At 36.0% G+C, this 72,089-nt stretch overlaps 1 protein-coding gene across 5 annotated transcripts; it reads left to right on the top strand.

Moving 5' to 3' along the window:
- Window positions 1-17,944: 17,944 nt before the first annotated feature.
- Window positions 17,945-70,240, top strand: POT1 (protection of telomeres 1). Of its 5 annotated transcripts, none has more exons than XM_056481781.1 (21): window positions 17,945-17,985; window positions 19,099-19,182; window positions 22,572-22,705; window positions 24,712-24,784; window positions 26,126-26,217; window positions 29,854-29,964; window positions 30,571-30,618; window positions 31,777-31,891; window positions 38,656-38,786; window positions 45,045-45,335; window positions 48,668-48,823; window positions 54,597-54,757; window positions 56,209-56,297; window positions 57,404-57,448; window positions 57,878-58,034; window positions 59,267-59,469; window positions 60,690-60,825; window positions 63,395-63,489; window positions 64,892-64,983; window positions 67,092-67,197; window positions 68,407-70,240. In XM_056481781.1, exons 3-21 carry the CDS (start codon window positions 22,583-22,585, stop codon window positions 68,517-68,519), a joined length of 2,337 nt encoding a protein of 778 aa, XP_056337756.1. In that variant the 5' UTR covers window positions 17,945-17,985; window positions 19,099-19,182; window positions 22,572-22,582; the 3' UTR covers window positions 68,520-70,240. The 5 variants fall into 5 exon arrangements, with proteins under 5 accessions (XP_056337756.1, XP_056337760.1, XP_056337757.1 ...); XM_056481785.1 differs by having other exon boundaries at window positions 17,961-18,302; window positions 22,604-22,705; XM_056481782.1 differs by having other exon boundaries at window positions 17,961-18,302.
- Window positions 70,241-72,089: the final 1,849 nt, after the last annotated feature.

Below are 72,089 nucleotides of genomic sequence, written 5' to 3'. Positions count from 1 at the left end.
AGCTCAGCAGGGATGCCCACAACAGTGGGCTCCAACACCACCCAGAGAAAGCTGAGGTAATAACTCGTCTAACATCAGCCCAGGAAATCTAATCAACAGCTGGGGAATGATGTGGCAGGGCTGGAGGCAGGCAGGAGAGCTGAGACAGCCCAGAGCTGGAATGAGGCTTCTGGCCATGGAGAGGGGCTGGGTAGGGGTCCAACCTGAGGCTTGGCAGGGCACCAGAAATATTTCATAATGGGACTCAGGAGGCCCAGAAGAGGGGAGGTTTCACTATTAGCAGGAGGAAAATACTTTCAGCAGGGTCTCTAAACTGTCCTCCACTTCTGTAGCAAAACATCCCAGTGTCATTAGAGTTAAAATTACCTTGGGTAACCGACTGTGAAGGAATAGTAAATGACTGTAGACAGACCCATAAAAACAAAGAAATAATTAAATAGGTCCTTGTGGATGAGGAGCTTTTCAGAAAACAGAGCAATGGTTGAGCCTATTTATCATTTAGTAGATGGTGTTCTGACTTCACAGGAAGAATTAAAGCTGCTTATTACCTCTCCCATTTTCAGTATTGATCCTGGTCTTGTAAAAAATAGTGCTTGGATTATGATGCCAACTGGTTCCTGGGAAAGTAAACAGTACACAAACTATAAATTTCACTTTTCCTTCCTGATGCAACAGCATTGCCATCTTGCCTGTTTCACTCATGATTAGTGTTAGTTAAATTTAAAACTATTTAAACCCTGGAAATATGGATTAAAAGAGACCATCCTGCTCTCTGATTATAGGCCCCTTGGTTTCTGTTCTATAATGCAATTAATAAATTACTTAGTTTAGTGTTTAAAGTAATTGGTGTTTTTGCCATCACTGTTTTTTCAAAGGCTATTCCAAGCTGGTTTTTTCCATAGCCTGTAGTCAGGATGTGAAACTGTCAATGCTATTAACCTACAATCAAATATTCCTGACATATTTTTAAAATAAATGGCTAATTTTATGACTGGTAATATAATGTTATTTATTTTATAAACAAAATGTGATCAATATCTGAATCTGTGACAAGAAAAGACCATTAAACAACAGATAACAAGGTCCCATCCTGTCAGGCAGGGATGGATGATCAGATCATCAGCATTTCCTCAGGAGTAGCACTAAGCCTCTTTCAAAAGTGTTTATTATGAAGTTGAAAAAATAGTCTGATCAAAATGAACATCTTCACTTGACACCCACATAGCACTGAAGTGTTGTAAGTAATTATGGTAGAGGGAATCTCCACCTGTCAGAAATTCAAGAATAGTGGAAGTTTTCTGCCTATATGTTTTGCACCACTCTCCATTCCTTTCCCCAATTTTTCTCCAGTCTGAGGCAGAGATATGCTAATACTTGTCCAATGATGGAAAAAGGTTTAAAAGAATCCAGTTTCCTCTAGCTCTCTATTTTTAAAGTATCTGACCATTGCCACTCTCTATTTATTTTATATTTCATTTGTCTTTATGCTATTGTGGTTACAACAGTATTCCCATCAGTGAAGGAAGGTCACTAGGACAGCCTTAGCACTGGCACTAGGGCTCTTCTGTGACAGCTGGGTACAAGATCCAGGAATACTCTCAATATATGAGTGCTTGAGGGTTGGAATTGCTGCCTAAATTTGGATAACCTCAAGCCACTCTTATTCATAAGAAAGATAAAAAACTGGCTCTTGGCTTGCCAATATTACAGAAACAGAAATCTACCTTGAACCATTGCCCACCAGAACTCAAGGGAAGCTGTTTTTAGTTCCTTGCTCATTGGTTTTTATTGTCCAAGTATTAGTTAATACAACTATACTGCATTTTTGGAAAGTAAAAATCCCATAGAGAAAAGATAGACTCCTGTACTTCAATGGACAGCTTTAACTTTGGATGTCATGAGCTGGATCCATATCTCTGTGAACATCTGCAATTACTTTTCTGTCAGGAAATCTCATATAGTAAAAAAAAACCCAAGAAGAAATCACTAGGCTACTCAGAAGGGCTTGCAATAACTTACCTCTGGTCCTTAATAAATTTCTGTTGTTTCCTCTGAGATGTTTCCATCTTACATCATGAGAACCCATAAATTACATTTTAAAAACCAGAGGTGAAATTCTGAGGAGATAGTTTTTCCTTTCTTATATGAACTTTAACTAAAAGAGAGATGCCAAATCAGTATCTTCTTTCAAGAGATCTGACTCTCTGGTTTGATTTTTTTTTTATTTTTTATTTTCTGGTCACGAGCATTTCTGAATTTTTTTACTAAGTGGCTCCATATGACTACAGAATTTGAGGGTAAAAAAAGTCTTTCTTTCCCTTTATGTAATGCTGTTTCAATTACCAATGCTTGTCCTTTATATCAGCCATTTTGAGATGCCCTACTGAATTCATAAGGATTAGTTATGTCAGTAATATTAAATGACTGCATCTGTGACTATAGAGAATTCAAAAGGATGTGGTACATTGATTTCTGTATGCTTTTAAGAACTTCTGCAGTTAGCTTTATGTGCTTCTTGTATTTTATGATTTTTGTTGCATATTTACAGCAAAGTCTATTGACAATATTTTTTCAAAGCATTGGTGTATAGATTTGGGTGATTGATGAGGGGCAAATATACTGAATTCCTAGACCTAGGTAGTGACAGAGAAAAGTGTGAACCTCTAAGATAACACTTACGGTAACTCAAAGAAAAAAACAACTTTAATTTATTTCCTTAATCAACCCTTCATCCAGCTTCCTAAATAGAAAAGACCCAACTCACTTTTCTGAATGCAGCCTTAGTACTGAATGCAGTCTCAGAAATTCTTGATTTCAAGAGATTAGACAGAATTTTATTGAGATCAAGTTAAGAATAAAGAGAAAATAAAAATGAGACATCTGATAATTATGCTAGTAAATTAAATTTACTAAGAGTGTTCCTTGGTCTTGAAACTAGGTGGTACAGAAAAGCTTGTTTCTACACTAATAACCACTGTTATCCTGGGAAATTAAATGGTTGTATGCAAACTATCTATTGGCAGTCCTCATTGGAACCTTTCAATTCCAGCATCATGCCCAGGAATTTTTGAGTAACCTACTCATGGCACACCAAAAAAAATCATGCCAAAAACACTAGCTGAAAAGATAAAAGCTTACTAGCATTAGCAGTTGTGTTCCAATATTCAGAAGCATCCTTACATACTGCATAAAGAACTAGAAGTTTTTGTCAAGTATTAGGATTGCATGAGATATGCACATATATATAGATGTACATAAAATAAACATATAAAAAAAAAATGCTGTAACAGCCATATAATGTGGCAACAGCTCCTGTGGCTTCCTATGCACATTGCAGCCTCAAACACTGTGTTTATTCACCCTGAGTCAATTTTACATCATTGCCTTTTATTGGGTTGATCTAATGCTGTTTACTTACTCACTACTGATGTCACACCACTCCTCTGCTCCAAGTTACAGCTGAGGAGTCCCCTGGCAAGGGAACCTCCTGCATTTTCACTGGAGCAAATCTGCAGGGCATGCACAAAACAGAGGCAAAGCACAACAATGTTCACTTGTTCCTTTGGTCACATACACTCTGATGTTGTTTATGGCCATTCTGCAAGAAAATCCTCTAGCTCATCATATTAGATTGCAGAGTACTCTCATGCTAGCTTGTCAGTCAGCAGAACAGCACCTCACATGGACAAGGCTGGAGAATATGGAGCTCAAGACCAGTAGCTATTAGCAGGTTCCAAGTAGAATCTGTGATAACACAAAACATTTGGGGAATTTGTCCTGTCCGGGTAAACTCTGTTGGTGTAATGCTAGAAAATACTTGCATGCATGGAGCCCAGCCAGACTAGACAAGTAAAACTCTTTCCATGCAGCTCCAACCAAATCCATACTGCCTGACTACTTGCAGCTGACCTGTTCTGTTATGCCAGCCTTTGGACAATATTTTGAGTGCACAGATCATGACTTAAAGCAGAGGAAACTATCAAACACTTGTTGGTAATAGAAAACAGAAAGAACACTATGGCTCTTGTTGGCCAAACCCAGCCATGATCACCTCCTGTAGCCTGTTTCCAGTTCATTAACAGACTGAACACTTTCCCAAGGCACAAGGAATTGTAGAAGACTTTGTGAACAAACTCATTCACAAGTTACAGGCTGGGATAAATGTCATGGACCCCAAAGAGTGAAAAACCATCCTCATATTTTGAAGTATTTTTCATCTTAAGGACAGAACATCAGGTCTGGGGAATTTATAAACTGCCAGGTGAAACAGACAAATTGATTTCCAGAAAAGTGTTTTAAGCAAGAGCAGTTCGATTTGTCAAATTTGGTACATCTCTCTGCTGAAAGAGAAAATGTCAGATGTACTAGCACAAATTGAAGTTTCTCAAGTAAGTTTGCATGCATGTCTCAAAAACAAAAGGATTTTGTTGTTATCCTGGGCTCTCTGACATATAACTGCACAGCAGGGCCAAGCATGCAAGTTAGTGCTGAGAACGAGCCAGAAGCAATTGTATAAAGTATTACAAGTTCTTGTTCTGTTTGTGCCATAAATTGTCCAAAGAATTTTATGCTTTTGTGAATATCTCTGCCCACATATTCAAGTAATCTCAACCTCATACTTCTAAAAGATCATTTCTTGTACTCTGAAGCATCATCATATATATGTTGTTCTGCTAAGCAACAAATGTGCTTTGTCTTTATTCAGAGCCTGCTATCATTTTTCAGAAAAAACCCAACGCAGTTTTCAAAAAGCTGAACTGATAACTCCATGCAAGAGACTAAATCAGTACAGAAAACAATAAAATAATACCATTCCATTGTTTACCCAGCTAGCAAAAGAAGTAGGGTTTTTTGCTCATCCAAGTGCTTAAAGGTTCTATCCTCATAATTTTTATAATTCACACTGTAATAGCTTATGAATCTGAACCAAATACTTTCTCAAGGGGAACTGTCAGTTTCCCTAAACCAGTGAGAATTTTCAAACATAAATCTTTGCTGCACAGGAAGCTCTCAGATGTTGTTAGATGGTTTTTAATTAAGACCTCCTGCTACTTTGCAAGCCTCATTCTTTTGCTGAGATTTAAAAATATTTTGCACTATTTCTAAATTAGTCACACTTGAAGCAATCTCCAGGGGTTTCCTTGCAGGTCTCTCAGGTTGCATCACAGAAATACTGACTTTATGAACTGTGAATGGGTTGGAGAAGCTGACAAATTTGTCAAGCCTGAATTGGAATGTAAAGACAGCTTGTTTGATGCAGTAAATCATGTGAAAACTATTTCCAAGGAGCCTCTTGACAGGCTGTCAGGACATTGGTTGGACAAGCACCAGGTAGCATTACTCAGGACTGGAACAGTGACCACAGTGAGGAAACATGTCATTTCAGCTCTGTTCTGCACTTCTTGAGAACTGGCTGTCATATGATAGAAAATATCCTTTCTGTCAGATTGATTTTTTGTGCTAGGGCTCTACAAACTGGCTGCTTTAAAAGATTTAAACTTCAGGCATGAAAGCCTAAACTAGGCAAGTTCTCCTTTTCTCAGCCAGGGGGGAGGGACAGGCTCTTCCAGAGACTCCTTCAGAGATCACAGGTGAGGTTCCTTCCATGAGCTCACTGTAAAACAGCTCATCTCCTGGGTTCTTCTCAGCCCACATCTCCAGCCAGTTGAGGTTTTCCTGAGGAGCAGGTAGTACAGCCACCAGCTGTTCCTCCCACTTTTGCATCCTATTCAAACTTGCTGAGGGGGCACTCTATCCCCTTGTCCAGGCCATTAACAAAAAAGTTTTGGGCAAAAAAATATCAACTGCTGGTTCATTCCACTAAGTGTCCTCCTGCAGGACTTTGCCCTGATGACCACAGTTGCAATAGCCAACAGATGAATGTGTTTTCTATTTTCTCAGACCAATTTTTGTTTTTCCAGCCTGTTTTCCTGTTCTTACAGTTAGAAAAGACAATGGCAGTTACTGATTCTTACTTCTTGAGGATGTCTCTCTTCTTTTCGAAAAATTGTGAACAATTTTCAGTAGTATTTTAAAAAAGTGTAATTAATACTGCATTGATTTAAAGGGAAAGCATTTTGTGAGACTCATGGCCCCACCTGATCAGCTCTGGTGTTTCACAACACCTACTGACATCCTTTGGCTTTCGTAAGAGCTTTATAAAATTTTAAAATTTACTGTAGGAATGTTCCTCTTTAGTTATCAATAAACTTAAAAGGCTAATTGTTAGCCTCTACCTTTTAGAATTCTTAATTATCCTAATTTATTCCTTATTGTATAGGGAATTGTATCCCTACTGTAGTAATATTGTACAGCTTTACAACAAATTATAGATGTCTGGTCAGATAGTAAAATGTTAATTGAATCTTTTATTGGTTTTATAGCCTTTTTTCTTTCTGTTGCTTTGTTACCTTGTTTTCCATTTTAGTTCTTCATAATAACTTTCTCTGATTTTCTATGTAGAAATGCCTATGACAGTTAAATAATTCATATAAGGGTTGTTCATGACTTTCCATAAACATCCATTAATCTCTGAAATGTCACTCTATATAGAGAGTCCACATCAATTCTCAGATCACTACATGCAATACCTGTTGATACCAGAGGAAGCTGTGCTCTGTCATACATTATCATTTGAGGTGCTACTGGCAAAATTTCCATTTTATCAGTACCACCAGACAAACATTTCCAGAACAATCTGATTCCTGGAATGAATATAAGAAAAGAATATTTTTAATATTCTGAATAGTGTATTACTTTCTTTTGCAAGCACATCATGTGGGAAATCACTCTATATTTCTGTGGTTATTAGGTTTACAGTAAGATTATGGTAGCAAATAGACTACCTATCAATCAATGTCTTGCTATTATCCTGGGTATGAACTTCATGATTGCCATCTCTGAATCTTTCTACCTGTGAGATGTTCCAAACTGCACTGCCCTAAGAAAATTGTAGAAAGTCCTTTTCATAGAAGCCAGAGACCCTGGCTCATCCTCTTTTCTTCTTTTGATCCCAAGAATTTCATGAAACTGCTATGAAGAATGATGGATGAGAAAAAAGGCAAAGTTAGGTAGTGATGGCATTTTCAAGAGTTTAAGAGATGTACAAATTAATTATCCTCAATCACTACTGCAATCCTTTTTTGCCTTTTTAATTTCTGTTTGTGATTTCTATCACTTAATAAAATATACTAGCTGTGAGATATTTGAATCCTCTGAAATTGCAACTGGCTACTTTTCCAATGAAGGTAATATTGTACACCCTTTATTATGATCCTTTTCTTACACCTTGTTCACCACAATTCATGCCTTTTGACTTTTTCTCCCTCTTGACTTTTTCTCACAAGTGGACACTGGTTTCTGTCAGACCAACAAGAAAATGGACAGATGACTCACTAAGAAATTGGACTGCTGACCTTGGCAAAGCTTAATTTGCTGCTGTGTTAAAACTACTTCTCATCAAGCTGACCTTATTACACTGCTGGCCTTCTCTTGTGCTAGTTGAAAGCACTTACTGTCAGTGGCTGGTGTTCTCCTCAGGACAATACAGTGTTAGCTCCTGATAAATTTCCAAATTGCCAGAGTAATAAGTAAATAAGAATAAAATTTGCCCGTCCTGAAAGAAACTTAGAATAGGATGTCAATACAAATGAAGTTATCATTGTCAACGTATAGCAATGTCTGTTGAATACCCTGTAAGTCAGACTAAGAGCTAAAAATTACAAAGTTTATATATTATTTGTGCAAATTAAAAGCTGAGAGGCAGGCTGAAAAGAAAGGAATTATTAAAGCTGATGAGAACATGCAGAACTTCAGATTTCTGATTAATCTATTCAGTTCTCAAAGAGTGACAAGGATATATGGATTTTCTGTTTAAAAGTGCAGTGTGGATAAAACCTTCTGTGCTGGTGTGGCAAGGATTTGGGGGTGAGCAGTTGCAGGGGTGGCCTCTGTGGAGGAAGGTCAGGGACTGCCCTGCACTGGACACAGACATTTCCAGAGAGCTCTCCACCCACCACAGGCTAAAGATGATCCCATCACTGAATTTGGTGTTGCCTCTGTAAAAATGTTTTAATGAAAGAATGGAAACTCTTAAAAGAGGAGGAGGGAACATGGAGACAATGAGGAAACCTGAGAGAAACATCAGGAGAATACCGAGGTCAGGGAGGCAGGAGCTGCTCCGTGGCAGAGCACACATTCCCAAAGGCACAGAGCCTTCCTTGGAAGGCCAAATCCAAACCAGAGGAAAAAAGCAAAAGGAAGCACTATATCCTGACTTGCAACCACTGCCACCCCTCCACACTGGATCCCCTGCCTCATTGAAAGTCCTGAGTGCAACCTGTGGCTGTAACACCTGGGAGGTGAGAGGTGCCTGATGTGATGCTTGGGAAAATGAGTGGTGTATTTTCCTCAAATGTTTTAATGATTTTTTTCATCTTTTGCTTTTGTTTCTCAATACCTGAAAGAGGAATTAAGTATTTGTATTAATTTGCCATAAATAATTTGCCCAGTTTGAGTCTACTTTGCCTGCCACAGCAATTGTGACCTCCTTGTCTTTATCTTGAAACACGAGATATCTCCTGTTCTGTTTTCTCTTCAGCCATGCTGAGGGTGAGAAGAGAAGGAGCTGTGTGAGGGCTTGGCTACCAGCCAGAACCAGTCCACCACAGACTATTTTGATAATTATCTTTTTCATAATGCTGCTGACCTCCTCAGTAGCCCCCCTTCTTAAACAGAAATGAACCTTGTTTACAGTAATCCACCCAAGTCACAGAGAAACCAAAACTGCCATCCCCACTGCTGTAGATACTTCAGAGACAGCTTCACATTTGAGGTGACATATTCAGATGTGCAGTGTTTGATCAATTGCAATGCTCTGCAAGTTGAATGACAAAAGATTTGCATGAAAATAGCAAAGAAAAACTCATATTCACCAAGGTTGAGACAAACGGGATCTACACGGCTCTTCCTGGAAAAGTGTCCTGTTTTCTTATAAAACGCTGTCTTGGAAATTCTCTCTACTGTTCTAAATAATAACATTAATAAATATATGCAAATAATTTGATAATCTCATTTAAGAAAATACCATTTCTATCAGCAGAAGCTGCAAGCTCCAAATTTGGTGTGCTATTGTGCTCCTTCATGCTTGACTGCTTTCTTAAAAATGCAGAAGTCAGTATCAGGAACCTTTGTCTATATTCAATGTCACAGTGCAGCATCCAATTGCAATTTTTCATAATAATTAGATGCTTGGTTGAGCACCTAGTCTTAGTCAATTCAATTGAATGCAATTGTAATAATGATATATCAGAAAATGCTGTTTATAATGCTTGTTCCCTTTTGCTAGTAATCAAATTATCAAAGAAATTTTAAAATCTATTTTTGAAACTTCTTAGCACTTTGTAGATTTTTTTTGTTATCTGAAAATGACAGTTAAACCAATAACATTAAAACACAAAACCCACAAAACTCAATGACATTGTCAATATATAAAAAAAGAACAAAGAACTAATGTAGCATGAAAATGGAGCAATGAACAACCAAGCATGATTGTTTAAAATAAAACTAAATTAAGCTTGTATTAATCACATCCAATCAAAGACAATAAATATAGACTAAGCCACAAAAAAGCAACAAATTGTAAATATTTCAGTTTGCATACATACAGATTTCCATCCTTGTCTTGTGATTATTTTGAGTTCACATAAACAAGCTGAGAATAATGCTAACTAGAATAATACAGCTTCAAGAAATTAATAAATTTAAAGCAAAATTTTCAAGCCAAATCTTAAAGAGTCATAGAATAGAGTTAAAACACATGACTCCACATTAGAAAAATTTTAGACTGAATAACCCCAACTCCTTTCATCCATCTTTGGTGGTCATGTTTCTGAAGCCTTTCCTTATTCACGCTGACTTCCTTCAGAATACCTCCAACAGATCTACCTTTTTTTTTTTTCTTTAAGCTTTATGACAGAAACGTGACACAGTACTTCAGCTTATTATAACTCCTGAACAGGAAGGTTATTTTATGCACCTTACTTGTGCAATTTGGGGTTTTTTTGTTTTGTTGTTTTTTTTTAAGAACAGAATGACACGTCTGACTCACATGTGACTCATTCCTTTCTTCTCTAAAGAACTGCCAACTCGCCCTTTGTTTATCCTTGTGTATTTACACTGTGACTATTTTTGTCTAAGCAATATCTTTTGCTTGTCCCATTTGACTGCATCTTATTTTTTAATCACTTTCTTCAATTCAACAAAATACTTTTGTAGGACAATGAAGAATCAACATTATCAGTATCTGCTACTATTTAAGTCTTCAATTTACCCTAATTCCTATGTGTGCTACATTTTACAGAGCATGGCAACAAGACCACCGCCAAGGTTGTAAGAATATACCAACATATTCTTATAATTCTGCAGATCTGCCCTGAGATTTCTGTGGAAATTGAGCTCATGTAGTACCTCTCAAGAGCTCAGCAGTCTGTTATATAAGGTCTTGACACAGCTGAAAAATCCTGATTTCCACAAGATTCCATGTGGCTTTAAGTCCCATTGAAGTCCACAAGAGTATAAAACATCAAGTACCACACAGCTGCAATCTAAAAGATGTGAGCAGTAGTGGATGAAATCACAAGCACTCGAGTTATGCTGTTCTGGTTCTGGCCAGAACATGGTTAATTTTTTGCAGTAGCTGGGAGGAGGCATGGCTGGGACATACAGGGGTGTATATTCTCTACCACCTCATGTCATTGCTGGGAGGAAGGGAAAGGGACTCTCTTCCAAGGAGAAGAGGTTGCTGCTAGTCAAATGTGGCAGAGGGACCCTGTCAATATTGTCTGTTATTGGGGGCTTTTCTCCACATGAATAATTTCTTTCATTGTATTTCTGTCATTAGTACTGTTGCTGTTACTGTTCATGTTCTTGTTTCATTGCTGTTTCCAGTAAATTGTTCTCATCCCAATTTGTGACCTTTGACTTTTGTGTCTCCAATTCTCTCCATCCCACTGCAGAGGAGGGAAAGGGGGAAAATGAGAGACAGTGGAGTTTGGAGAGTATTGCTGGGGGCACTGAATTGGAGAGGACCATTCCTAAGCCATACATAAACAAATTCTAGAAATAAAGATGAGTGCAAACACATCACTAAACTGTCAGATACTAACAAGGAGGTAGGTCCTTCTCCTTGTGCTTACTTCTTATTCACTTGCTGAAGACTTTCATTTCTGTCACGGTCAAAAAACAAATTGCATATTTTGCTTCACTTTTAATATTTTGGCTGTTTCCAAAGTTATAAATATTTATAAATAAGGTGGTCTGTTATTCCTGGTAGGGCAACTTATGTTCAGTTTTTCATAGAATACTGAAACTAAAAAGGTTAAGAGCATTGGACACCCAAGGGTTCTGAAAAGCACTTAAGACCCTTTGAATTAAAACCTGAATTAAGTATCTTTTAGAAAACATAGTCAATGAAGACAGAACTATCAGAATTGAGCCCTAATAGCAAAAGGATTTTCAAAAAAAGTGAATAAATGGGTTTTGTGCTTCTGGGGTATTTTATATATCTCAAAAGGTCCACATTTTAATAAATTATAATTCATTTTATGAATATAAATTTTCTCCAGGCTGGAGAACTCACTGATGTCTGGAAAACTATCATCAAATAAAAATGAAAGCTAAATAACTTTATATGAATAGGCATCCAGTAACATCTCTTCCCAAGTCTCTTTCAGCTTCTTGACATATTTTTTTGGTGTCAAAGTAAGGAGCTCAGTACATATTAAATTAACTCCAATCCTAATATTCTAGGTGTGTTTTGACTACAAACCTGTTGGGGTAAAGACAGGCTCTTTTGTTCACCACTACATTGTTAAACACAATGATTTCAGTTTATGATGGCATCTACAGATTTTCACAGTGAGGAAAGTGATGCCTGTGATAATAACCACAGTTAGACTTTCATTCTTGAAATGGAAGAACTTGAATTTTCCAGGTAAACTAGTTTGTAAATAATTATATTTAAAGAATATTTTCTAAAGAAATGAAACCTCAGGTTTTAGTACATGTCATAGAAAAGAAATTGCTTCAGTTAATGAAAATAACAGAAGAAGAAACACTGCTATTTTACAAGTAATACATAAATAGATTTTATAGAAATAGTTCTGTTTATCTGCACTCATGTAATTGCACTCTTCAATAAGCTCTTTTAATGAGTTTTTTCAAAATATATGCCTGGATTCCTGTCCACTGTTGTCTACAACTGAAGCACACATAACCAAAATTCACATGCAATGAATGGATATACAAACAAATGCTCCAATATTAAAAGATTTAACAGTCCAATGATGCCACTTTATTTTTAATTACCTTGTAGTTATAAATGTTCTGCTTTTCTCATAAAAATATCTTAACACATCCCTGGTTTTACTTCTGTGTTTACAAGAAAAGAAAAAAATCCAGTGCTTCTGAAGTGTAGGGGTTTCTTTTTGTTATCTTACTTCCAGGATATGTGTCACACTAACACATCAACTCTTTGGGAAATCACATAAATCAGATTTATTTTTTGCAAAAGCCTTCTTAGCCAGTGTAAGCTTATAAGCATCAATGAAAGAATCAAAGACTTCTATAGCTAGTCAGACAGCTGAGGCTTTAGAATAGAGAACAGCATTTCAACATTCTTCAAGCTAAGTGGGTATTTCAACTGAAATACAGAAAAACTACTATGCAAAGAGATAATACATTTTCATTGTTGATTTCTACAGAAGGCTTTTGGGTAGATGCCTTATTAGAAAATTAGATCCTATTGCTAAGAAAATTAGCTAAGAACACAACCACCAAGCAAACATACTTAATGACTAAATTAAATTTAGAAAATAAAAAGTTCTTATTTTAAACAAAGAAGCATACTTAACACATGCAAGCAGAAATCTAATCTGCAGTATCTGTGATGATTCAATAAATAGGAACGTTTGGAACCAATCAAAAGACTAACATTAAATTCAAACAACTTTGTGCCAGCTTCCAAAATTACTCAATATATTGAGTAACAACTCAATATATTGTCTTAGCATTTATCTTAATAATGCTTAAAATCCCAAAAAGTTTTGAAGTTGCCAGTTGCCACAAGAATCCTTTGCAAGAGACTCCATGTATCACATATCACCTTCTTTTACAAACAAACTTGGAGATTTTCAGAGAGTTGCTGAACTACAGAATTGCCAGAAGCAGATGTGTCTCCAAGATCACATTAGTGGAGACTTTCTTTGTTCCCTTGCCTACACTCAATCTCTTGCTCTTCCCTGGATCCTCTCCCATTTCTTTTTCCTTATCTCCTAGATACAGAAGAAAATTGTCTCCTGCTCAAAATGCATCTTTCCTCATCCAATGCTCCAGTGGTGTGTTATTTAAAGCTGCCTTCTTCTGATCAGGGAGCCAGTCATGAATCTGCCCAGTGATTGAGCTACTGAAACAGTAGTAATGGTCTATTAAAGTGTTCTGTGCATAACATATACAATTTGGTCTAATGAAAGATTTATCCCTCTCTGCAAATCTCATTTCTTACACTATCATAATGTACCCATTAAATACTTATAAATATATGCTCTCTATTTTTACACCTACATAAGTTATACCCATCTAAGCGATCTTCAATCACACAGAACACTAATATAAGACAAACAACAAAGAATTACTTATTTTAGTAATATATACCTATATATACTTATTATACTTATAATATATACTTATATACACTTCCTCCAAAATACTCTAATTCTAGACTCTGCATTTCAGATTTCCCAACAGTTACAAGTCATAGATCTGACTGGTCTTTACAGAAGGAAAATTCTTGAAGCACAGTACTTTGTGCATGCTATACTCCCAATTTCTTATTGAATGACTACACTTTATAAAGAGGCAATTAATCAAAATTCATCCCTTGAAATGATCTAGAAATTCTTAAACATTTATACTGTAATAATTTCTGTAATTTTAATAAATCTGGATTTTTTACTTCTCTTAGCCTATCAATTTTAGCAAGCAACACATAACTTCAGATGTACTGCAAAGGATCTCTGCCTGAATTTGGCTGGTATCCATAAAAGTTCAAGCAAAAATCGGGTGCTATCATCAAAGCAAAGTTAAAGGAGTAGAAAGGGCTACATTTAGGCTGTGAAAAGCTGAACTTGGAAAACATTATACCAAGGCTCCTAATGAAAATAGCCAGTATTCCTATGGGACAATTCTTCTTCTACAGTTTACTAAGATATCCAAGGAAAATAAGAAGAAGATAGAATTATCAATACTGCTTAAGGACTTAACTGACATTGCAATGTGTGTTTGGAAAACATACTTGAAAAACTTGCCCAGTTTTGGGGTTGTTTTTCTGTTTTGTTTTGTTTTGTTTTGTTTTGTTTTGTTTTGTTTTGTTTTGTTTTGTTGTGTTGTGTTTAAAAAAAAAAAAAAAACAAACCATAAACTCGAGGCTAGTTTCTGAAACCTTTATCCAGTTCTTGCCTCATTAAGAGAACAGTCCTCAGAAGCTCCTTTATTTAATGTACAAGGCTCCTATTCCTGAAAGCTTTGATTAAATTTCTTATGTTACATACAAATTTGATGCACAAGGGGACCTTTTGATCTTGCTCAAGTGAACGGAAAGTTTTTATTATTTTCAGTGAGATCAGAATTTCAGTTGCATTTGGGGTTTTGTAAGGATTCCTAAACTGGTTAAAGCACCTGTAACTTACATGTGGACCCCACACCAAAATACAGGTTCAAGAAATAACATTACCATCTTATTCATTTATGAACTTTCACTTTGTTGTGTAAGCAATTCATTAAAAGCCACAAAGCAAACCAACATTAAGTTCAGAATTATGGTTTTGGTGTTATTTTATTTTTCCTCTGCAGAGGCACTTTTTTCTATTATGATACATATAAATTGCACCACATTTCAAGATTACTGCAATGTATGAGAATACACACACTTACTGGAACATTAAAAATCGCCTTCTGATTAATTCATACAACTTTTCATAAAATTTCCTTAATTAAAACAAGTAACTGAAGAGGAAAGTAACTACCACAAAAAGCAAGGTTAAAATTAACGAAAAACAGACTTCAGGCTAAATTTCTGGCAGACCTAATTGTTTTGTTGACACATAAAACTAGGGTATTCCATTATGAAAATCAAAATTTTGCTTATATACAACTTTTTTCTCAGTTTTTCTCTTTTTATTATATATAGAACAGGATATATTCTTCTAGGTTTAAGATTACTTTATAGAATAAATTTAATAGCAAATTCAGAAAAAGTAACTGGAAACAGAAGCAGCAAAAGAGAAGAGAAGTAAGAGGAGAAGATCAAGTAACCATTTAAATTACTCTGGAGTGCAGCTTGATGTTTTCAAATTATTTTAATTTAATTTGCCAATAATGTACAAGCTTTCCATGATTTCACTTCACTGCAATTTTAATTGCTAAACAGATCTTTTACAGACATGAAAAAAAGAAACCAAACAGAAAAGAGAAATTCATCAATGGGTCAAAGCACAATTTCTTCACCATATTCTTTCAAATTATCAGTTTTTTTAACTGAATGACATAAGGGTCTAAAAGTGCTAATTCCTGAATGTATCCTTTACCTTTAACCAACATTTTTTTTTGCTGATGATTTTTTTCTTATTGTTTTCTACATTGAAAATTATTGTTTTCAGAATGTAGGTTTAAAAATAAAGGTCATAAAAGAAGACATACAATATTCCACCAGAAATGCTTGCTTGACTGAACTTAATAGACTAAAGATAAGTTAGATTTTTCAAAATCTTTTGATGGAAACAAAGGATGTGGGCAAGTCACATAATCTTCTCAGCCTATCTGCTATAGCTGGCTCTTCAAACAGCAGATTATTAGTCCTCCACATAACCAGTTGTGCTTAAATTCCCAGATCTGTCTTAGCTCTCACTGTAGGCTACTTTCATCACGTCTCTATAACAAGGTCTTAGTAATATTTTTGTTCATAATCAAGCATGGTGCAACAATACCCAATGGAAGGTACAGGATTAAAATTTATTGAGAACTGTGATGATCAAAGAAAAGAAGCCTGTTCCAGAAAAGGTGGAAATCAGTACAAAGCATAGATGTCCCTCCAGAGGCTTCCTGAACATGGATTGATCCAAGTTCCATTTTTTGACTTGAATTCTTAGTGTAGCTATAAAAAACTCCAGAGACATAACTAAAAGAGCTCCAAAATAGGAGGAGGGTTGTGAAGGAAATGATTTGAAGGTAGAGAAAAGAGAAAATTGTTTCCAGTGGGACTTTTAAATTCACTAAGTGATGAGAAACAAGAAAAAGAAAGCTGTCCCAGATATTCAGGACTGCAGAGATGGGAAAGGAACGAGAGAGAGCATAGAGTGGCAGCAGACATATCTCTGATGTACTGGAGACAGAAAGTCAAGTCTCTAAAGGAAGAAGCGTCACTGCTGCAATGCTGAGCCACAAATGCTGTAATTTCCAATTGGCAAGCACGGCAAATGGGATCTTGGCATGTGTCAGTGGGATCTTGGCATGTGTCAACTTGCAGCGTGCAAACACAGCAAGCCTCAGGGACTCGTGTCGCTGTCAGTGATGAATACCGGTTTCCAAAGCCATTCAAGCCACAGACGCCAGCAAGCAGCAGGGTGTTCTTTTCCCCCGTATTTTTTAACTTCCAGCAGGTGACAGCTTTCAAGTTCGCTTGAACACGGCCGCGGCACCCGCGTTTCACGGTTACCGCCGTGGGCCCGGCCCCTCCGGCACCGAGCAGCTCCGGGGGCCGGGAGCGGCCGCGGCGCTTCCCCGGGGCTCCGGCAGGACGGGACGGGCGGCACCGGGACAGCGGGACAGCCCGGGACAGCGGGACAGCGGGACAGGCAGGGACAGGCAGGGACAGCGGGACAGCCCGGGACAGCGGGACAGCCCGGGACAGCCGGACAGCCCGGGACACCGGGACAGCCCGGGACAGCGGGACAGCCAGGGACAGCGGGACAGCCCGGGACAGCGGGACAGCCAGGGACAGCGGGACAGCCCGGGACACCGGGACAGGCAGGGACAGCGGGACAGCCCGGGACACCGGGACAGGCAGGGACAGCGGGACAGCCCGGGACAGCGGGACAGCCCGGGACAGCGGGACAGCCCGGGACAGCGGGACAGGCAGGGACAGCGGGACAGCCCGGGACACCGGGACAGCCCGGGACAGCGGGACAGCCCGGGACAGCCCGGGACAGCGGGACAGGCAGGGACAGCGGGACAGGCAGGGACAGCGGGACAGCCCGGGACAGCCCGGGACAGCCCGGGACAGCCGGACAGCCCGGGGCCCCGGGACACCGGGACAGCCCGGCCGCGCCCTGCCCGCACCGCTGCTCCCTCAGCCGCCCCCGCCCCGCGCCATCCTCCTGAACAGGGGCATGACTGCCGCCCAAAAACAGTATTAAAAATCAAAGAAAAAACGGACTTCCGGCTAGATTTCTGGCGGACCTAATTATTGTTGTTGACACATTGTTTTATTCGATCAAAATTCTGCTTTCTTTTATGTTTACATACAGGGCAGGGCATAAAAACCTCTCATTCTTCTAGGTTTAAGATTACTTTATAGAAACAAATTAATAGTATTTTTAAGTGTAACAGGAAAAGGAAACAGAAAAAAAGGAGAGAAGTTAAGAGAAGATCAAGTAACCATTTAACTTGGAGTGCAACTTGATGTTTCCAAATGATTTTAATTTAATTCGCCTACAATGTGTAAGCTTTCCGTTATTCAGTTTTAATTTTTAACTGCTAAACAGCTCTTTTACATAACGAGAAAAGAGAAGAGCACCGCCGGGTGCAAGCCCGTCCCTGTTCCGGCTCCCTGCGGGACGGGCGCGCCCGACGCCGCCGCTGCGCGTGCGCGCCGCCCGGACATGCGCAGTGCGTGGCGGGCGCGCGGGGCGGGCGGAAGTGGCGCAGTGCGCGGTGAGGCGGGACGGGGACAGGATCGGGATAGCGTCCGGGATAGGGATTGACCGGGACCGGGACCGGGACCGGGACCGGGGCTGGGGCAAACAGGGAGCGGCGGCACGCGGGGACCGCCGGGTCTGCGCGCCCGCCTTTGCTCCCCTCCGTCCCGCAGCTGCCCTACACACGGGCTCTGCTCCGGGAACTGAGTCCCTGCACAGTGCCCCACGGCTTTGGAAGTTTCTTCCCGGGCACTGAAACCGAAAGGGAAGTTTTGTTGGTAATACGCCTGTGCTGATGGTCTTGGTTTTAAAGGTCCCGGCTTCCATTAACTGGTGGGTTGAATTCCTGAAGCGGTTAGTTCATTCCGTGTGAAGTGTGGGGTCTGCAGAGCAGCCCTGTCCTCCCGAGGCCGCAGCTTTGCAGTGTGTTGCTGCTTTCTAGAGCTGAAGCACTGTTGGGGTAATAATATAAAAATACCTTTTCCTCAGGTAATGTTTGCTTGTAGTCTCTTTTGCACAATGTCGGATGAGTAAGTTTTAATCTGAAATAAAGGAAATTTTGTTTGCTTAAAAAACCTAGTTGTATTCCAATGAAATTAAGTATCACGTATGTAATTAAGAGTAAGAATAGCCGAGGACATACTTCCCAAAAAAGATAAGTGCCCGAAGATGTGCAGCAAGAGCAAGCTGAAGCTTTGCAGCTAAGGGAGCAAGATGTGTCATGCTACTGACTTGATTTCTCCTTTATTTTAGTTAATTTGGCATGATGTTTTTCACCTCATGAGAATTCGCAAGGAACTAATAAACTGCAAAATTAGACTTTTGAAAACATTCTAGACAGAGTGTACACTTTGTTCACTGAAAGTCTTCTTGATGGCATGAAGATTGCTGCATGACAAAAGCTTTGGCTTGTGATTGCAGGTTGGGTTTGTGGTATTTCTGTACTGCCTATTCTGATCAAGCCACAAATGTTCATTTTTACAACACAGTGTTGCATAAAATATAGTAGGAATATATGGCTGTGTCTACAAATGTGTGAGCTTTTATAATGAAGCATGACATTTCATAATTATTTTAACTTTTGCACAATTAGGCCAAATATTGCACTGACTAGTATTTGTGTTTACAGGGCCTTCAGGTATCTACAACTGACTGACCACATCAATAGTATTCTGATGCTCTTGGCCATTCCTTCATTCTTCATGAGACTTTGGTGAGGTTTCTTTCAGAAGTCCACATAGTCATGTGTTTTATTCTCTTCTGTGTCACAGAATGACATTACTCTCTTCATGTAATTTTTGTGTATGACTGAAGCATGTATTGGTAGTACAGAAAGGACTAAATTTTTTAGTTAGTAGGAAGAATGTCAAGGATAGGGCAGAGCAGCACATAAGAGTTAAGACCACAGCCATCCTCAGTGTTATATTTCACTTGAGTGATGCATGTTGCATTCTCTTTGGGGTGTTAAATTCTGGGTCACATCCTAAATACAGTATAGAGTCTGCTTTAAACAGTGTGCATACTTTCATGTAATTCCTTGTTAAAATTGTTAAGCTCTTCGGTTGCTCACTCTCTATATTTTTGTCACTTTAATTACTGAAAGGCAAAAAGTATTTGTAGTTCACAGTCTTTTTCCATCTGCTGTGTGTATGTGTTGTGTCTCACTCCTCTTCAAGGAGTATCCCATGCTGCTGTCTGCCTTTCTTGCACTCTGTTGGTTTTATTTGGGCTTTTTTTTAGTACCCATCCTTATGTATAGCTATGTTTACACAATTTACAGGCTTCTTAGGCTCAAGTTGGAATGATTCCTTTAAGTGTTAGTCGAGCTTTTGAAAGCAACAAAGGTATTTGACAGATTTATTTATTAATTTTTACTTAGTTGCTCTCCAGAAGAGTTGGGAGCACCAAGGACAGGACTAACAATATCTTCATATAGATTTTGAAAGTCAGTGCTCTGTCAGTTTGTTTTGGAAAATTTACTTTTATAACTCGTAGAACTGGGTACTCATATCTTTGGTTTTTAATTGCTGAGAACAAGGATGTGAAAGCTTCAGAGATTAGCAGTTAGAACACATGACCTTAGTTTTACATTTATAGGAGTTTAAGATCTGTAAAAACACCCCACTTGTTTTCTACTGGAATGTTATTTGCATAAATTTAAATTATAACAAAATGCTCTGTGTTGTTAAGATATCTTCATGGGAAAATTAAAACCAGACAGAAAAATCAATTTTTAATTGCTCAAGTAGTGTAACAGAGAGAAACAGGACAAAAAATTGTTAATCTGTTATGTTGTATATCTCCCTGGCTCATTATACTGTTGCTGGGTGAAGATCAATATTGCTGATTAACTTTGAAGTTGGCTCTTTCTAGGTGGAATAGATCAGCTTCTCAGGCTGCTAGAATGAAGTGTGAAGTAGATACTTTGCACTGAAAAGCTGTATAAATCCTCTAGTTGCTCTTTTCACTAGAGACTTGAAATCCTAGTAAGCTAGTGACAATGCTGTTGTGGTGTGTGTTTGGAAACATACAGATAAAGGCATCGTTTTTAGCCTCATTTAGTAACATCTTACAGAAATTCTAACTTCTAATACCTCACTAGTCAAAGCAGGAGCAGCATCTGCCCCTTTGTAGCAGGCTTTTACTTCTCCTTCAGCTCACACAGAAATTGAAACCTGTCTGGTGCTGTATCTCCCAGCTCTGTGCTGTCATAGGTTGACCTTGGCTGGAAGCCAGGTGCCTGCAGAAGCTGCTCTTATCATTCCCCTTAGGAGGACAGGGGAGAGAAAATGCAACTTAAAGCTTGCAGGTTGAGACAGGGAGATCACTCACCATTTACATGGACAAAAGACACTCAAAGTAATTTCACTTACTGGTCATCAAATCAGGATAATGACAAATAAGAACAAATCTAAAGACCTTTCCCTCACCTCTCCCATTTTCTGGGCTTAGCTCCACTCCAATTTCTCTACCAATTTCTCCCCCTGAGCACTGCAGAGGACAGAGAATGGGGGTTGTGGTCAGTTTGTAATGCTTCGTTTCTGCCTCCTTTCTCCTCATGTGAATTGGAAGCTTGGAAAAAACAAAAGCTAGTCATCTTATGTGTGCCATTGCAGCTGAGACATCCTCAAACCAAAGTATTTTATTGATATGTCATGAGTGACTGTGAATTCCTGCTTATATCTGTTAGACAGGAGTAACAGTGCTGGGGAGCTTCCTGGAAAATGGGGAAGGAGAAAGAAGGGTCTCTCACAATAAGAGAAATAGTTCTGAGTTATCAGTGAAGTCCAGTATCTTTGGATACTGGAGTAACAATAAGGTGGATTTTGATTTTTCTGAAGAATAAGGTACTGTTTAAAAAACATGTATAATTTTGCTCTCTGCACCTGTATGCGTACTTCTGTTTCACTGTTCTTCCCATTTTGCAGTGGTTTCCCAGTTCTATTTCATTATAGCTGAATATTTTGTAGGAATTCAGTCTGCTTAGCATTGCACAAGCTCTTTTAAACTGTAACTGAAATGTAGTTTAAGCTTCTACTGAGTAGAATACCAAGTTTTTGTGTCCATTCAAAACTATAGGAAATACTTTCTTTCCTCTTCTTTACTATCATGTAAAAATTGCTAAAATTCTTTGAAATTAGGGCTGTGGCTATAATACTGCCATTTGGATTTTCAGAAAACAGAAAGTATTTTTTCCTTAGTTTATTAAAACTTACTGGAAACAGAATATTGATGATGTTGTGGCTTTTCTGTAGATACCCACTTGAAATAAAAATTATACTGCAGAGACAAAGATACCCCCACAAGAAATAAGGTGACAATGTAATGAGAAAATACAGCAATGGCTACTTATTGCTAGATCACTTTTTTCTATTTCTCTTATGTGCAGCTTCACTGCAATAGATTACTCTTCCTCTCCCCTATTCTCTGCATTATAGCACTATCACTATTAATTTATTTCATTGACTTTTAGCACAGTGAGGGTGGACCATAGATGACAGTCATACATTTCTTAGCTAGTTCTGAGTGCCTTCCATGCTTAGCATCTCTAGATACCCATCTTATTTTATTATTTTTATTTTTTACTTGATTCATTGATGAAAATTGTTCAATCTATACATAAGCATCTTTTGTTCATTTTAAGTTAAAATGAAATGTTTTAATTTCTCGTGGCCAAATTTTCTTATAGGGAAAAAACCGTATGTGGAGACTGTCTATGACCTTGTGCTGGGGAAGGAGTCAGTCAAGTTTTGCATGGATTTTATCTGCATTTCTGTTCATAAAATATTAACACTGTTTACATTACCTTTTGCATTTATATGTATTCCTGTCTGTTTATATATAAAGTAATATTTTATTGCCTTTTATGGTGTTTTGGAATATTTGAAAAATCAGGTTGCCAAGGAAATGTTACTTTCTTCTTCCTGCTTATGGTACTAAGAGATGAGGCCAATCCCTCTGAAAATTCTTATTTTTACATAATTAAACTGTTTTGTTATAAAATAGGTAAATATTCCCCTTCTGAGTAAGATGCCACTTCTGATAACTCTTAATTTGAGCAAAATGAGGGGCTTCAGGACTCTTTTTATGATTTTTGTTTAGATAAAGCAACTATGCCTGTTCAATTGCTTAAGGTCATGAAAGGACAATCTGAGACTCCACTACCAAGCCATTTGCAGAGGGAGAATTTGCAGCATTTGCAAGAAGGCTGTGATTACACCAACAAATACATTCAGGTAAACTGACCAGTGAAAAAATTCTGTCTTGCTTTGAAATACCTCCTCTTATGTTAGCAAGGAATTTCCACATTCCAGCTCAGTTGGTGACTTTCTGCAGCTGTGTGTCTGTATTCATCTGTTACATATCTTTAAGCAGTGGAAAATTACGACCTTTTTTGAACCTCATTGTATGTTGCTATTACCTTCATTGATTCCCAGTCCTGTCCCTTTCTCTTATGTTATCAGACTAAAATTTTCTAGGAGCTTCTATTTTCAGGATTTATGAGCAGTGGACCAATTTAAAAACACATTATGCAGAATGCTTTGCTGAATATGGAGGGACTGGAAGAGGTTAAGTGGTATTTTGTTTTTTTAAAAATAGTAATAATCATTGCAATACTGTTAAAGATCAGATTTCAGAGTAACTAAAAAATTTCTAAAGTACTTCTTTCATATGAAACAATGCCATATCCAATTTTATGAAAAGTGTTATTTGTAGCAACTACCAGCATCAAAACACAATTAGGTTTTTTATCATTATGCAGCATGCATTTTTATTTGACAGTCATCCCAAATACATTTTGGATTGGAAGCACAATCTTCCTATACCAGTGAAATGCAAAAATAACCTTTTTCATGCCTAAAACAAGTATTCTCTTTAAAATGCAGTGTCGATTCTTTAGTGTGTTCTTTTTTATCCTGTTGTCTGTGGCTCTGAGAATGATTTTAGGCATCCCTGATGCTTATATGTCAGGAAATCAGCATTAACCCAGGCTTTCTTTCAATTTGTTAAGTAAAAAAAGGGGGCAGAAAATTAAGGCAATCTGGTTCTGTAGAAAACCTAAGTTGTTTTGAATCCTTAAAAAAATGGCACAAATATTTTAAAATTATGAGCTGAACTGATCTAACGTTTTTCTGTATCCGAAAGAAACATTTTTGCTACAACAGCTGTGTATTCTGAGTTCCAGCTCTAGTGCTTATGTGACCCTGTGGTCAAGTCCATTCATGAGAAGGAAACTGGCAGAAGACCATCCATATTGCTGGATAGAGAATAATTTTCTGCTGCTCTCAGTCTGCACTGGTTCATTGTGGTGTCAGATTGATGCCAAGAGTGATGCACTTCTGCATAGCAAAGGCACAGACCCACCCTGTTTGGAACCAGGCAGCAGCTGAATGGTGTAGAAGATGATTTGATTGAGAATGATTCAGCCTCCCTCAGGTCTTGTAAAGGAGCAAATGGAAACATCAATAACCACTGCTGCTAGCAAATGGGGTTTATTCCTCAGGGTATAGTTTTCTGTCCCTGTTCACCTGCAGGATATATAGACTTTCCTGCTTTGAAGAGCTCTGTCTGCAAGCAGCCCTGACATGGAAGAACAGGAGATCTTGTTCAGAAGAAAGTGGTGAAGGAGACAAAAGTGATTATAAACTAGAAAATGTTTCTGCCAAAATAAATGTTTCCATTTGCAAAGCAGAGCAATTACTGCTAGGCTATGATTTAACGCATATGTGCAGTGCTGCAGCTGATTCTGAAAGGGAAAGTGTGTAGAATGTCTTTCTCAGACTTCTGCCTTATATTAAGGGAACTTAATGCTGCTGCTGACATGGATTAGTAGGTGACTAAAACAGCTTGGCATAAACAGCACAACTGGAGAGCTGATAAAGCTGGTGCTAATGCACCATTAAATGTGAAGGAAAATCCAGTTCTGCCGGCTGAGCTTGAAGTGAACCTTAGAATGCACTGATGTTAGGTTATCTCAGTGGTGGCACACTGTCACTCTAGACCTGCCAAAATAGGGATCAGGTCCTGCTTTGACAAGGAGGGAAGGGCAGAGGAGGATTTTTATTAAATGTGTTCTGGGAAAAGCAACAAAAAACATTTGGGATGCTTCTGTGTGACTTGTGTGCCTCAGTCCTTTCATTCTTCTGCATGTTTTTATCTTCCTGGCACCTCTTTGAAAACTGCAGGTCTCAAATTTGTGTAACTTAATTCACAATGTTTCATATTATTTTTTGTTTTGTAGGGAATAGTTACTCTTTCCTACCAACTAACAAAACTCAGAGATGGTACAGACTTTTTCAAGATTGTTCTTCAAGGTACTACATTTAAGTATCAGTTTTAAATTTATGGTACTACATCAGTGGTTCCTGCTTTTGTATAGTGTTCAGTTGAATGTTAGATTTAAAATACTCTCTAAAACTGTTCATTTTCTGCAAAAAAAAAAAAAAAAAAGGTTTATCTTAAATTTAGCCAGATAAGTTCATGGAAACGATACAGTCTTCATATTTCAGTAGACTTCTTCTTGTATTAAAAGACTGTCCTGGAAATGTATTAGCTGTATGTATAGCTTTAATAGTGTATTTTCAAACTGCTTATCATAAGAAGGACCAAGAAAATTGCACACATAATAGTTACCACATAATATATATTGCATGTGTTGTGTAAGGGCCCGTTAATTATAGGTCAGTATTTTGATTAGCAGGAAAATATTTGTGCTTCACTCTGTTTTAATTTAAGAAAAGGAAATTTCACCTAACTACTCAAGTACCTGAATACTAGTAGCTAGATTAGAGCACCTAAGTTGTTCATCATGTAATAAATGATATGAAAAAGTATATTTCTTTTAAGTCAAGCCTGTCATGCCGTCCAGTCAGGAAGGTGGAGGTAATTTGTCAGGGGTCTGTTGGATTCAAGGAACTTTCCATTTCCTTCCATTTAATTCTCAACTTATTCCTTAGAGTGGCTAGAGAATCATCACATGCTCCCTCTGAGCCTCCTGATTGCTGTGCCTGAGCAGCAGGCCTGGGGTGTGCAGGTCCTGCCTGGTGACACTGCTTGTGGCTGGTGTTAGCAGAGGGGAATGAAACTGTTGGGACCTTACACAGTTTCCCTGCTGGCTCCAGGGTTCTCAGAGGGGTGCTTAACCTCCCTGAGTCTTGATAATTTCAGTGACTGTTCAGGAGAGGAGAGTTTATGCACATTCTCCACAGAAACCTAAGTTTGCACATCTAAATCATTGAATCAGTGAAAAGTAGAAAACTCTTAAAATAGCATTGTGATTTCTACTTCAGTCCTCCTGGAACACTATTAACTAATATTTCTTTGTCCTAGAATATCTTCATAATAGATTTTACAATTGGACGTGTGTTAATGTGACTGGATAACATTTCCTCTCTGACACTATACATCGAATTATCCAAGTGGAAATCTTTTTTATTTCTGTTTAATTGTACACTGGTATACAACAGGCACGTTTTAATCCTCTTATGAGGAATATTCTGAACAATATGCCTGTAGTTAGCGCATTTCCTGTTTGTACATTAATTGAAAAGTGTTAGACTCTGTAGATCAATTTGTTTTGTAAATCTCTTTCCACTGCTATTTTGTTTTGGAGAAGGTATAGTAATTGGAATCACTTTTGGTTTTTTATCCTCTAGATTTGGATAACTTGTCTTCCCAGATCAACAGCATCAATGTCTTAATATATGGAAAAATGGCAGAGGATTGTGCAAAAATTATACGCCATGGGGTAAAAAAAAACCACCAAGACATATATACGTATATATTCTTGTTTTAGGAATTGTTTTTCACAGATGTATGTTAACTTCTTTTCTTGTCTTAGTCTGTCTATCTCTAAAGTTAGAAATACTCTGTTCGGTCCCTTAGAATCTTTAAATATGAACTAGAACAAAAAAGTATTTGCTTATGTAAATTCTTTCTCACACTAATATTGAAATAAACCAATTCTTTTTATCAGTGCTGTTTACCTAGCAAGCCAAGGATCATGAATATGGATAATAGAGAAGTCACCCATTTATATTTGTATTTTGAATGTTTTGCCATTTGATAAAAATATTTTAGAATTAAATTCACTTAAAAGACAGTTACACTAAAAGATTTAAAAAATTAAAAATTAAAAACTCTGCATACAGGTTTTTTTTTTACTGACTTGCTGCTGGTGTCTTGCTTTGTCAGAGACAGAAGTTTGGTGTGATTAGCTCCAGGTAGAATACTTAACACAAGTCAGCCTGTGAGTTTATGAGACATTGTCTTACCATTAAAGAAGGAAAACAAGTTAAAATTACCTGTCTTTATAAGACTGTGTTATCAGTTTGCTGACATTTCAATGTTAGCCTAATATTAAATTAATATATGATGCATTATGAGCTCAGGTTAGTGCTTTATCATTTATGATATCATTTCACACTAAGTTATAGAATGGTTTGGGCTGGAAGGCACCTTTAAAGATCAGCCTGTCACAGCCCTCCTGCTTAGGGAGGGACATTGGGCATATTTTACCTCATTAGTTTGCTCCAAAGCCCTATCCAGCCTTTCTTTGAACAATTCCAATGATGGGGCATCCACAACTTCTCTGGGCAAATTACAGTCTTTATACAGATTTCTCAATTCCATGGAATTTTGAATTTTTGATGGGGAAGCCAGGGTGGAAAGTTTGATATGCAAGCTGCAGAATCTTTTTAAAGTCAATGAACAAATCAATTTCGTCCTGATAAAAGTACAAATCTTGAACAAGGGACTTGGCAGCAATTAGAAGTTTAAAACTTCATTACTAAAATGCTGCATAGGAAACTTCAACCTGCAGGCAACAACCCTTAGACAGCCAAGGTGCAGAGAAACCTCAGTTTGTGCTTCCCCAATGAACTGAACCTTCATGGTGCTTCCCTCATGTCTCAAATGTGATTTTAATTTTGGAGGAATATGACTATGAGGAAACAATGATTCTTGAAGCTAGTAGAGTTTGAAAAAAAACCCACCATTTTTAGCCATTAAGGAATAACTTCAGTGAGGACCACTACTGTTTATTTGCTGCATACCATTTGAGATTTTAATATTTTTAAATTTCCATATAATTCGTGGCCTACTGTAAGAACTTTAGCTAAGTAGCCAGGGGGCGGAGCTGGTGATTTCCAAAAATGTGAGTAACCATGTTGTCTCCTGTGAGTCTTCTTGATCTGTAGCAGGATAACCATCAGGAAAAATACTCTTTCCTGTATTTCACACTTTTTGAATGAGGGAAATACAATTTTTTTTTTTTCCATTTAAAAATGTATGAATCTCATAGATTATTTAGGGAATACCCTTCTGTTGACATGAAAATCCACCAATTTATGTAAATAGTTTTGATTCTCAAGCCAATTACAAAGTCTTTTTAGCTAAAGGTGAAATGGAAACTAATCTATTTTGAAAAATAATACAGCATTAAATTTCAAAGCACCATGCAAATACATGAAATTTTTTTTGCATGTTTAAAAACTGAAAGTCACAACCTGTCATAGTTGACTGTGAATTTTAAAAAATCTGAGAATGTGTCTGTACTTTCTACCTGTAGAACTAGGTTTTGAGGTTAGTGCTGTCTTTTTGTCATGGAAATTGCACAGTCCTTTCACAGTTCAAGAGGAGGTTTGTTTTTGTTCTTTTTTTTAATGTCATGTTATGTATGGAATATGTATTACATGAGAGTAATCACTAGACCTAATATTACTGAAAATATTTCTCATTTATTATCAGCCTGTTAAAAGGCTGAGTCAGTGTAATTCTGAAGTTTCTTGTGACATGGAGAGTAAGACAAGTTGCCAGTACAGAGCTTCAATTCTGACTCAGTAGCCACATCCCAGAATCTTGTGCAGTCTATGTTCTAATAAAATGCTGAAATAGGAATAATGTATAAGCAAGGCATAACTCTTTAGGTAAAGGTTGATTTTACTGTTGAAAGAACATTCTGGGTAGCATCAGTTATCAGTGGAAGATGCATACTAACACACCTGATTTCAGCAAAATTCATGGAGTTTCCTGAGGTTTATATTTCTATATTTCTCTGTTTGGAAAGAATGAAGCACTTTCATATATGTTAGTAGGACAGTGTGTTAGAGGTGCAAAGAATACTGAGTGTTCCAATTGCTTTGACATGTTTTAGCTTAGCTTTGTGTATGGCTTACTTCTATGTTTATATATTTTTTTTAGTCAGAGTATGCATTGTGACAGTACCTGAAAATCACCATGCTCTAAGTAGTTGCATTGTGAATTAAACTGTCTGATTAAATCTATGTTTTCTGCAGAATTTTTTTCCCCAATGTTTTAATAACTACATATATCACTGTCACTTAATCTAGAAGCCTTTCTTTTGCTTGCACAAAACATTAAGGTTTTGGATCTTAAATCATTTAGCGTAGCATTGTCAGATTGCTGAAATAGCAAAAAAAGCGCTGTCATAGTGCAATATTTGGCTAAAACTGTCAACTCTAATCAGAAAACTCTTTTATTTGTTGTAGTAAAAAAAAAAAAAAAAAAAAACATGAAGAAAAGTTATTCAGTAAAAGTTTATGGAAGTGCTTTTGCTAGAAGCTTGAATAGGGTTCCAAGTCTAATATGCTCTCTATCTTTTGCTTTTTAATTTTTTCTTCTTTTTTTTTCTTTTTGATTTAGTGAGGTTGCTGCTAAGAACATAAGCTGCTGCTGGGACTTGAATCGTGTACCCTTTAAATCCTCTTTTTCTTGTTCATTTTGTGGTGTCTGAGGAAGTTTGTACCAAAGTAAAAATAGTTAAAATTGCTTTCTGTGCTAGAATCTCAGGAGTGATGCCAGAGAAGTTTGTTAGGTTTCTTTTACTACCAGAAACCTACCTGTTGATTGACCTACCTATTTAACCCTTAAGGAAGCTGTTAGTCCACCCAAAACAGATTTTATAGGAGAGTTTCTTAAAAGTACAGCTGTAAGTCAATGAGAAAGAAGCTCTAAGAAAAAATGTTTTATTGCTGCTGGTTCACTTGTGAATTTTTCTACCATAGTTAAACTAACCAGAAAGGAGTCAGTCTTTCATGTATTCAAAGAGGATTGATAATTTTGTTTTATTCAGTGTGAATCTTCCTCCCTAGGCTTTGTCAAAAATAGCACTCAGTTACAGTAGCATCATGAGTGTGAAATTGTAGCAGAATTAAAAAGAAAAGCTTTCTGGCATTTGTAAATATAAATTCCATGGGTAGAAGAACTAAATCGGGATACTTAAAGACAGTTTTCACAATATGTTCAGGATTTTTGTTTCTTTAGTGTCTTGAGACTTTGGGGTGAAATTTCACAGCATATAGTCTTAAAATAGAGCATGTGTTAGAGTCTGTGTAATTTTCTGTTTATTGCTCTGTCCCCATAGGAAACCTTCATAGTTACAGGATTTAAGGTGGTAAAATTGCCTACAGCAGGAAAGGATGGTAGACATGATTGTCACCTGGAAGTGTCTGAAGAAGCTGGATCAGCCGTTTATGTACGTGGTTGCCCAATTTTTATGTATTTATTTTTTTCAATTTTCCAAAATGCTTACATTAACATTTTGCTTTATAATAGGAAAAACAATAAAATCTATTAGAAACTAAAATGGTACAGATTATTTTACCATGTTCATCAGGGAAGATGACATATTTTTGTTAGTGCACACATGTCATTTTATTATAACTCACCAAATTATTTTCCTGGTAAATTTTGATTTATTCAGTGAAAGAATTTGACTTTAGTTGACTTCAGATGCATTCTTAGAGTGGTTTAAACTACTCTTGTGCATAACACATTTCAGTAGTGCAGACAAGGTAGAGGGTGCAAGAGTGATTTCAGGTCTATAATTTTTTAGGTTTTTTTTTTTTAGTTTTCTCTGGTCTAGAAGTTTGTACTGTTTTAACTCAAATCATTAGTTGTTCCCTTTCAAATACATGGATTGCTATAATCTAAATTTTCTACAGAGAATTGTACCCTTTTGTTCTGAGTAAAATATTTGTTCTTTTGTACTATTCTTATATCAGTTCTGTTTAGTTTTATCTGTTATATTTGGAGTACCTTCAATTTTGTAGTCAGGAAGTTTGTCATTTTTTCTCCTTAGATTTACACTAAGCCAGGAACAACTGCTGCTTCAGAAACTGCATCTGTGGTGAGTTTGTATTTGGGATCTTTTTTAATCACATGAGGTTAACTGCATGTAAATAAGAAGGTGTGGAATTTATTTTTGTTCCTGTTTAATTTACTTCCATACTCTTATCCCAGGAGTCACTTAGCTTTTACTTTTGCAAATAATGTACCTGGAACACAAAATAAAAATACGAAAAAAGTAGTACTTTTCTGATATGTGTAGTATGGTTCCCATCTCAGTCTCCAAACAGACTTTATGTTGTTTTAGGAAATTTGAACAAGAAGGGTAACTACTGGTCTAAACAAGATTGTATGCTTGTGTTGTTAAAAGAAGAAAGGAAATATGAAACCATCTTTGATTTAAAATCAGACTTCCGATACTGGTCTTAGCATTTGTTTTGGTTTCTGTTTGGAACAAGCCCTTATGCGTCTGTATTAAAATTCTACGAAAAATAATACTTTAAAGGCAGAAGAATTGGTTTATGAAATTTTAATGTTCTTTATCGTGATGTTAAGGATTCAGTACCAATGGTGATAGAGCTCATTTTCGATTTTTATTTATAGTTTCATTTTTTCAGTATAGTACTTTAAAACCTAAGTTACCAATCAGTTTGAGAGAACTCATTCTTTAAGAGAGTCTAATCAGCATATATTACCACCTTCAGATGAGAGGAGAATGGTCCTTGAACTGTAGAAAATAGCCCTTAATTTCTTTAATCCTCCAGCAACTGTGGTATTTTAATCAGATGTGCACAGTGGCTGTTAGAGGTAACCCCCCCCACCAGCCCAAGACAAGGATTCTGGCCAGTGATGCTGCCAAGCAGCAATGCAAAGCTATTTATGTATGCGCTTTAAAAATTCTTCTGCATGGACATGTTAAAATCAGTAAAACATTTTCTTTCATTGTTCTTTATTGTAATAACTTCTACTTGCCTGGTTCATGTGTTAAAACTTACTTCAATTAACTGGTTGGCTTCCTGTAAGAAAGATGCAAGCTCAGAAAGAAATTGAAAGTCTTGTGTGCTGTCTGGATCTCAAGAGAATAAGATAAAGGAAATAGATAATATTTATTTCTTTTTTGAGATGAAATAAATATGTCTAAGGATGAATGATGTTAGAAGATGAAATTCTGTGTGAATAATTTTTTCATCTGTTTCCTTATTGTATCATGCCTTTTCAGTCTGTTGCTCCAAAATATGTGTATACTCCCTTGAATCATCTTAAAGATGGAACGATAGTGAACTTGTATGGCGTTGTGAAATTCTTCAAGCCTCCATATATTAGCAAAGGAACTGGTATGTATACTATATTCAAGAGATTTGAAATCTCCTCCAGCCAGAACTGTTCTTACTATGTTTGTTAAAAATAACCAGAACAACAAACTCACATGATCCTTTGACCATAGCTTTGACCAGCTAATAGAAAAACAAATTGGTATCAGTCAGTTTAGGCTGAGTGGTGGAGATAGCAAATGAAGAAAGTTCTTAAAGGAGATTTGTCATTTGTCCAGCTACTTTAACAAGACTTTGGGGAACTGAGAACTTAGAACATCTTAATTAGACAAGCACTGATTGCTGGAAATCATTGGGCCAGCCATTCTTTCCAGATACATAAAAAAGTGAAGTTAAGTGCACTGAATTTCAAAGTAGCATGTCTCTGAAGCAGCTAGAAGAGATTTTTCTACTGAGTTATTTTTCAAGTTAATTACTTCAATTTCTGAAGTAGTAGAAATGTAATAGGAATAATGATTATTTATTTAGCAACTAGTCCTTGCCTAAATGTTATTAATAACTTCCTAGTATGTCTTCCCTGTATATTTTCAGTTGACATTATTGAAATAACAGTCTCAGTGGAGAGCAGGGACACAATCTGATATTTCTTATTTATGAAGATAGTTGTGACTTGCTTGCTACTTTATAGCAAAATAAAAATCTCTAGAGCAATTTAATTAGTCTGAGGTTTTGAGTAAAAATACTCATTAATCAGTCAAATATTTCAGTGTTGGTTTTTAATTTTTTTGCACAATCCAGAGTGATGTTTTCTTGAGAGGGTTCAAAATGGTCAGTGATTATTTTGCATTGTCAGGGCGTGAAGTGGCTCTTGTCAGAAGATTCTGTGGTTCCTTTAGATCTGGCCCAATGCTGCACCAATACATTCTCTGTCTGACACTAATAATAGGATCATATAGCTTTAAGCTGATGCCCACTGGAAGCATGGAAAGTTGGGCTGCTGTACTTTATCTACATGAGTCTTTATTCACTATATAGATATGCCCTGAGGTATAAGATGCTGCTCCTTCTTACACATATTAAGGCTTAAGGTTGAGGCTTTGCACTGTGTTCCCACGGAAGGTGGGTACCACTGGACTGGTACCTAATTTAATCTTGTTGGTTTATAATCAGAAGTTAATCATTTCCATTGCCATTATTGCGTTATGTGAGTATTAAAACACTGATGAATGAAATGAGTTTTCAGTATGTTCATAAATCATTTATTACAGAGAAAGTTGTTTTAGCTAAGCACGGTGTTGCTCGGGGCATATAGTTTGAAATGTCTGTATATGAGAACTTTATGAGTTCTGAAAACTGTCCAAGAAAATGCTGTGGGTTTTGCTTGGTACAGGAGACAGGATTTTTTCTGCTAGAAGATCTGTTGGAAGTGTTCAAAACTATATTCTAGCTCTCCTTTCCCTATAGTTTAAGAGTCTTGAAATATTTTAAATTTGTAACAAAGATTATATTTTCCTCCCTCCCTTCCCTTAATCTCAAGGATATCTCAAGTACTTAACCTCAAGATTTAAAAGAAAACAGAAGTAGGTAGACGAAAAAAGGACCTTTGTCTTTGTAGCGTCCAGTTACAGAGATTATGTGCTTGATCATTAAAGTTTTAGGACATTACAATGTGACACCTGCTGCTTCCCCAGCCCTCTGTTTTCCTTGTGTTTTCCATAAAGCAGGGGATGAATGAAGAAGAATCCGTGCTGCTGGTTAACAGTGTCATAGAATGAATGTCCTATTTTCCTGGAGGAATCTCCATCTAGCATTTTGTCACAGATAGATGCAGTATATTTGTGTGTTTTATCCTATCTAGACATGCATGTAGATTGTAACTGTTAATTTTTATGAAATATTTCTTAGAATTAAAAAATAAAGTATAGCAATTTTGGAAAAGATGCTTCTAAGAATCTTGACTACTTCCAGGTCAACAGTTCTACATGCCCAAAATGAAGATTAAGAATCAAATCAGATTCTTAAAGTGTTATTTTTATTTTCAATTTTTATTTGAACTTGAGCCAAGTTCATCAAGCAGCCCAGAATTTATTTAAAATTACGTAGCTGAAAGAGCAAACTCTAATTTAAACTATACCATTTGGTCAACTTGAATTGCAATAGTCAATTTTTAGCAAGTAATACCAAACCAACTTTACAGTGCAAAGCAAACCCGTCACAGAATGTTGTGGTATCCATTTGTGAGGAGGCAGACTCAGTTAAACCTGCAGTAGTTTTTCCTTCAGAATACTGTGTTCCATTTTGGTTTTCTTTCTGAATCAAAATGTTGAGGATTTATTTAAATTTTGCAGAACAGAATAAAAACTGTTGCAGAGGTAAAGATAGGAATTTCATTTCTGGATCCCTAGAGATTAGAATAATGTTTTCCCTTCTGTTCACAGTGGTTTATATGCAGCTCTTTTTAATTTTTTCTTAAAGTATAGAAAATAAATAAAAGATTAAAAGATATTGAAAGGAATTAATAAAAATAATAAATGGTTTTATAAATAGTTAATAGATATCTCAAGACAGTTACTTTGATCTACAGTTTACAAATGACGGCATTGAAACATCTGTTTAGCCAGATGCTTCTGTTAGTTACCAAATTGTATCTCTAAAGCATATCACCATATTAAAAATAATAAGCTCTAGTAAAACAATTTGGTTCTTTGTTTTGGTCTTCTGAAATATATGTTTCTATGTGTGTGTGTGTGTATATATATATATATATATATATCCATACATATATATTTACACACACATAGGATTGTGTGTACATTTGTATTATGTTTTCCTGTCTTGTTGAAATATAAATAGTAAATTGGCTGCATCAACTTCTTGCTTTTAGTTCAGGCACTTATGTATTGAATGGCCTCAGTATTTCTTGAAAACAGTATTAAATGTTTCATTTGGTTTTGAAGAGAGAATAATTTGCTATGGTAATCTCTGTCTTTTCTATGTGTACTGAAATAAAAGAAGCAGAAGGCAGTCTTTAATTAGAGTCCCTGACTGCTAACAACATTGCCCAAAACCTTTTTATCTCTTGGAAAGGGGAAGTTACTTGTTTAGGGTAGTGGGTTTTCCACTAAGTGTTATTGAGGAATAAATCTGTGATTGCCCAAAAGGGGATGTGTAATTAGATCGATGCTTTCCACCTTAACAATTTATACAAGCATATTTGTCAGGAACTGCTGAAGTCCTCAGTAAAACTACAATATATGTTTAATCAGTAAATACTAAACAACTTGTTGGTCCTACAATATCAATAACTACTAATCAGGAAAGCTTTTTTAGCAATTGTGTTTTTCTTAGGATGACTGAAAAATGAGTTTGTACGCGAAGCTGTGGGGTTTGGGGGTTTTGTGTTTTTTATCTATCTGTACACACTGTGGAGAAATGCAGGCTTTCTGCTTATACTAATAACCAGCATGACAGAGATCTCCATAAGAGTGGAAATGCTGTGGCATTATGAAAAGAAAGTTGTAACCTGAAGAATGAACCTAGACTGTCATGACAGTGGAGGCAACTTCAGATTTTCAGTCACTGTTATAGGGCTGCAAGAGATTTCCTATTTCAAACTATTTAAAGGACCTAGAAGCTTGACAGTCAGCATTCTTTCTCCATGCAGGCAATGTAGCCTTCTACTGATTACCAAATAGTTGTTGATTTTTTTATTAAATGAAATAAAGAACTCATTAACAAGTTATAGCAATTGTCTTTTTAAAGAAAAATAAGGACTAATCTGAAAGAATGTAAAAAGCCTGTAAGACACATGTAGACCATTTTTTTCATGACACCAATTCTGGGGTGTTACAAGCATCCTTACAGGTAGCTGGCCATGGCAAGTGGTTCCTGACATGATGTTAAGCCTAAGTGAGAATATCTCTTCATAATAGTTAAATATTTTTTTTAAAAAACTAGGTGCAGTTTGAAGTTCTATGTACTGTCAGCCAAAATTCAGAGCTTTTACTGAGACAATCTGGTAAGAAAGTAAAAAGCTTTCTTCTGTAGCACATAAATTTGCTGAACTGTGCATCCATTTTGTCGTATTTTTAAGACAGGTTATTGCAAGTAATATCTACCTGTGGTAAAAATTCTCTTTTAAAGAAAATAATGGATTTTTTTAATCAGTGAATTTCTCTAGTAAGGGAAAATTGACTTCAATATGTAAACTTCAATTATTTATTAGCTTGGTAATGAAGGGATTTTGCTTTGTTGGAAAGTATATTGAGAAAAATAAGTGTGGCCAATGACATTATATTGTTTTGTTTAACTCTGGGATATTATTTAAATTAATCTGTTCTGTGTAGAGTTTGACTCATTGTTTTTTTCAGAAAAGTGAATTTATTCACTGCTCTATACAGTTGCTGTAGGAAACAGAAAGCAATTTTCACATTTCATCTGGAAAAGACAGGTGGCTTTTTGTTTTTAACCTTCAAAAAGGACTTTGCTGAATGAGGATTTCACTAAAAAAATCAGTATTTATGCTTTGTTTTCAAAGACCTCTATTGTAATTAGGTTTATAGAAGTGATGTTTTGAAGTGATAGTAAGGAATGGAATACTAAAGTCACAGAGAACCTCTATTATGTAGAAAGTGTTCCCTGGATATGTAAAGCAAGTGTACTATTTTATACTACTTTCACTAGGATGATTACCAATCTTATGTGATTATGCTAATTACACTGAAAATTGAGGCAGTATGTTAACTTCTACCATTAAATAGGCAGCTGCACATGTATGAAACTGACTAAGTTGTATAATCATAGCATCAAAGAATAACCACAGTTTTAAATGTGGAATGTTTTTTGCTATTTCCTCTTGATTCTGATGTTGGATTATATCAGTGCAGTGTAGCATGTTATTCTGCATCCCCAAAGGATTGTAAATCTGTGAACCATATGGGTTTTTCTTCTTAATTGCTCATTTTGCTCATATTTGCAACAGATCTTTTAAGTTAACCTCTAGAATTCATACCCAAAGCAGTACATCAGTCTTTGGATTACAGTAATAAATACTTGCAGTTTTGTCAGCTAGATAAAATATACTGGAGTTTATTCTTGACGCTCCTAGCATAGAATGTCAAAATAGACTCTATTGTGGACCTTGTGCCTTTGGTGGGAGTGGGAAAAAGAGTGATCTCAGCAGCTTCTGAATGCAAAAGATAATAATTTATCATTATTGAATCTGTGTAAAAATCTTGGGAAGAAAGAAGAGTACTAGTTTTGTAGAAATGCAGAAGTTTTTTGTATCTGTCGGAAAAGTTTTATTTCTCAGTAAGCCTTCAGTGGATTTCTTTTACCACTTCATTCACTCAAATCATTAGGGAATTTAAACTTTTAAGTTTGAATGGTAGCAAAATCTAAGGGCATATATGCTGGAAATGGAAGAATATTTCTTTTGAAGCATATATTTTAATCCAGTCTTGTATACCTGTCTTCATGTTTAGGGAATCTCTCAGAGAGTTTACATATTGCAATTGTCTTTATGACCACCTTCCAGTAGCTTTTTTATATAAGGCAAATTTGTCAGTTTTACTAGACTGGTGGCATTCTCTTTCAAAGCTGTCTAGCAACGACTTATGTGTCTGCATCTTTATAATCTGCATGATGGGGATTTTATTGACTTTTAAAACTATGACATCTTTGTTCAGTTCCTAGCTATATAAACTGGCATAGTTTCATTATCACTAGCTGCCTCATAGAATTACAGCTGAGGGAAGTTGGAGGTTTTTTATAATTTAAATTTTTTTTTCTTCTGTTTGGGTTTTTAAGAGATAAGAAGATGTCTGTCAGAGCAAAACAGATTTGATTTGGGGAATTTAATTCATTGCCAGTTAATATAAATATCAAATAATTTATTCAGATATTGAGAAACAAAGAAATATTTGAACACATAGGGAGAATACCTTTCCTCTACCTTTTGCAGGCTCAGCTTCACTCCAGGCACCCCTCCTTCTAGTCTCTGTTCCTCTGGCTGTGGTTACAGCTGTCTCTAGGAGGGACATTAGGAGGTACAGGAGATCAGGGTCAGGATGTAGCCTTTCTTTCTGCTGCTACTTGGTTTCTCAGGTAGATTACCAGCTGCCATGTTGTGAAAGAGCAAATGTACTTTTACTCTGTTTCACGTGGAAATTACAGGTTCTTTTATGTCATCCACAAATACTGCTCTATTCTGGACTGGTCTTCATTGTCATCTTTGTATCTTGTTTTGATTTTACTTTTTAGATCAGGACTAGAAGGGAAATTCTATGAAGTTTAATTTCAGAACGGCATATTTCATATTTTTACGCTACTTTCTAACTACTACTGTGTGACTATTCTTGTGGTGTATATATCTATCTTGCATATTTTGTTGAAGTGAAGGATATGTAATTTATGCTTTAATTTGCTTGTAGAACTTGTAGAACTCATTACCTTTTCAGAAAGCTGTGCAAAATAAATCTTAGAAAATGATTTTATAAAATTGTAGATATTCTCCTCATTTTGTATAACAAGTAATTGAAATGTGAAAGAATAGCATGCCTGTTGCAGACAGAAGAAGAAGGTTTGTGTGTTCTTGTGCACAGAGATGTCCTTAATCATGCATTTCATTTTCAGTTATTTGGGTTAATTATCACTGAGATGGGCCATGCTTCAGTTATTATGATACTGTAAAAAAATTAACTTTGAAAGTTACACAGATCATAGCAGAAAAAAAAATGGCCCTGTTGGTGTTCCTCCTAGATTTAGTATCTGGGTATTAATAACTCCATAATGCCTGTTACTCATCCAGACACTTTTATATTTTACAGATTATTGCTCAGTTGTGACACTCATGGACCCATCAAACGTGAAGTTAACGTGCAGTCTTTTTAGTGGAAACTTAGATTCTCTACCAAAAATTTATAAAGTTGGAGATATTGTTCGATTTCATAGAATAAAGGTATGTACTAGGATGTGGGGCGTTTATGTGCTTGTTTTTCTGCAGTGAGAGGACTTTAGGAATAATTTAGTTCTACACATACAGAAGTGAACTCTTGGAGGCATGGGATAAAGCAGCTGATTGTTTAAACAGCTATGGTTATGGTAAGGATTAAAACTGAAGTAAACTATGATATTTTTTCAACAACAACATTTATTAAAGTACTTGACAAAAAATGATGTGGTACTTCTCTATGGATAGAGTTTAACTGCCATAAATCAGCACAATTTGTTCCTCTTCAAACTGATAGAATTGAGGAGTTACTTTAGGTCGCCTGTTTAGGTCAGCTGGGGAATCACTCCAGTAAAGGGAATCTGTCTGGCTTGTTAGTGTGCAGTGTGTTCCTGCTGCTTCTTCAGTGTTACCCTGCATTACTCGTATTTATCTGTATCAAAGGGCATGCAGGAAACTGTTTACAGCTTTGATACGGCTTCTGCTGGCTGCTTTTCTTACGCCTGCTGCAACTGTATAAGGAAGAGGAGCCACCCTACAAGGACTGAATGGAAGTCTTGTAATGCTGGACCATACTTAAGAGCTGGAGCAAAGGACCAAAGATGTTATTTTACCATTAATTTGCAACATAACCATGCATAATTTTTAATTTACTTTTTGTGTAAAATAATTATAGTAGAAATTAATAAATGTAACAAATGAGGCTAGTGAAAAAAAAAACAACAAAACAAAAAACCTCAGTTTGCATATTTGACCACTCTTGAGAACATTTTAGGAAATTTGAGAGATCTAGGAAATTTAGGATTGTAGAAAAGGATGATAAAATATCTGTAGTATGAAGCATGTACATTTGACATGCTGTAGCAGGAGAACAAAGAAGAAAACCCCATGACAATAAATGTAAAAAGTGGTAAGATTTATCCAGTATTTGATTTTCCTCGTGGAAATTTTTAAGGAAGAAGTTCTTAAGATTCAAAAACAGTCTTAAGTTATTCCTCTATATTATAAATATTTACAAATTATAGAGAAATTAGCTAACTCTTCTGGGTTAGTGTAAGGTTTCTCTAAGGTCATCTGTGTATATAATAAGAGTGGAACTAAATTGTATTCATATTTTGAAGCTTGTGTTGCTGATCAGTACTTGAGATGTGTTATCAATCTTAGAAGTTTGTAAATTTGACTTCAGATGGGAAACTCTCATGCTAAATTTTAATATTTTCTCTGAATCCATCAGGGTGAATGTTACACAGATATATTCATTTCAGAAATTCAGTGGAGATAAAAACTTGTTTATTGTTTCTGAAAACAGTACATATTTTATAAATGTGAAAAAGGAGAAAGGAACTGGTCAGAATAAAATAAGTGGAAAGTTGTATGGCTGTGGAAGGTCAGGATTGGATTCCTAAGTACACATTAGGAAAATAAACAGGAACACCGTCAGGAAATTTATGTATGCACCCTCTTTTATGCAAACATAGTATTGTCTAGCTTCTATTTATTAACTTACTAAGGAAACCTACTGGTATAGCACAGGTAAGGGACCTCACTGTTCTGATTTGGCATTGCTTTTTTCAGATCATCCTAGAATCCTTGTCAGTTGGTACTTTATCATTCTTCAACACGATGGTCAAGTATTTAAAGAGAGGGTCCATCAATTTGCTTCTCATACACACTTTCTGTTTCATCACAGTTGAGTTGAGTTGAGTAGTTTCCAGTCCTAACAGATGTCCAGCTGCTCACAATCTGTCTCTTCAGATGCATGAGCTGAGAGCTGGTTTAATTACTTGCTAAGTGAAAATAATCTAGAGTTACTAAGATGTCTTTTTCTGGATGGGAATGTTCTGATTACCCCAGACTAAGAAACAGGTACTTTGGGAGTTTTCATATCTGATCTGAGCAGGTAAAAATCTGACACAAAAGCCTGGTGCCAACTTCTGGGATGGGGAGAACCTCTTTCTCTTTCAGCCATAAACAGCATAGTAGGTATGACTTCTAATTACTCTTTCTGCAGTTCCTCCTTCACCCTTTCCTGCTTTTGTCTCCAGCCCTTAATCACCTTCACTTAGCTTGCTGAATGGAAAGCAGGCCAGGGTAGCAGAGGCCATAGTTTGTCAAAGCTGTGCTTACCAGTGAGGACAGATAGATATACACAGCCCTTGGAGCGTGTTTTCACATTCATCTGCCCCAGATATGCTTTCCAGGGACTTCCAGGAAGTTGAGATTGATAACAAACACATTTTAAAAATTACTGCTCCCAGTTACACTATTGGCTTCTAATGGATAACTTCTTCTCATAGTAACAGAGGTGTTGGTAAGATCTGGTGGTCAGAGCTAATAAGAATTTACTGAAGAGGATTCTGTTGGAATTACTTTGGGTAGAGGGTAATTTAATTTGCTTAGTATTTGTTACAGAGAAGGAAAATTTTAAGTGTCTCATAATAGAACTGGAAAATTATCACATTTTAGTTACATTTCTGTTAATATTTCTATTAGAATTTCCTTAAATAAACTATGCCACTTTCTCTCAGGAATATTTCTAAACCAGTATCACAGTCCTTGCTGGCTTTTTAAATTATTAAACCAGAAATTATTTCAACTGCCTTAAGTATATAAACCTTTTGCATGCAGATTTTTCCACAAAATACTTGCATCTTCAGCTAAATTGAATTGGTAAATAAAATACAACGTATTGCTCATTTTCTTCTTTAATTTGTGTTTCCATTGCTACGGATGTTTCTGACAATCTTATTTTGCAGGCAGCAATTCAGGAATGCTAGAGAATAAGCTATCATTTATGATCCTAATTTCTAGATATGTTTATCATGTCTTCAAAAAACAAAGTTTTACTTCCGTGTGACTGTCTTTGTTAATTTTCTTTTAGAAGGGGCCTGCAGATAGTTTTGGTAGTTCAGTTTTCTTGTTTTGATATTTAAACATATTCAAAATGTTTTAATTTATACTTCAAATTATTTCTCTATTTCATTAGTATCTCTCTGTTCATATAGCTGGAGGTAAACCAGGATTGCATTATTAAAATATAAGAAAATGTAATCAGCATCCTGTATTATCCAAATTTGTTTAGACTATTTACTTAAGATGAGAAAACATTTACAAAATACAATGAAATATACCAGATGCATTCTGGTGGATTTTTTCCTGACAGGTTACTTTCCTCCATAGAAATATCATCAGTGACAATCATAAAAAAAATAAAATCTTCCTTCTCAGTATAAAAACGTGTATATTAGCTTGGTAAATGTTGTTTCCCTAGGCATTTTTTGATGTTCTAAGATGATCTGTGACTGCAGTGGTTTCATAATAGTCCTTTGCTTCTATAATTTAACAATCAGTTTTGATGGAAAACTGCTGTGTAGATGGTATTATTCCAGCTTTATACACTAGTTGCTATCACACTTTTCCATTTAGTGAGATGAATAACACCATCTTCAGTTAAAAAAAAAGGATGTATTTTACTTTGCTATAAATTTATTTATAAATACTTCAATATTGGCTTCTTTTCAATAACCAAATAACCATATTCAGGATAGTGTTGTACCCCATAGAAATCAATGGAGTTTATTATCCATGCAGTTTGTAAAGGTGACATTTCACCTACTGTTCTTTAGTTTACAAAAGCTATGCCAAGGACTCCTGCAATATGTATAGGAATTTACTTGCTTGCGTAGAACAAGCCGAGTGCAATTTATCTGCTCCGTTTTTGTCCCAGAGGATATTTTTATTTAGAAACCATTATTTATTATTTAAAATTCTCAGGGAGTTTTTAAAGAGATAGCTGTCTGCCCCCCCTTCCTTGTTAACCCCCTGCTTCACCCTCCCCCAGCAATTTTTTAAAAAATATGTCCACGTCTAGAAATTTCTAGCTAGAAATGATGCAGACTCTACTGAAGGGGAATTGTTGCCATATGTAAAAGTCCCAGATTGACTCTTTTATAAGTTTAATTCAATTTCAAAATTGTCTGGAAAATACAACATGTTTACAGTATCAGTGCTTAACTTGATCTGAGATCTTCTTGAGTGCCATAATGAAACAGCATTTGTCCATAGATTTTGTTCATTTTACAATCCAGTGATCCCTCATCACTTTAGCAATGATTTGTTTTTAAAGGACAAGCCCAGAGAATTTCTGTTGTCCATCATCTGTTCTGTGGGTCTGACATAAATAATTTTCCAGCTGTAAAATACTTTGTTCTGTAACCCATTCTACATTTTGTTCTCCTCTTTCTTCTGTTCACTAAATAATATTGTTGAATTCTATTTACATTTGAGAGGACTCAGTGGCTTCTCCACCTGCCTGTGCTTGAGCACATCTGGTTTTTGCTAAAGATCATCGTTAATTTTCTCATCATGACAGTTGCGATTTACCTTCTTATGTATTTTATTTATTTTTTTAAAATTTATTTTTTGGTTGCCTCTTCCAACATTAAGGCTGATTTCCATTCACTTGATGTCAGAAGTACAGTATGTCAGCCTGCTGAATGCTCAAAGCATGACATAAAGGATTTAGGGAAAGAGGAAAATAACTTATGGTGAAATATTGGTGGAATCCCAGGGAGACAAAGTACTTTCTGGTTTTTTGAAAGGCCTGGAGCTTTCACAGAAGAATAGGACAGAATTTTTGCTAAGAAAGAAGTCAAAATATTTTATGATGATTTAAAAGAACTAATGAAGAAATAAATTAATAGATAAATTAGAAATTAAAACTCTTCAAGAAACATTTGACATGTCAAACAAGATGCAAAAAATATTCTTGAACTATATTTTGATACAGGATGAATAGGTAAAAGTAATGAGAGTTTTCATCCCCTCTGGAAGTTACCGGTTTAGAGAAGCTATGGAATATCATGCCAGTGATAGCAACTAAAGTAAATCTGTGTGTTTATCTTAGATAGCATCTTACAGGAGAACATGTTTTTCCAGATCATAGATGATAAGGGGCAAACTGATTATGAAACCATGTATTTTCCTTATTTGTCCTTTGGCTTTCCTTTTATTTTCAGTATTTAAAAGTAAAGGTTAAAAGGTTGAAGCTTTTCAGTGTTTCACTGAAGAACTACATTCTGAATTGATGTATTCCATTGGTCAGGTCTGAAGAATGCTTACGTAAATCAAAGTTTATCTTAGAGATGACCCTAAATGCATCTATGCATTATGTCAGAGTAGCAGGGATTAAAGGAGTTTCTGTCACCAAGATTGAACTGCTTTGCTTATGAATTTCCAAGGTCAATGAATGCCTGATCTGTGTGCTTTTTAAATTTCAACATGTTTATAAAATATAGACCTAAATCATTGGCAGTGTTTTGCTGTTTAGAACTTCTGACACATATTGCATGTTCTGCACTTTTAAATCAGTGGGATTTTCAGCCATTTGAAAATGGAGCCCTGGGAATCCCATACTAGACTGTCTCTATGTTTATATGTGTTATTGCTTACTTGGTAACCTGACATTACTTAAAAAGGGATGTATCAAAACAGACTGTTTCAGATTTCTGGATAATGAGTCATGCAGTGCTTTGATATAGATAAATCTATAATTGCAGGAGGCAGCAAGACTAGACTAGACCCTCGAAGGAATGCTTCAGACTTGAAATAAATACTGTGTTTCATATAGCAGCAGATACACAGCTAAATCAGCAGGATTTGGGAGACCTGCCACGAGGAGGCCATAGACATTGAATAATACTGATAGCTGTATTCATAATTCAAGGAATGAAAGCTCATCACTGTTTGCCTTACAGAAAAAAAATACTTCCTTGAACTGATCTTTTTTTTTTCCTGTTCCATAATATTGGGAAATAGGGCTATTGTGAGGGGCCAGAAACGAGATCCGTAGTAACTTTGCCATTACTCAGCTGTGTAACCCCTAATAGTTAATTGATTTTGTGCCTTAATTTCCATTAGTTTCACATTTATAAGAACAATCCTGATATGTTGCCCACACAAATATTTTGACATGTGCAAATAAAATACTCTGCAAAGATGCTGTAGATATAAATGTTACAGATAGTTATTAGTCTGCCTCTTCAAAAATTTCTTGTATAATATTATATATCTGCTTATACATTTTGTTTTCTTAGTAATGTTAATTTTACCATTTTGTTTTGTTTTTATTTTGACTCTGTTCTCCCAATAGAACCAGGAACAGAAATGATCAATGGTTTATTTTCCGTGTACATGATAAAAGCAGAAATGTATTTGTTTTTCCATGCAGTGCAAACTTTTTTTTTTCTCATTCATATTTTATTACAGATCAGGGAATACAATGGACAGATGCAAGGAATTACCAGTGGGGGATTTGCATCCTTAACATTTGATGGAACTGTAGGAGCTCCAATAGTTCCTCGAACTTCAAGCAGAGAGTACACTTTCATGGATGAAGAACAGAAAACAATAGAAGATTTGCGTACCTGGGCAGCCAGTAATATTTCTGTCTCTGGACCAGCAGCAAAATTGTCTGGTGTTCAGCCAATGCTCTTCTTTGATCTCACTTGCCAGCTGGTAGGAAAAGCAAAAGTGGATGGATCTTCTTTTCTTCTAAAGGTAGACTTACTTTTTAAAAATAATTTGTTAGATTTATTAAGACATTGTGATATACTTTTCAACAAAACAGACATATTAATTTAAATAATACTATGTAGATAAATATTTTTAGTGTAAGCAAATCTGTGATCTTTGGCTATTTTGTTTCTATGAATACAAAATAGAAAGCCCAGTTGTCTTTGAAGTTGATCATCTGATTTGTTTTTTTAGAGAGCTTTGTAGATAAATATCACAAGATTTCTTAACCTTGAAAACTATTGTTAGTTTTAAACTTTAACCTTGTTTTCTAGTTAGTAGCATTTGCTGCTAGTTTTTCTAGATTTGCTGGATATAATTAGTGCAGTAAGTAGCACTGCCTAAAAAAGAATGGATTATGTTATCATGATGGATTTGAGGTAGCTTCTTTTAGTTACACAGAAGCACTTTGGCATCAGTGCTCACTGAAAATTAAAAATGCAGAGTGCCATAGAACAGGAGAGCAGATTCTAAAGGTGGTCCTTAATATTAGCTAAATAAAAAGGTTGTCTCCATAATATTCCTGGTTTTAGTTCAGATGTATTAGTCTGGTGTTCCAAACTCCTCTCTATTTATTTTTTCACTTGATTGTTAAAACATGAGTAATGATCAAGCTGTTACTTTCCAGTTTATGTCTTCATAAAATTATATATTGGTCCTGCTGTGTTAAACTGTATTGTTACAATATTTTTAGAAATAGCACTTGGCATTATTCCTTCACTGAAGCAGCTAAGATTTTTTCATACAGAACAATGCATTACTACTCAGAAATAAACCTTAAGTGCATGCAACATATTCTGCAACTGCTAAAAATATTTCTATTTAATTATGCCTTGTGAAATAGATGTCAAATGAGACCAGTAAATTTTCATGACTTTGTGGACTGTAATTAAGTTTTTCATTAATAAATGTATCTTCAGCATTGAAGGACCTTTTGGAAGGAGAGAGACAAGTGCTTTCTTAAGTTATTATTTCTTTCCACACTTCTCTGTGTTGTAAGACCTGAAGTCGATTTTGTCACTTTTGTGTAGTAAAGATGATGACTTGGGGAAATCTTAGGGTAGACTTAGGAAGGTAAAAGTTTGAGGTCAAATAATGGTATATCAATTATTAATTAGAAATTATTCTGTCATTTATGCCTTTCATAAGAGTTTTATTATTATTCTTCCTTTCTGTCTCAGTTAAACTGTGTACATTAAGGTAAGTTGTACAATGAGCATATTCTGCTGAAGATAGAAACAGGAATTTTGTCTCTCCCATTTCAGTGTTTTCCAACCATGGTGATCAAACATTATCACTAACTTTTCTTTAGCTCTAGTCTGTTCATGACTAGTAATAGAATAATTTATTGTTTCTTATTCAGACTTATTTTAACCAGTTTTGTGTTTTATTCCAATATTCATTCTTGAAACCAAGACAGTTTGAAACCAAGATGTTTTTGTGTTTTGTGTAAAGTAGAGCTGCCAAGCTCCTGAGGTAGAGAGCTTTTATATATTTTCATATTTGTGCAAGAAAAAAACCCAAACCAAACTGCTTTTAAAAGATCTGGGTTTTTTTTAAAGAAACTTCACTAGCTTATAAATTCCTCTAAATGGTGCCAGCCCTATTAGTTCCTCTGGTGAAGGACAGTTTAAAGCTAAGTCACCATCCTTTTATCTGAAGAGGGAGCATGCAGGTTATTTTAATCCATTTATCAGATCATCTCTCCAGTGTAGATTTACCAAAGTGTCCCAAGTAAAGCCAATTGGAAAATAATTGAAAACTTGACAAACTTAAGATTCTTTACTTTGTCAAAATGATTAATTTGTATTACATATGTGCTAAATCTGTTTTCAGGCTGAGTTCTGGAAAAGATGTGATAATTCAAGCAATAGACAACCTCTCAGGGGTGGTTTTAAGTATTTCATGGTGCAGGATCAGAAGATAACAGGCTTTTTTTAATCTGTGGCAGCATATACCATCTCATTATCTGGGTCCTTCAAAATATACTCTTATTTGGCAACATAATTTGATATGGATCATTTTCTCTGCGTACAGTTTTCCCTTTTATCTCCTGATTTTGGATGTGTATTCTGTGAGTTATTCTTAGTGCATTTATACATGGCTTTGCTGATCCTTCGATCTTCTCATGTGGGTCTGCTGATCCAAAGCAGTTAAGCATAAGGGGTAGAAATCCTTTAAAAATTAGGCTTTGGTGTCTTTTTTTCTCGCCCTCTGCAGTGCCTAACTCATCAGACAAAGCAGTGGTATCACAAACAAAGTTTGTGGTATCACAAACTGTCTGAAAATTGGAAAATATGTTCTTCTGTTGAACCTATATGTCTGAAATCCTATGAAAAGCAGCATTTCAGAAGTATAGTCCAAATGCTTCTAGATTTTTGTTTCACTATGCCAGTATATCAAACTATTATTTTTGAGTCTTTGAGAAGAGTACATCTTCAGAAAGTCAGGAAACTGTAGTTTACAGAATAATGTTTGGATTAAGAAGTGTGATTTTGGGTTCAAGGTGTTAAGCCTGTCAGTAAACTTACCCTTTCACAGCACTTTGATAGCTGAAAAATAACTATTTTTATTTCAGTATTTCAGATATATCAGTGCTTGGAATGTATCAAGAATCTAGCTTTAGTAAAAAAAATTTAGAATCCTTGTTAATAAATATAGGTTAACTACTGATGATTTTTCTAATATGTTCTGGATAACTAGCAGGAGATCATCATGTACTAATACAGGAGATCATCAGTAATTAAGTCAATGTATGCTGTGTACTCAGTCTTCACATACTGTAGCTGGAGTGGTTAAAAAACCCCTATGGCAGGATTAAAATATTAAGTACAGACAGTTCTGCATGTGATGAATTCTGATAGTTGTAACAGCTGACCCTAAGATTGTCTCAGCTGGTCAGAGCGTGGTGCTGAGGGCACCAAGGCTGAAGATTCAATCCTCATGTGGACCATTCACTTAAGAGTTAGACTTGATCTTTGTGGGTCCCTTCCAGATCAGAATATTGTCATTCTGTGCTGGATGAACACCTCAGGTTTTGCTAGAGCTGTTCTTTTTCTTTTATTCAAATATTAAACTCCAGGTCTTAGCACTTGCTTTTGTTCTCTGTAGAGGTTATTTTATGCTCTGTAAGGAGTAATAACATAAAAAATCCCATAAGGTCTAATTCAAGTATTTTAAGGACTTTTAGACTGAGACTACAACTAAGATCTCTTATTGTTAATAATTTTTAATAAAACAAAATAATAAAAAAAAGTTATTTAAAGTCTGAATCTGAAGTATTCTTAGCACATTGAAATAGTTCATTTGCTTTGCAGGTTTGGGATGGCACTAAATGTCCCTACCCCACATGGAAGGTGCCTGTGGAAGCAAAAGACCTGGAAGGAGAAAAAGTTCTTCTTCATCAGCTGAGAAATCTAGCAGTGGACATTCTAGTCTATGATAATCATGTACAACTGGCAGAATCACTTCAGGTAATGCACAGTTTGGTATCTCACTCTCTTTTTGTGGCCTGTTTTCTTCTTAAAAGTCACTTCATAGAATGCATCAATTCAGTTCTGCTGTAATTAGTTTCATGTGCCTCTTTATCTTTTGCTGTGTTTCCCATCCTTTTATTTGAATGCAAAACTTCTTCGCGTGTGTTAAACAGGCTCATTATGTGACAATTGCAATGAAAAAATTCTCCCAATTAAGCACTTTCCAGACACTGTAATATAATAGATAATACAGTGAAAATATTGCACTCAGAAAATGCATTCTGTGCTTTAGAATTATTTTAAAATGATACAATGCAGTGTTAAACCTGTAGTCCTGTTAAAGACCCTTAATTCTAAAGTCAATAGTTCTATAAGCTTCTGCAGTTTGCAGTGCAATCTTTGTTTAATAGGTCAGTAATGTTGATTATACTTAGATAGAGAAAACAACAACATAATTAAATATTAGATCTTCAGCAATACTGCCATCTTGCTTCTGAATAGAGGAACTTAGCAAGTCATTTCATGCCTTGCCCTCTGTACTCAAGATCGTTTCTAAGAAAGCATTTACCAGAAGATAAAGATAAGTGATAACCTTTATTTATGCTGGGCCTATCAGCAGACATGAAGTCATTTGGATAAATTAACACCTATTCATAAGTAAATTACAGATAACAAAATAAGTGTTAGAATTTGTGTAAGCAGTCATAACAAAACTGACAGAAGTATTTCATTATTTGCAAGTTCTCTTCCAGAATTTTTCTCTTGGTAACTAGTGTAAAAAAACAATGTTCTGGTGAAATGGTATGTTCTGAATATGAAGGAAAGAAGTGTTTTAATATTAATAAAACGTATTTTCTTGAGTAGCTGATAATACTCTCTTTATTATTCTCTCCCATTTATATTCAGGAATTGAATCCCATACTGAGTATGTGATATGTGGGATGTCTTCATTCTCTCTCTCAATTTTTAACTTCCTAAGCACTCGCTCTTTCAGATTTCTGAAGCATTTTTACCTTTGCTGGATACTGCATTGTGTAGTAGAAGCTTTAATAATTTCAAAGGAAATTGTTAAGTGACCCCCCCCTTGACTCTGGTGGGTGTTTTTCTCCTTCAGGCTGTGTCAATAGTTTCAGTCATGCAAGCTGTAGAAGTTTCAAATTAGATAATTTTTGTACACCACATTTTAGTTGCTTGTCTTAGTGGAGAAAGAAAAAGGGCTCATATGCTGACAGTTAAACTTCAGAAATATTTATTACTTTCAGATTACAACATGTAGAATTAATTGTATTTCACAGAATTTTAGATATATATATATATATATATATATATATACACACACATATACATATATATATATATATACACACACATATACATATGTACACATACACATATACATATATATATATACTTATATAATGAAATTTGGGTGGGGAGAACTCTCCCTAAAATGGAGGATTAGTGGAAATAATGTCATATCATAAAAAGTATAATTGAAATATGTATGATATTTTATTGAGTTCAGGGTCTTGTTACACTAAGTTTTTTTTAAAAAAATTCCTTTATGTAGCAGTATAGAACTGGCAAGTGTTTAGTGTATCTACATACACCTTCCCAAGTGTGACTAGATATTTTGCTAGTTTGTGGTTTCAGAAACAGTAAAAAGTGCACTATTTTTCAATGTTCTGTTCTGCATTTAACACTTGCTTAGAGTGCCCTTTTTTAATGTAAATTGTTACAGAATTTAGGTTACACTCTTGCCTGTTGTGTACCATTTGCAGTGACGGTTGCAGCTTGGAAATGATGTTTTCTGTAGGAGCAATCTGTTTTACACAACCTTGATAACAAGAAGGGCAGATTTTAAAAAAAAACCTGAAATGCATGTTCTTATTTTAAAATTGTGTATCTGTAGGCACATGTTCAGACAAGGAAGCTCTGAGTAAGTACTACACACCAGAGAAAATGGGTAATATATTACAGGGAATTTTTGGCAAATCCTGGAGCACAGTGTCAGGGATATTGCTGCAAGAGTTTGTTAAAAACTTCTTGTTTAGATCGAGAGAACACTGAAGATATGAGCACTTTATCTCATTTTTTAAGACAAATAATACTTAAAATGGAGAGAACTTTAGTTAAAGGTACGTGGAAGGTGAGTTATATTCTCCCCACTTCTGTTTTTTAATTCATTGAAAAGGGAAAAAAACCCAAAAGACGCCACTCTTGAGTCCTTCAAACTCTTAAATGCCTTCTTACTGCCCAAGATGGTGCCCAAATGCCATGTATGTGCTTTGTCTCATTTGCAGAAAGTTGTGCACTATTTACTGGGCAAAATTAGACTGTTGATGCAATAAAAATGGTGACAAAGAGATCTCACTGAATATAACCAACCATAAATACAGGCAAAAAAATGAGTACAGGTGAATTTGTTAAGTGATTCCTGAAGATAAAGACTTGTGTGCCTTTTTGGACAAGCATGAACATTTACCTGCAATGACACATGCTGTTGTGAATTTGCTGAATTCCAGTGTGATTGTGAACACAACCCTATACATTTTGAAATAATTATTAGAATTTCCTATGCTAAAAATTGTTCTAGTTAACTAGTTAGAGGGAGCTTCTACATTTCAATTCTCTCTAGTCTTAATATATATTCTTAAATAGTCATATTGGAATTAGACTGAAAATAGGGTGTTAGTATATTTTTATATTACTGCAATAAATGTTTTTATTCACTTTAATTTCACTTTTAAATGAGCTTCCTGTAAACAAGGTAGGTCATAAAGAGAACTGTAAAGTCAAGTAAGGGGCTGGGTTTGTATTATATTTTAGTAATGGCTCTGTAAATCATGGTGTTTAATGTAGATCACAATTTTTTCTAAGTCAGGTATATAAAGAATTCGGTCTGCAGGCATTCTGTAAGCAACAGAAGTACAGTAACATTTTTATCCATAGCATCCACATTTGCTCTCTGCTGTTAACAGTAAGCAAGGCTGCCTCCCAAAGGAATCCATGGAAACAGCATTTTGTCCACTCAGGCATCTCTGGGCTGACATTCAGAACCTTATATTTGGCAATGCTGATTATTATTCATCTCTTTGGTAGTTCAAAGTGATATTAAAATATATAAAATAGTGACATTTTCAGAAAAGGATCTAATAAACGTTTAGAAGATTATTTTATAGTGATGATAAGCCTTGCAAAGTGGATGTTGCACTAAACGTGTGGTTCAGTTGGCTTCTGTTTGAATTTCAGCACAGTAGTTTAGAAAGCAGACACAGTGTTTTATATTCTTGGCTTCTGAGCTCTCCTCTCCCATATTTAATTTTTGTGTTCATACATAGAGAAAATACTTATCTTTTATGTACTACTTCTTTAAAATAAATCCGTCAATTGAAATCAGCTTTTTCCTGCTGAAAATTGTATGTATTACTGTAAAAAAAGGAACCTTTTCTATGTGACATGGCAGCACAGGACTCTGTTACCTCTTCCAAGCTGCCTGTTTTGAGTTAGGGTGGTATGTGTTCTAATGTGTACTAAACTTTCTTGGTTACCTACTCCATGCAGGGACCATCTGGAGTGGAGTTATTCCTTCTCCAGGCATGGGAATAAAACACTGTAATAATGCAGCCTTCTGTCTCAGGGAGCAAAACTGCATTATGCAGGAAAAAGAAAAGTCTCTTACATGCGTCCTAAATGATGCATCACAGCACATCACAGTTTGGATACTGAACTGTGCAAGCAATGCTACAAGCTCAGTTTGGGCTAATCTCACCAATAATTGGAGATTCCTTTTTTTCCCTGATTTGATATTTGAACCAGTTCATAGCAAGTTTTTGCAACTTTGCCAGTTCATATAATGTCTGAAACTTTGAAGGGTCTGTATTGATGTTGTAGGCAAGGGTGTTAACTTGATCCTTTTAAAATTATTTTTTTCATGGGTGGAAAGTGCAGTCTAGTTCTGCTCATTTTTGCCTCATTTTGTCAAACCATAATTTCCTGCAAATTACTCTTGGAGGTAGGGAAGTAGTTTGACACTTTTAATAATATAAGATTATTCCATAAGCAGAACTCAGGTAAGAACTTCTAAAAAACTTTTTCCAAAAGCATTTATCATAGTAATTAGATTAGTCTTATGATATGAGTGTCCTTTGTTTTTTTGGATATTCATAATTAAGTGAAATCAGCATCTGGAAAGGAAAAAAAATGTCTTTGGGTAAGCCCCTTAACTGCCATCTAAAAACACCAGCTGTCCTGGTGGTGCTTTGAATGAACAAAATGAGCAGCCTACTAACAGTGCAGGTCAATTTAAAGTCTTATAAGAGCTCCATGCCAGAAGCAAAATAGGTGTGGGCTGAAGTGCACTTTTTATGTACCTGCTGCCTCCGTTGGAAAATATGCTGCCTTTTTCATTGTGATTATTCTTTAAAAGAGCAGTTTGATACCAGCATTATGTAGTCATACTTTGTTCCTTGATACAGAGGAGGATTCTAGACACAGGTTGCTGCTGCATCTGCTTTTATACATATATACATGTGTTTAAAAGTGTTGTGGCATGACCAGTCCAATCTAATAGGAATAGTTTTTCAGTTTCCACTGGATCTGAAGCTGAAATATGACTTAATAAACTGACTGCTGTAATATTAATGTCAATTGAAGTAAATTTAAAATAATTTGTCATTTCTGTCAGGGTATTTAAAAGATGTGTAGAATTAATATAAAACTAGGTTGTTGAGTGTGTGTAGCATGCCAGCTGTTATCTGAATCTCAGATTATATATTTTTAAAAAAATATTTGGCAGCTGTAATTGAGTCTCCATTTTATCTGCCTTTAGAACATTGGTCTTGGTTTTGGTTGTTTGGGTGTGTGAGTTTTCTTTGAGGCATAATGGGAGTGGTATTTTGAAATAAAAGCAAAGTTACAAAGATGTAACATTCCATAACTTCTTCTTTAGTAGGTGCTTGTATAAGTTAGCCTAAGTCCATTTGTGTAACTTGACAAAACTGTTTCAGAGAACACAAAATCATTCTAAGCCAAACAGGGAGCATGTCCTCCATGTACCTTCATTCTCAGCATTACAGGAAGCACATTCTCCACGTCCCCAAGGAGATCTAAGAGATAGGAAAAGTAGAAAGATCTTTCTGTTTCTAACACATACTGTCTTTTGTCCTGGTGTTAAAAAATGTAACTTAATGTTAGCTGTAATGTAAGATATGATGGAGAACTCTGAGTAAGCAGTTATGTTTATGTACATGTACACATAGTAAACCATGCACAGTTATGAGCACAAGGTCAATTGCTAAAAGTGATCATTCCCAGGAAAAATCACAGACTGTCAGTCTCTGTGGGGCTGTGTTGGGAACACAGAAGGCAAACTGTGCCCTCGAGAAAGCAATGCATTGACTTGTTTGATCTGTCTCCTGAAGTCTGTTTGAGAATTAGATTTACTAAGAAGGCTTATTCTGGTTCTGAATCACCCTTTGCTGCCATTAAGGTTTTCTAATAAAGCAAAACAAACAGATCACACGGAGAAGTTTTGCAGTTTCTATACCTGAAAATACTTAAAACCCAGCTGGAAACAACCCTAAGAAGTTTGCTCTAGTTGACTCTGCTTTGGGCACAAGAGTTGGAACAAGGTAATCACCAGAGGTGCCTGCCAGGTTTGCTGTTCTGTGATTCAGTTAAAAAAGGGAAGAAGCTTCATGAGTGTTAGAATTTTCCATGTAAATGACTACCTTTGTCTTATCTATGTGGGGGTTTCTTTTCCTTTCAGATTGGAAGTTTTCTGAGAATTTACAGTATTCATACAAAACAAGCAAGTGCTGACAATGAAGATGTCTCACGTATAGAATTTCATCTTCATGGTGGCACCTGTTACGGTCGAGGAATAGGAGTCTTGCCAGAAAGTAACCCAGATGTCAAGGAGCTAAAAGCGTAAGTACCATGTGTACTCTGTTTGGTTTTCTCCAGCTCATTCTTGAAAGCTCTAGGCTAATGTTACAGCTGTACAGTTTAGAATTGTAAATGTGTCTAAGAATCAGAAACTCAAGGACAGAATGTGTATTTAGCACCACTAAGATGAAGAGTATTTGGAGGGATAGGTAAAGGCAATTTTTTCAAATTTAAAATTTAAAATAAAAGCAGGGATTAAGACTTCTATTTTAATTAGCTTAATTCTAATTATGTGCGTTTTAAAACATGTACATATGTGCTACTTGAAAGTGGTGAGATTTAAAGATGTTCAAAATGAAGAAGATAATTTTCATTCTTTACTTAACTGTCCTATAAGGAATCAGAATCATTTAGGTTGAAAAAGAAGTTTAAGGTCATCAAGTCAATGTATGCCTTGTCCAAGTGCCCTACCTAAACCAGGTTTCTAAGTGCCACATCTACATGAAAAACACCTCCAGGGATGATGACTCCACCACTTGCCTGAGCTTCTGTTTTTTAATGCTTGACAACCCTTTCTGTGAAGAAATTTTTCTAATATCTAATGTAAACCTCCCCAGGTACAACTTGAAGCCATTTCCTCTCCTTCTGTCACTTGTTGCCTGGGAGAAGAGGCTGACCACACCTCAGTACAACCTCCTGTCACATTGTAGAGATAAGGTTCTCACTGAGCTTTGTCTCCTCCAAGCTAAACCATCCTAGCTCCTTCAGCTGCTCCTCATAGGACTTGTGCTCCAGCCCCTTCACCAGGTCCTTTTCTGCTGAGCCTCTTCCCAGCCACTCTGCCCCAGCCTGTAGTGCTGCATGGGGTTGTTGTGACCCCAGTGCACTTCACCTTGTTGGACCTCATACACTTGTCCTTGGCAATTAGTCCAGAATCCTCTGCAGAGCCTTCCTACACTCAAGCAGATCAGCACTCCTTCCCAGCTTGTAGTCATCTGCAGACTTACTGAGAGCACAGCAGTGCCCTCAGTCACCTTCTCCTCATTGCTGGTAGAGATTTTAAACAAACCTGGCCTTAGTACTGAGCCTTGGGGAACACTATTTGTGAGTGGCCACCAGCTGGAGATCACTCCATTCAACACCACTCTCTGCCCCTTCTTCCAACGGTTATGAGCTCTTTTCTTCCTTGGGAAAGGCTAAGTAACCAGAGTCCATATTCCATTATCAGGAATCTGTTTCCAGTAGTATATATTTCTTTTGGCACTATTTTGTGTTTAATGTTCCAGAAGTGATTTCAAAAGTGTCTCGTCTGCATCGTTAATATAATCTCCTGAAACTTCTGGCTCAGTTGAGTTTTATGTCTCTGCTGGAACATTTATGTCGGAACATTATACTTGTGTATTGATAATAAATAGGTTTCATTTAAATATGTGTGTATGATGATATATAAAAGATTTCTCTAGATTATAAAATATTTTGCTATTTCTCGTTAGATTCTTAGAATCCGTGGATCTGACAGACAGTCAGAATATGGAAAGCATGTGTTCAATGGATATAGACAGCACTTTTGGCAATGTTACAGGTAAGAACAATTGAAAGCTGATTTTATTCTTATGTATATATATGGTGAAGATAAGGTCACAGTTACTGCATTTCTATGTGTGTAGTGCTACTTTCACATTCAAAGCCTTAGAGAATCCTTTCTGTTTATTAGACTGGAAATTTACATTACTCTTTCTGTCTTCCAGCAAAAGCATTTCATATTACATGAAAAGATACTTTCGTAAGAGTTAGTGAATAAATTCTTAAGCACAGATGGTGTTCTTAATCATACTATATTAGATCACAAAGCAGTTATGTAAGTGCCTCCCTCTAAAGGGTGATTCTTAAGGGACAGGCACTCAAAATGCTACTAAACAGCTGCCTGTTGAGGAACCCTTCTTAAGCCATTGGATGAAAAGTTGTGTCAGTGGCAGAGGTGTAAGGTGCACTTCCATAAAACAGTGATATCTTATAGACAGTTCTACAGACCCCATATTATTTTCTGAATGGTATTTTTTGCCCAGGATAAGGATAATTAAAAGGGAATTAAACTCTAAAGCTGGTTGGACATAGTCTGTATCTTTGCTTCTGGCTTTTAAAAGTCTGTGTTAGTCATCCATTTCTAAAAGGATGCAAAAGTCAAAAATAAATAAATGCTTAATGTCCAGTCCATAACTGAAAATTTAGAAAAATCTTTGCACTTATTTACTTCATTCTCTGTGTGTAGTAGAGGTTGGTCAGAGAAGGGACCAGGCAATTTGTATTGGTTTTAGAATAATGCATTTATGTTCTTGTCCAGAAGGATTGCAGGGGATAAATACAATTTATGCCAGCAGATCATTCACAGTATACTTCTGAAAAGTGTTCACTTTGATAAGCATTCCTATTTAATGTGTATACTAACTTCCCCTCTGAAATATTAACTCTTGATATGCAATGCATGTCTCCTGCTTACTTTTGCTGATTTTTTTTTTTGTTCTTGTTGTTGTTGTATTGTTTTCATACGTTATTGGGAGTTTTCATTTGTTCAGCTTTTGGTTTTGTGTGTGTATCTACCTGTCTATCTACCTACCTGTTTGTATGTGCCCACATGATAAAAAAGAAAAAAAACAAGGAAAATAATTAGGAAATTCTTCTTGATTTTAGATCTTGAATTGCATTTACAGAGATGTCAGCAGCTATCTGTTACAGGTAGGTAACATTTTGACCTTAAGGTGAATTTTAATTTTGCTAAAAAAGAAAATTAATCTTGAAACTTTGTCTTAAAGGTCATTATAGCAAGAGCTATTCTAAGAGTATAAATGTATGTATGTTGCATTTGGTTTATTTGTTTTTTTAAGGAATAGAACATATTTATATATTCTGCTTTCATTTGTTTTTTCTTCGTGTTGTATTTCTGTACCCTGAAGTGCACCATGCTCCTGTTGTGATTTATTGACCATTGTAACAAGCTGTATTGATAAAGCTAAGGCTGCAGCTGGGAAGGAAAGAAAAGTTGGAAATTAAGGAAAAATGCATGACTGTGATTGTCATTTCCAGCCATTTCCATAATATTACAAATATTATGGTGATTAATAGTATGCATGGTGGTTTTTTATCTCTCTGTGTATTGTTTTGCAGTATTAACAGATCATCAGGATTTGAGTAACACAGAACTGAAAACCATAACCAACAGCCCAGCTCCTCAACAGTATCGCATTAGAGCAAAGCTGAGAACTTATAAACCCCAGAAGCTCCATCAGTCTGTTAAACTTCATTGTTCCAAATGCAACTCTTTGTAAGTGTTTCACACAGTACAAGTAACTAAGAGTTGCTCTGCATGTTTTGGGATGCCTAAATTTTCAGTGTGTTTTCAACTTTGCTTTTTTGTAAGATGAGCTGAATGTAAATGTATATCATTTTTTGAAACTCACTGATAATAAGTAAGAAATTTTTGAATCATCAGATGAGTTCCATTTACAGAATCCTTTGAGTGCTTTCAAAACAATAATTTTTCTTTATTTGCAAATGTAGCAGTAGTTTTTTCCATACCATAGTTGTATAGAAGTATCTTAAGTGTTTCTTTATTGCAGTTTTGAAATAGGATATGCAAAGAGATATAATAGTCTCCAAATGAATTAAAATATCTTTGACTAAAGTGTGTCTTCCAGACAAGGCATCTTTTCTGGATCCAGAAATATGGAAGTCACACAACTCGAGGCTATTCCCTTGGGTCCTGTCTCTGGTCACCACAGAGAAGGGATCAATCCCTGCCCTTCCCTTTCCCTGATGAGGAAGCTGTAACTGCAGTGAGGTCTCCCCTCTGTCTCCTCTGGGCTGAACAGACCAAGTGACCTCAGCTTCCCCTCAAGGCCCTTCACCATCTCTGCTGCCCTGCTTTGGACACTCTCAGAGACCTTTTACAGCCTAATTGATTCTGTAATATTTGTGTCATTTGAATGGCCTGCACTATTGCTTCTCTGTGTATGACAAGTGGAAATGCACAAATGGTGCACTCCAGCAGGACAGGATAGAAACTGTGTGGTGCAGAGTTACAGATTTTCCCTGGACAGTACTTACATAAAGCTGTTCTGGTCCTGTCCTTTTTATCTTTTTTTCTCCCTCAGTTTGTGCAGTCAAACAGACTAAAACATAAAATCTGAAATTATATAAATTTGTGTAGTCTTTTCACTCCAGTAAGGTGGTATATAGTTTGTGGTTCAAGGCCCAGCTGAAATCACATAAAGCTGATAGATTTGGTTTTCCACGGATTTTCATTTATGTGGGATGTAGCTGCTAGGCTGCCTCTGCTCCTAGGTAAGGTAGCATGTTACTTGGCTTTTTATTAATATGGAAAATCATCAAATACTATACAACTCTTAATGTTTAAACTGGTAAAACAATGAGGATATTTTTCCTGTACGTACTCTTAACTCTCATGACTGTATTCTAATATTTATTTGGAGTACTGTCATCCTTGTTGCTAGATTGCCTAAGCTGTTAGAACAAACTTACTCAATTTGGTTTTAGGCAAGAAGTTCCAGATAGAGATGACTTTGACGTCATTTTACACAACTCTGCCACTACTGCCCCAAACCCAGAACTGCACAATGCATCCTGGTATGAATCTGTAACATGGACTACACAAGACCAGAAGAGGGAAATAGCCATCCATTTTGTGAAGCGTGATGAAATGCTTCAACATCCTGAAGACACCTTGATTATGATAGAAGGTAAATTGCAAATACACCAATTCCTACAGCACTGTGTGCACTCTGTGTATGTACAAAGTAAAGACATGTTGAAGTTGTATTCAGCGTAAGTACTGATGATCATAAAGGTATCTTCAAAGAAAAGAAAAACTGAGCTGGAACTGTAAGTTACTGTTGTGCAAACAGGAGATAGTAGTCTGTTCTATTTTAAAACTATACCAATATTGCTTATTGTTGATCATGCTAAAATTAACATCTGAATATGTTTTTGGTTTTTTTTCTAGCTGTGCTTACTGTTTTTTTTCAGTTCGGATCTAAAAACTAGCCTAGTCTTCTAAACAAGCCTGTTTTTAGTATTGATGTGGAAAGTTTTAAAAGACTTCTGGTAATACAAGCCTCCAATTAGATTTTTCAGCCTCTGGATGTCAGTGTTGTTTCAGATTAATAGACCTTCTCTCAGTGTGAGATTTTTGGTTTGGTGTGGGTTTTATCAGATTTCCTCAGGTGAAAGAAATAGCCACTGATCCTTAAACAAGAATATTTAGCAAGAATACTACAGAGGAATTTTTATGTAATAAAAATAATTAATTGCATATAACAAAGTCTTCAAGTGTGCTCAAGTAGTGATACGAATAAGCAAATATAAGTCAGGTGGTCCTTTGTGTGAGGGTCAATGACAAAACCCCTTCTGTTTTCTGCTTTCTTTTGTAATTAGTTAGTTCTGATAGCTGCTTTATTTCTGATGTGTTCCCAACTGACTTCAATCTAAGCTTTTCTTTCTTAAGAAAAAATAAATCTATTTCTTCTCCATTATCCTAGAACAGCTGAGCAATATAATTTGGTAAATTTATTTTTAAAGTGTCAGCAACTAAGTACATCTGTGTATGGGTATGTGCATATAAAAGGTCAATTTGATTGCTTTGATTTTTTCCTAAGAAAATGGCTAATAAAATCATAGGAGTAATTATATGAAAGTGGTGTTAACTAAATACAACCTCTTGGTTACAGTGTTAACTGTGAGGAAGATATTAATGCATCTGCTTTGAAAAATGTCTCTTTGTTTCTTAATTGAGTCTGTTTTTGAGTAAAAGTGAGAAGGTATTGGGCTATTTTTGAGTTTTTAATAGTAGATATCAATTATTATTGAAGGCCCTGAAATCAGCTGAGAAATCTTAAATTTTTCAATTTATTTCTGACTGCTGTTTAAGAAACCATGTTGTTTTTTTTTTTATTTTTAATAGGTGGAACACTAAAAGAAATCTGGAAGCTTGCAAAAAGATTTAAGTGTGTTATTCCTGTGAGATCCGCAGAAGATGATCTTGAATTATTAGATCTTTCAGCTCCTTTTCTTCTACAAGGGAATGTAAGATATTATGGGTAGGTTAAAAGGATCTGTTGATATTTCACTAGTTGCAGTAACAGCATTTTCTTCAGTAATTCAGACAGCAGTGCTTGAAGGGATAACTTACACACAGATTCTCTGTAAAGTACGTAGCATGATGCAGAGTACTGACATCAGGGTTGAAATGCCATATTATTTGGTGCCTGGTATCAGAGGACTGACTGCAGTTTGGCCCTTGATCTGTAAATCTGAAGCCCTTAATTACACAGCACTCCAGTTTCAGTCTTGGCTGTGGTGTGTGAGGGGGCAGTGTGCTGTAGGAAATGGAAATGCACATGCAGTGCAAAGTACCTCAATACCTCTTCTAGTCCAGATCTTCCATTTCTGGTCTCACTTGGACTAAGACAAAACATATGTTGTTTTTAAAACTGTATGATGAGGGATTTTATATATATATACACAACATAACAGATAATATTTAAATAGAGATCCTAGAAATAATCTCAGCCTGTCAATCTACAACTCATTCTCTCTCTTAGTGTTGGGAAAGCTTAAGGTTTGGAATCAGCAAAGGATTTTGAACAGCCTTTCCTTACCATTTGTAACTTACTGTGATCCATAGCACTGCAAAGTGCTTTACCTATTTGTGGATGTCAGTCACTGTAGAGATGACTTCAGCAGGTTTCTGAATTCCACAGTTCCAAAGCTGTGGAATACAGTACCCACACCTAGGTCTGGTATGTGTGATCTGCCATGCAGTGCCATGTTCCTGCTCAGTGAGAGCTATCAGCAGAGTGTTCCCCAGTAGTGCCCAGCAGCATGCAGCTGCTGAGCTCAGAAATATCAGTCTCCTCCATGCAGGCTACTGAGCTCTCTCTCAGCAGCTCAGGCAGAGCACAGTGCAGTGGGGCACTCTGCTATGTCTGCAGGCTGTAAAAAAATTTCTATGCAGAAATACTCCATGTTTGATGTGAATCCTAAAGCTTCCCGTAAGGGCCACCCATAAAATGAATACAGGTAATTGTTTCTCTCTGTCATATATAGTTTTGACCTTTCCAGATATTGCTGTCTACAGCTTTTTTTAAATAAAGGTATGGGTACTCCTGCTGGGACAGGATCTTCACCAATACAAAGTATTTCTGATTGCACTTTCATAATCCATATATTTCCCCAGCTACACACAACTCACCTTCAGACGTTGTTCCCTTTTCAAATGGTTGGACTGTAAAAGCAAATGGTTTATAAGACATTCCATGATTGCTTATACGATATTAAGGAAGGATCCTCACAAGTATACTGACATTTCAGAGCTATGTTTTTATCAGTGACATATACTTGGCAAAGTCCCGAAAAGGTTCTGTATGGTGGAATGAATTGTAAGTGTGTGCACTTGCATGTATATTCATTTATACATAAAAATAAGCAAAGACACACTGCATATAAAAAGCAAAATTCACAGTTAAGTTACATTATTGGAGTTTGAGTGGGTTTTTTAAAGGAAAAAGTGAATTGACTTTATATCACTTAAGCAGAAGTAGTTTTATTGATTTTTATGATGTGCTTTGCATATAATTCTAAAAGACAATAAATGTTTATTTCAAGTGCTAGCTGTAATATACTAATACAGAAGCTTAATTTGGAACAAATAGTTTTGTTCTGTAATTTCATTTCTTGAGGCAAATGGGAGCAACTCTGAAAACAATATTTCCATCCACTTGCAGCATTAGCTTGCTATGTCATGTGTAAAATTTATAATAATTGGTGTAAATACACCAGTAATAGGATTTTTTAACAACTCTTAGTTAATATTCTCAACATCGGCAAAGCCAAATTTCTCCTCTAACTCTGAGTTGGGTTTAGAGTGTGCTAAAAGTTCAGATTCTTTCCTACTCTTACAAAGTGAGAAGTGGTGGCATATGAACATATATTTAGCAGTGTAGTGATCTTAGAATCCTGGAATGGTTTGGCTTGAAAGGGACCTCTCATGATCATCTAATCCAACCCCCTGCCTTGGGCACAGGCACCTTGCACTACACCATCCTGTCTCGTCTTAGCACTTCCAGATAGAGGGAATCCCCATATAGGGAACAGATACAGGGAGCAGTGTTTCTGGACAACCTGTTCCAGTGCCTCAGCTCCTTCTTTGTGAAGTGTTTCTTCTTTCTGCACAATTTACATCTACCCTCTTTCAGTTTAAAAATGTTGCTCTTTGTTCTTCACTACAGGCCTGGTTAAAAGTCTCTTTCTGTCTTATAAGCCCCTTTTATGTAGTGAGAGGCCACAGTAGGGTCTGCCCAGAGCCCTGTTTTCCAGACTAAAGAATCCCAGCTCTCTCAGCCTTGATGTACAGTTTTATTTCTGTGTAATCACTGAAGTGGTCTTTTACAGATTTGTTTCTTCTCATGGATAGTTCAAAAATAGAATTAAGGATTTGGTTGTGCTCTAAAGCTGGTGTGTCTGGTTAAACAGTTACTTCAAGCAGCAATAGAAAGGCTTCTGCACTTCACTGTGTTAGAAAATCAGTTTTGTTTTTTCTGTGCAGAATACTTCTAGTACAAATATATGAGTGTTTGGTTAGTCTCAATATCTTGTTTTAAATGCTAGGTGCAAGAAGTGTTCAACTCCAAAGCCTATGAAGAATCTAAGTTCCATTGCAGCAGAACAGCAACTGTCATGGGAACCAACTGAAATAGCACAAGGTCAGCTGACATGATATTGTCCTGAAATACTTTTGTGCCTTGATTCTGAAGTGTTGATGTGAAATAGTTTGATTTGCAGTTCTGTGTTGCAGTCTTGTACAGAAAGCATGTAATTATGGTCATGTTGAATATGGTGCTGTAAAATTCATTCACCTTTTACCAGTTGAAATAACATATTTACTTTTGGAACTATTACTGTATGAGTTAAAGGAATTTATATGTTGACTAGTTTCTTCTACCATTGGTATCAGTAGTAACAGTTATGATAATACAGATGTCATTTGAATTTTTGGTAGCAGATATTACTTTTAAACTGTATGTACTTGCAGTCATAGAAGTTAGTCTTGCTTTTCCTTTTGCTGTACTGTTTCTGACCTGAACTAAAGACAATCTTATTTAATAACTCATACAAGTTAGACTTTTATCTACTGTAAACTTCATGCTCCAGAGAGTCTGCAAGAAATAATATTCAAATGAAAGGAATTATGCCACAACAATTATGTGTATTCTGTGTTTCATGTGTTCCTTGTGCTACTAGATGCAGTCAACATGTTAAAATTATGGAAATGGAGTTTAAAACTTTACAAAGCGTTAAGGAAAAAGAATACTTGCATGTTTATCAGTTCATGTTCTAACATAGTAAGTTGGAATATCTAGATTAATTAATGCTTCCTGACAGTTACACTATTTTATGTATATTCTTCTTCTATCAGCTGTATTTTCAGGCTAAATTATAAACCTGCAAGTATACCAGATCAGTTGAACATAAAATGACTACCAGTTTAAGTAGACATGCCCAGAAAAGACTGATGCAGAGCTGTAGTAACTCTGTTTCTGTTGTTGTATATTTGCAGCATAAGAGTTACTGCTGCCAGTGAGAGAGTAACTGTAGTCATTTACTTACACTGGAATACTTTCAGAACTGCCAGCAAAGTTTTTTTCTGAAGAAGCCTGGTAGCTTTTGCTACATCATATCAAATAAACTGTTTTCTTCAGAAGGTAATTTTCAGGTCAAATTCTTATTACCACTGAATTAAGAGCACTTCTCCTTTAATATTCCGTGGATAAAAGAACACAGGAGTAGGAGGATCCTACTAAGGTGGGATCTAAGATTGAAGCAAATATTTTTTGTTTATTAGCATGGGAATAAGTACTTAAAAATCTTTATGTGATTTTATAGGCTCATCTATTTAAGTGTTTCTAGGTGAATTGCAGTGGTCTCAAGAGATAAATGACATTTTGCTGTCAGACATCAGAGCCTCTATGTTTGGTCTTTTAATTCATACTTCTAATGACAGTATTCAAAGTCAGTTACTATTAATTGAAGGATGATGTCAGCTTGAATTGTTATAGTTTGCCTTGCATATTCTCTCAGAGAAATACCAGTTTTTCTTTTCTTCAGTTTTAGGTATTGAACTGCTCCAGTATGTTTTTATTATGAAGTTTACACTGGTTGATGAAACAGGAGCACTAAATGCATACCTTTTTGATTATGTAAGTAAATCTAAATAAAGGTGGACTCTACAGATGATGCAAGTTTGGATTTTATTTGGTTTTAAAATGGCAAATGTATGTGCACAAATATTCATTCTATGTTACCTGCAGTGTTTTGTGGGAATAATTACAGTGCTATAAGGCTGTTAATACTGTACAGAGTATAGAATATTAAAGCATAAAGACAAAACTTAAGCTTGAAGATAGATTATTTAGTATTTCCATAAACTTTTATATATTTATTCCTCCTGCTGAATTTCTCTTTTATTGGCAATGTTAAATTATGCAGCCTGACTGCTGTGTAGATGATAGGAATGTTTCAGGATTTATGCAGGTAACTTCTGCATCAGTTTAAAATCTCATTGCCTCTTTTTTAACTCTGAGTAGAATCTCTCCATTCAATAATGCTTGATGTTTTTTGTTTCATATGATCATGAGGTAATGAGGCCCTCTTTCCCTAGGCAGCTATATCTGTAAATATCTGTACAGATATTTATCTTGGATTTCAGAAGCAGTTTATTCAACTACTTTACTAACCTTCAAATTAACCTATCTTCAATTTCCTGCTACCTGAGACACTGAAGATGTGATGATTTTCCTGTCACAGCAATGTGGGTGTGACAAAATGAGACAGAAAAAGAATTTAGTGGGATTTTTTTTCTTCTCAGCAGTATTGTTTGATGTGTATATATCTGCACATGTTCTGCCATTATATTAAATTACTTTGAATGGGACTTTAAAGAGAAAGCTCTTCCTTGTTTAATGTTAAGACTGTAAGTAAAAATAATATCAGAAAAAATATGTTTTTTCTTAAAATAAAGAGTGTTTTAACAGCAAAGGAAATCAAATACTACAATCCCCATTTCAGCCAGTCATCTTTTCCTTCTACTGTCCTTTTTCCTTTTTATATCCTTTTTATATCAAGAAACTAAACTGCAAAAGGAAGATGGGGGAAAATATTTAAACCATCTCTTGATGCAGAATTCCAAAACTTTATGCTTCAGATACTTACCAGATATTGCTCAGTACTACAGTTTAGCTTCAGGAAAATACTCACAGTTTCTTCTGAAGTGCCAGCTGCTTGCATTCCTGCTGTTGGTTCTTCAAAGACAAGCCATGAGTTTCCAAGTCCTTTAGCACCACCTGAGAGGGAACTGGGCTGCCTTGAAGTGCAGCTTTACATTACCTTCCAGTTGCACTTCCATAGGAGCATAGTGCTTTTCAGTGCTGGTCCTTCTTCCCCTCCTTACAGGAAAAGTCAGTGAAGTAAAAAATAGAAAAATTTCTAGTCAGAAGAAGACTGAAGCGAGAGAAGAGAAAGTTATCTGTGTCATTTTTGCTTCTGGATGATCTGTTAACTTCTGATCATTGACATTACACGTCGTACAAAAATCTTACGGAGGCAGATTACTCTGTATTTGTATCTTTTAACAAAAATGAGAAATTGCTACCAAAAATTTTAGCTCACTCTGAACCTTTAGAGATCCAAAATTGGGTAGCAGACTTGGAAAGAATAAACTTGAAGTTTTTTCAGTCATGCTTACTGTGTGTGGTTTAACAATACACAGAAAATGTTTATTTAACATTTTAATGTTCCATTTATTATTTTCTGTTTCCATTCAGAAGAGTAACCCACAGTGTAAGCCTTTTCTCCATAGTTTCTAAAACTGCTGAAAAATGAAACTCGCCCTGAGAGAGTTCCACAGATACAAAGCCAGGTTGCAGTGCTGCTTGTTTTCAAGTGAATTTGTTCCTCTCAAGATGTGAGGGATTATTGAGGGGGACTGACCATCCTCCCTGGCCATGACATTGTCTAATATTGTCTGGTTATGGAGGTTCATGAGGAATATCTGCCAGTTATGTATAGAACCAACATGTGTGTTTTCTGGGTGGCTGTAGTCCCTAAATGTTATGGGGTACTGAAAAACAGACTGTTAATTTTTTCAGACAGTTTGGGTTTTTTCTGTATCAAGACAGTTTTTTGAAATAATGCAAATTTTCTGTTGTGCTACCTGATCTTAAGTTCCTAAAAGAACCTGCAGTGAAGGTTCTGGCTAGTGATTTCTTACACTTTTTTCAACACCTCATATTCTTTTCTTCTCTTTCAGGAGAAGTTTTTCCAAATTCCTGCCTCTGAAATCTTAACTAATAATTATCTTCAGCAAAAGATGCATATGACCATGAATACACTCTGTCCTCCAGGAAGAAAATTAGGTCAGCTTGCTATTACTTTAAAAAAGGGAAGGGAAGGGAAGGGAAGGGAAGGGAAGGGAAGGGAAGGGAAGGGAAGGGAAGGGAAGGGAAGGGAAGGGAAGGGAAGGGAAGGGAAGGGAAGGGAAGGGAAGGGAAGGGAAGGGAAGGGAAGGGAAGGGAAGGGAAGGGAAGGGAAGGGAAGGGAAGGGAAGGGAAGGGAAGGGAAGGGAAGGGAAGGGAAGGGAAGGGAAGGGGTCTTTCAATCTGCTTTTGCAAATGCAAAGTCTTAGAACTCAACTTATGCACAGGCAAAACTCAATACAGAAAAATGCTGGAACCTGAAAGCAGAGTTCATGTTAATTTGTTCTGAAACATGTTTGCATATTAAGTCTGCCTTTGAGAAAGAAAATAAATGATTCAGTAAATTCTCATGTAGCATGCACTGGTGTGTAAATAGCCATGCCTGTGCAGGCACTAACATACCATCTGTATTCATATTGAAGTTAACCAGAACACCCTCATACTGAATGTCACAGCATGTTAGGGAAAACAGAAAGGAAATTCAGCATATGGCACATGCTTTGAGTAATGTCCTGCTTTTGATTTTGATGCTGACTTAGAGCATCCCTTGCCATATGGGAAATATCCATGGAAATTGAACAACTACTTAATCCAAATCCATTCCCAGGGACTTTAGTGCAGTGTGTGTGTTGTGGCACAAAGTAGCTCTGCCTAAACTACACATGTCCAAGGTAGGTGGATGTGCAATGCAGCTCCAACCTCCAGAGCATGCTCCAAGTACATGGCTGTCAGTCACCACTGCAATCACCCTGGAGTCTTTGCCATACTTAGGTAAAGTTCTCCTGTAATAGACAGTAAAGGATTTTCCCTTTGAGACCTTGGGAATTGTCTCATTGAAACACATGGAGATGAATTTTATTATTGGAAAGTCTTTACTTATACATATTTTATACTGTGGCATGACTTCTGGCTCTAAGTGTTTTGTGGAGTTCTGGTGCAGGGAGGACAAGTCTTGGAAGGCTGGCACTGAACATCATTTCAGATCTTGTGGGAATCTTAAATTGGAATTTCAAAGTTAATAATTAATTTTTCTTTTTATTAACCGTTGTATACATTTAGATATCCTAGTTAAGATCTCGCTCAAGTTATACTTGCCTCCTATAAAAATTAGAAATGAATATTGAACAGTAATTTCAATTTTGTTTGTAGGTGACTTGCCATGGCTGGAATGCTTCATCAGGTCCTATAATGTCAGAGATGCAATGAAAAATCAAGTTTATTACCAAATTTTTGACACTACAGTTGCTGAAGATGTTGTATAGTCATGTGTTGCTAATTGGAAGTAATCCAGTAAGAACCAGTTTCTGTGGGGGGCTGGGATCAGAGACTGTATTTAAAAAAATAATCTTTGTTCCTTTCTTAGGAATTCAACCTGTTTTTATAAATGTTTAGTTTATGTATGAATGGGAATGGGAATTATACTTTGATATGTTTGCTGTTTTCCTGGTACACAACTTTTTGATCTAGTGGAGGTGCTAATCTTTTCCCTGGAAGCTGCTTGGTTTAGGTTGATGAAAGCAATCTACTTTCCATCTATCCTTCAAAAGGGCAGTGATGAGATTACTCTAAATTAGTGAATTTTACTCAGAAAAATGTAAGTCAGGATGATGATGTGTGTTCATTTTTGTATTAAATTATGTCAGCAGGGGCAGAGAGAAAGAGCTCTTCAGTAAACTCAGACTGCTTTGTGCAAGCCAGTATTACTGTTCTCACTTTGACAGGGAGGTTGGTGTTTAGAGACTTCTTTGATTTTGTACTGATATGTACATTTAGGCAAACTCCTCCTGGTAGCAACACTCAGGTAACTGCTCCATGTACCAGTTACTGTAGATTCTGATGGGGTTGTGAACATGACCATGTAGTGATTATCACCTAAATTAAAGTCAAGCCATGAAGGTAAGGTAGTGTAAAACTGTAAAATTAATATTGACATTTGGTAGACAGTAGTGATTTGAGGTGGCCTTGTTGGGTACCAAAGTTGTTGGCATGTTTATTAGCTGGGTCTGTGTTTTCAAAGGCTCAATCTGCCTTTTCCATCTTACTTAATCAGATTGTGTGCCTAAATTCAGAGATACAGAACTGCTGTGGTGCTATCGTGCATTGAAAATTCTGCTGGACTAGAAAACTATGTGGTGGTTTTACTTTGCATTCAGAAGTCCAGGACAAGTTCAGGATAATGTAGAAATCCCTGTCAAATCAAATGCTTTCCATCAGAACAAAATTACTTCGTATTTAAAGCAGCTGTTTTTAAAGAATTTCAGAAGCAAGATGGAATATTTGTAAGTAAATTATTATTTTAATAGTAGATGACTTTTTTTTTCATTTTGTGAGCCATTTAATAGGTTATGCAATTTGTCTTAAAATTTCATCAAATATCCTCTGGTAATTTGCTTGTACTGTAAAAAATTATACTGGGTTTATATGTCATAAGCCAGGATATTGTTCTTTATTGATCAATGTATAAGGACAACCAATATTAAAAGTGCTGAGTGTATATTTCCTTTAAAAATTTCTAGAAAATAAAAATATTTTGGAATTAAAACAGCAGTTTATCAAAGAGTCTACTGACTTAGGAAAATTTGTTTTTTTAATTTATGCATAAATGCATCAACAAAAGATAGTTGCAGCAAATGAATATTATAAAACTTTAGACACTGGCCATACCCAAATATTTTCACAAGTTAGAAGTTAAATTGAAGGCACTCTTCTCTGCTTTTATTTTATGTAGTGTAAGAAAATGTGAATTTCTATTTTTAGATTTTTGTCAACAAGTGTGAAAGATATTGATACTGTACATTTTTTTCTAAATAAGTCTTAAGAAAGTAATAAATAAAAAGATGTTTTGAACTTCCTTGTAAAATCAATCAATTTCATCACATGCCTTGTCTGAGATCCCTGCCTGAAAACTCTCCATGTGCATCATGATTTTTTTACTACTGAATATTGTATTAAAATGTTTAATAAAGATTTCTCCAAATAATTACTTTTTTTGTGTATTTGACTTTTAATTTCTATTTCATAACTGTATAAACTTTATCATCAGTAGCCTTCATCCAACATAATGCTCCAAATGAATATATAATTTGTTGTATTGAAATGCATATGTTTAATTCTTCTTCTAAATACAATGCATAGAAATAAATTTATAATTACATATTTGTTCATACTAAAGATCACTGAATAGAAAGGAATTAGTGGATAGACATTTAAACATGGCTCTCATTGGTAGCCTTTGTATGGAGCAGTAAACTTCACTAAGGTGGGGCTTGAGCCTTAGTTTCCTGTCCTGTCAGTGCTGTGAGTGTTGGCTGGTGGTGAAATCCTGAGTGTTGTGTCCTGAACCTGCAGCACCAGCAGGCTCTGGCTTCTGAAAGATGAGCATCTCAGGCACCAATGACTTCCAGCTATTACTTGTAATTTTCTTAATTACAAATAAAAGTCTTAATTCCTTTGGTGAGTTTCTTGACCAGATGTGTGATTTCAGTTTCTAAGACATTAATAAAAGATCAAATGTCTACTGTAATACTTTTTAAATTACTGAAATGCACATTTAAAGGCACACAAAATCTGAACCAGTAGGAGATTAGGTTAATATGGTGCACTAAGATCCAGTGAAAACTGGCATGTCTTGCTGGTTTCACACTTTTTTTCCTCCACATACATGCCAGCATATAGGAAAACTGAATCAAAACATCCAAATATGCATGGAATGTGAAGTACATCACACAGAGCAACATCATCAAGGGAGGAGAATATCTGAATATAAAAGGAGGAGCTGTGAGGGAAAATAATAGAACAATAAAAGACCAGTAAAGGAACATGAACCTATTCATTGCTCCAATTACATGGATAAGTGCAAAAAAGTGATAAAATTGTAATTAAAATAAAAAAGGTATTTTCAGGGAAAAAAGAATATAAAATAGATTTTTGAATAGTGTTTTTAGGGGTGCCTGTGTAATTTGGCTCCTTGAAGTCTGTGTTTTAAGGCAATTTAAAACTTAAGGACTTTGGAAGTCTTTCCAAATTGAGTAGAGTTTAGGTTCTTGGACATGTCATACCCCTGAAAGTCCAGCTGGAAAGACAGAATATAAATAAATAACATTGCAGAAACAAGGAGGCATTCCTGGTAGGTGAACTGCTGTTCAGTAGTGATTGAACTTTCTCATCAGCATTGCAGTTACACGATCCAGGGATATACAGACAAGGCTTTGAAATGCTTAACTTAATGCTAATCCTTTGGCTACTGAGCAGCAGGAAGTGGGATTGTAAAGACAGTGGTGCCCAGAGGATACAGCTGAGGTTTGCAACAGAAGGAGGAGAGTTTATTGTCTGAACAGGGATGAGTGCTTAGCTTTTCAATACCACAGTGTTTTAGATCTCAAGAATTTATGCATGTTAGGTCACTTTTTGGCCAAGCCACTGCAATAAGATGTAAAACTGTAAGAAACTGGGATATTACTGTATAGGGCAAGGCCAAATATTTAAATGGAATTGTGAAAAAGTTAAGCACATATATATTCAACTTCTTCAGGTGATGCATATTTTCCAGTTCTTCAGGTGCAATGGGACTGCTGCAAAAAAATTTTATTCAGTGGAGGAGAGAAAAAAAATCCAAATAAGAATTTACTTCAAGTGTTATACAAAGTGTACAGTGAATGTTAAGAATTGAAAAAAAAAAAGCATAAAATGGAGACAGAAGGAAAGAAACATTCCAGAGGATAATAATAAAACAAGAAATTGTGTAGAGTCTTCATGAGACAGTTTGCTGCAGCTCCTGTTCACAGCATTTCCTACACATGAAATTCCCAATCAGAGCTATGGCTTGGGAAAAC

The sequence above is a fragment of the Oenanthe melanoleuca genome, chromosome 1A (assembly GCF_029582105.1).
Source record: "Oenanthe melanoleuca isolate GR-GAL-2019-014 chromosome 1A, OMel1.0, whole genome shotgun sequence".
NCBI classification, from domain to species: Eukaryota; Metazoa; Chordata; class Aves; order Passeriformes; family Muscicapidae; genus Oenanthe; species Oenanthe melanoleuca.
Note: the sequence above shows the minus strand (reverse complement) of the source record. Positions and strands in the feature narration are given on the sequence as shown.

Excerpts from the sequence above, each read along its gene's own strand:
- POT1 (XM_056481781.1), top strand. The coding sequence starts at position 22,583 with ATGCCTGTTCAATTGCTTAAGGTCATGAAAGGACAATCTGAGACTCCA. Across the intron at positions 30,619-31,776 it reads CTTCAGAAACTGCATCTGTG|TCTGTTGCTCCAAAATATGT; the intron begins GTGAGTTTGTAT and ends ATGCCTTTTCAG. Across the intron at positions 31,892-38,655 it reads ATATATTAGCAAAGGAACTG|ATTATTGCTCAGTTGTGACA; the intron begins GTATGTATACTA and ends TATATTTTACAG.